The 72,089-nt window shown below is 39.6% G+C and overlaps 2 protein-coding genes and 1 non-coding gene across 5 annotated transcripts; 1 reads left to right on the top strand and 2 right to left on the bottom strand.

The window, feature by feature from the left end:
• Positions 1-28,558: 28,558 nt before the first annotated feature.
• TRNAG-CCC (transfer RNA glycine (anticodon CCC)) lies at positions 28,559-28,629 on the bottom strand. The gene has a single exon. It is a non-coding gene; the product is annotated as a tRNA-Gly (tRNA).
• Positions 28,630-53,675: 25,046 nt separating this feature from the next.
• On the bottom strand, positions 53,676-62,315 carry TDP2 (tyrosyl-DNA phosphodiesterase 2). Of its 2 annotated transcripts, none has more exons than XM_065052989.1 (7): positions 62,012-62,315; positions 61,811-61,926; positions 58,579-58,746; positions 57,236-57,327; positions 56,477-56,763; positions 56,094-56,264; positions 53,676-55,267 (listed from the first exon to the last, which is right to left on the bottom strand). In XM_065052989.1, the coding sequence occupies exons 1-7, from the start codon at positions 62,228-62,230 to the stop codon at positions 54,986-54,988; spliced, it is 1,335 nt and encodes a 444-aa protein (XP_064909061.1). In that variant the 5' UTR covers positions 62,231-62,315; the 3' UTR covers positions 53,676-54,985. The 2 variants fall into 2 exon arrangements, with proteins under 2 accessions (XP_064909061.1, XP_005505323.2); XM_005505266.3 differs by having other exon boundaries at positions 56,645-56,763; positions 62,012-62,300.
• Positions 62,276-69,649, top strand: ACOT13 (acyl-CoA thioesterase 13). Of its 2 annotated transcripts, none has more exons than XM_013367910.3 (3): positions 62,276-62,416; positions 66,593-66,777; positions 68,926-69,649. In XM_013367910.3, exons 1-3 carry the CDS (start codon positions 62,336-62,338, stop codon positions 69,080-69,082), a joined length of 423 nt encoding a protein of 140 aa, XP_013223364.2. In that variant the 5' UTR covers positions 62,276-62,335; the 3' UTR covers positions 69,083-69,649. The 2 variants fall into 2 exon arrangements, with proteins under 2 accessions (XP_013223364.2, XP_064909063.1); XM_065052991.1 differs by lacking the exon at positions 62,276-62,416 and adding an exon at positions 65,984-66,091.
• Positions 69,650-72,089: the final 2,440 nt, after the last annotated feature.

The following is a 72,089-nucleotide window of genomic DNA, read 5'->3' as shown; positions in this document are numbered from 1 at the left end:
AGAGGAATGTTTGCAGAAGTCTGTGATTGTAAATCAGTACCAAATAAAGTCTATAATTTCTGATGTTAAAAATAAAAGCAAGGAAGTGAAAGCAAGAACATGATGGTTAAACAAGAAGTAAACATGCCCCACTGGGGTTACAAATGCCTGGTACAGTCAGCTTGCTCTTTTGGAGTGACAAAAAGGGAATTAAAGCTTTAGAATTTGATTTCAAATAGCAGCACGTTGTGATGACTACTATGTCACTATAATAGAAGTAACTAAACAGTATTTCCAAGCCCAAGTATGTATAAATTTTTTGTTAACAATGTAAAAAATGAGTGATAAATCTTGCTAATTTTCACAGAAAGTATTAATCATCATTTTTATAGACAAACTGCCCAAAGTATGAGTCTATGATCTTTTTTGTCAGTGGAACAGTAAAAGTTCTCAACGCTAACCTACTATTTGTTTTTTCCATCCTAACTTAGCTCCTAATGCAACTCATTGCATCCATGCCTCCTTCTACCATTATGTTTAAGCAAAGAAAGAAAAATATAACTAATGGAAAGCTGTTCTAGTTCAAGAACTAGCAACAAGTTAGCCCTGAAAGAAGAAATACTGAACCTGATCTTACATTCATTGCTTCTCTTATCTGTGTGTGCACTTACATAGACTGTAGCTGCGTGTTCTGAGAAGGTAGGACTCTCCAGACTGTATCCATCAGCTTTGAGTAGACACAAAACAGTTATCTTGATGCTATTTACCATCTTTTTTACTTGGTTTGATCTGTCTTGTAAGTGGAAGAATGTCTGATTTCCAAATGTTTCACAAAAAGCTATCCACATGATAATGTAATTCTTTGCCAGTAAATGTAGAATTACCTACTCTTCCTATAAGCTAACCATACAAAAATATCAGATCTGTCTCTTTTCTTATTTTTAAATGTAGTTTCTGAAGTTCTTAAACTCTGCAAGTGAAAAACATCATCAGGGATACACTTGCCAAAATTGACATAAAATGAACATACTGCTGTTTTTGCCTCTCATCAGTAGTCGCACATCTACTGTCCCACTAGTTCCTGTTTCTGGAAATAACAGACCATGCTGGAGAAATCAGCATGTATAATACATAACTGTAATACATCATAGCTCTGTGATAACTGCATAGTTACAATGTGTTTGTCTGCATCAAGTGGAGTTTCGGACTTGGCTCAAGAGCTGCTTGTATCTAACCAAGTGATAATGGGGTATCTGGTCATCTGAACTGCAGCCACAGACAACTGGTGTTTCTCTTGTGTTGTTAGCTACAAAAGCACCCTTTAATGCCATCAAACCAATAACTAATCTTGGCTTGAAAAATGCGGTTTTTGCAAAAAGGGGGAAGAGTAAATTTAAAACTCACTCCTGGACTTTGCTGCCAACAACTTATTCAGATTTCATGCGGGAGGATAACACATTGTGCCACTGAAGCTCTCCTAATGCTTTCATATTTCCCATTTTGAATTCTGTTCTCTTAGGAGTTTGACACATGGAGAAAAAACACGTAGCAGGAATCAAATTAAAAAGGTTAGAGAGCAAATTAATTAAATAGTCTTAGCCTCTAAACATCTTAAAAGAAAATTATAGAGAACTGCAACATGTGGGCAAGAGAAAGGCAGGGGCTGTTACTCCAGCTAAGGGATTAGCTGGCAGGGAAGCAGAAATAAAGGGCTGCATTCAGGCTGCTACATTAATGAGAGCTGGAGCAATACAAGAGAATAATACCAGCTGCTGACTTTGCTCACATGTATTGGCAGAAACAGGCAAAATGACGTGGATGTGTTCCGCTCAGTCCTGAACATCAGTCATGTGCACCCCCCAGTAAGCAGAAGAAAGGCAGGTGAGCTCAGGCAGGGGTCCTGCTGCAACACTCATGGCTCACACAGCTTGTATCAAAGAGCCCTCTACTCTTAAACCTTCTCTGCTTGTCCTCAAGTCCTTTCCTCAATGACACTGCTCCCTTCTTGTAAGTGTCCATCCAGAATCATCCCCCTGCCACGTCCACAAGTGACTTTCTCAGAGGCGGCGTTTTCCCAGTTCTTTTTCACCTCCGTTAAGACAGCGTCCAGAGGAGTCCCTTTCCCAATTATTTTTGATGTTTTTTAAGGCAGCATCCGGAGGGGTTCAGTGGGCCTGAGGACAGATATAAACAGAGGTTTTAGCTGTTGGTCCCCTGATTCACGGAAAGTAAGTGGTGACCCTCTCCGTAAGGTTATCTGTTTCTCAGCTGGAGTGGGTGGGAATGAACAACACACTTATCAGGAACAGTCTGGGGGAGAATTTACTGGCATTACAGCAGCAGAAATGTGGTTTGCCCTTCAAATATCTGTCAAATTATGTTCCTCTGAAAGACATTTGTCCTGATGTGTGGCGCAGGCACTGCAGCTGAATGATTGACCCACGGGACCAATTTGTTCTCTGTTTTCAGCTTGGTTGTACATTTTATCCACATATTATTGTGATATTCCTAAGCACAGATTCTTCTAACAACTACCTTCAGTTTCCAGTTTCTGCAGTCTTCTGCCACATTTTCCAGGATAATTTGCACTACAAAACCAGAATGATACAAGACCTGAATTTCAATTCACAGCCTGTTAAATACTCCTAAATTAATTTAGGATAAATGTAAGGTAATTTCATCGATGAAATACAGAGCGGAAGGAATTTGAGGAATGGTAGAGATGAAAAGGCAGTTTTGCATGGCAAGAAGAAAAGGAATGAAATTTGATGCAGCAAACTTCTGGTGAGGAAGAGCAAATCTGTAGAACTGAAGTCTTTGAACTAAACACCAGACTTTGAGTCTCATTTTACATAGTTTAAATGCTAGCTGTAGCTGAAAACTATCAGATTTTTACTAAACAAACCACAACTGTAGGTGGCAGTCTCGTTCCATTAGCTCTTCCAACCAGTCTAAGGGCATGGTACCACCAAAAGGGGGAAGGAGATGCTGATGTCCCCACCGTCATTTCAGTCCTGTGTTCCCCCACTTTTCTATCAATTAAAGAACTCTACGTAGCTGTGCAATGGCTGGAAGCAAAATTTTTCTACAAAAAGAAGGATTTGTGTTCAGTTAGATCAAAAAACTGGTCAAACTCATGAGTCTATGCCATCATTTAAGAATCCACAGTCATGGCCAGGGAAAGAGTGAGATCTTTGGCAGCATGATTTTACTTCAGCTTAGATTGTCTGAAAAACACGTCTCTCACACTCATAGCCGGAATGTGATACACAGAGGACATAGACAGAAAATTGAATTTCACAGTGAGGGTGATTTTCATCTGAAAAGGTGTATTACAATAACATTTTCCAAAGCACGTGAGTGATCTGCAGCAGAGCAACATCTCTGCTGAGTCATTGACATTCTGAACTGCAGCCTGGGAGAGTTGCTTTTATGGTCGAGCCTGGGAATAAGAGCCTCCCAGTCCTGCACCTGGTTTGATACACCAGAACAGGTGAAACTAGTTGAGAGTGGGTATTAGGGTAAGGGAATGGGTTTTGTTGGTTTTGTTTCTGTTTTTGTTTGGTTTTTTGTTTGGTTTATTTTGTGTAGTTTTTTTCTAGGGCAGGCAACCAGCAAACTTCTGTTTCCATGGGAAAATAGGAATAGGTAGAAGTGTAATTTTCCAGCATATAAATTCACTGAATCTATTTATATATTCAAAACTTTGTGCAGATAATTGTTCCTTATTTGTCTCTGTGACTGTCGTCAAAGTGAATAAATTTGGTTCCCTGGGATAGCAGACAAATGAGGGCAAATCTCTGTGCGTTTTGAAACCCGGTAGTATGAATATTAAATTCAGCAATTATGTAAATGGAATCTTATTGTTCTTTTTATATTCACCATAATATTGGAATAGCGGAAGCAACTTGAGCAGTCCCTGTTCCCAGACATGTGTCTCTGGATTTATTAAAAATAAATTACAAGCTGGAACAGAAAAGACTAAGCATGAGGAAAGCCCCAATCCAATGGCTTTATTTTTATTTGAAGAAATGCTTTGTGAGTATTAACTCACTCTGGCTTATGCATCTCATTGATTAAATTTATGACTAGCTTTTTATTCAATTCTTCTTGGTCATTATTATTAGTTTTGGGTATGTTTTGAGCTTGGATATACTCTGATTATTTTTTTCTGTTTCTGTTTCATTTAGGTGGAGATCAAAGTCTCTGGAAATTATTTTTCCTTGCTTTTCCTTTTGTGGGTTTATTATTCAATTTTTAGGTATATTTAAGTGCTATTTATCTTTTTACATATTTTTTACTTGTATAAAAATATTTTCCTAGGGCTAGTAGCACCTCATGTTAACTTTTATTGTGTTGTGGGCTCCTTTTTGCAATAACTATACATAGACTTGGTATTTCAGGCCGACGAGGAGAAAGAAATTGTCCAGGAAAGCCCAGGCAAGGACCATTGTGCTGCTATATGGCAGAGAGAAGAGGGAGGAACAAAAGGAGAGCTGCACTCTCTGCTTTTTCACATATAATGGTATTTCTGTTGAAAGGTAGTGAGTGTACGATAGAAGGAAGGAAGTGCAGAGTTAAGATAGTGGGGGGAAGTCCAGGTAGACAAAGGGGAATGTTCAAAGCAAAAAGTCACCCTACTCTAAGGCAAGAGCTTACAACCTTGCACAGATAAGGAGTGTAGGAGAAGAAAAGGAAAAAGAATTTGTTTAAAATGTTTTATTTAAGCAGCAAAGAGTTTCCATGGTGCTCTACACTGCACTCACTTTCTAAATAGTAGAAATCACTAGAAGAAAATAAGAGGTAACCAGAGAGGAGCAGCTATCTGCATGTGAGATAGCAGAGCCAGTGGGGCAACTTCTTTTGCTTAAAATGAGTTTGTAGGAGTAGAAGGTGGTAGTTCCCCCTTCTGTGTCAGACAAAGGTCTTCAGGAGGTTGATCCCTTTGCTTGATGTCAGACTTCAGCCACCTAAATCAGCATTTTCAAACTTAATTTTAGAAGTTCCTAAGAAGCACCAGAATTTCAAAGGCACTGAGAAAGGGGGGGAATTTTTAGAAGAGTTGGTTCCCACCACTATTAGTTATTTTCTTAGTTCTGAACATTGAAAAAATTCAAGCCTTTAGTATTTCCTGTTTGACTCCCAATAAAATAAGACATCCCTTCTGTCAGTTTGTCTTAGGTTTACCCTCCCCCAACTCCATTCAGTTCATGTTATTACTCTGTTTGAATTTAATTAAAATAACCTGGGGAGGAATAAAGTCTCCAAAGGCCTGGGCTTTAGAATAGACCGAGGAGATTATTTTAACCCCAACCTGAGGGGCAGCCACATTTGGGTTGCTATCATTCAGAAAAATGGGAAAGAAAGCCCGGTTTCTCTTTCCGTCGTTGTCAGCTTGTTTCTGCTGGAGGACTCAAAGGTTTGAAATCACAAACAGAGTTCAAGGAAGTGAGCTGGAAATTAATGAAGACTGTGTATCTGCTTGAATACTGTACCTAACACCTCTGGCATTTTTATGAGATGTGATTTTCTTGGCTCAGATACCTACCAGCAGCAGCTTTGTAAAATGGACTCATCTGTGTTTCAATCCAGCCCTGGATTATCTGGCATTTTAGGAAAGAGATACTGGAATTGGAATTTTATGGCTCACCTTCATCATCTACTGGCTGGGAAATACCCAAGCTTGACGTCTGTGACAATCCGTAGTCACTCTTCTCCTTCATTTGCTTCAAAAAGCAATACCACCAAGCAGCTGGAGCTGATGCTGCTTAACCTTGTTGATGTCTGGAAGAACGAGCAACAGCGGCTGCCACGAGAACCAGGTCAAGTTTCCCTGGAGTGTCGCAATGTGTTAAAAACAGTAGTGAACCATGAAGGCATTTTGAGACTTCAGTCCCATGCCAGCTGTATCCAGCCAGCAGAAGTGCTCTTATGAGAGTTAGCCATCGTGAGGCACCTGGCAACCAGCTATATGTCAAATTACTACACAAAATAAACCTTTATTTGCTAAAGAGTAGTGAGCATCAAAAGGTGAATTTAGCCCATTAAAGGTGCTTTCCTGGGATGCTGCTGCAGCTGCCAGCGCGAAGACACAAACATGGCAGCAGCAGCAGCAGCAGCAGCACGGTTGCCCTGCTAGCCCCATCTGGCATGCTTCCTGGGGAAGAGGCAATACTAACAGGATCACTGGTAATCTAAAGAGCTCGGCTAGACAAATGGTCACCTGCCGCTGCTGTTGCAGAGCCTGCTGCTACCACTGTGACAAGTGATGGTGTGCTTCTGCATAGGTGCATTAGATCTATAGTTCCTTTTCCTTTCCTCTTGCACCATCACGTTAATTCACAGCTGGTGAAGCACAAGACTGTACCTGAAAAACATATGCCACCACTGGTCGCTGCCACACTGATGATGTGTTCCCAGAGTAATCAGATTAGCGGTCCACACATTACTGTTTCCCAAGAAATGCTCAACATACTGCACTCTGAGGTTTAAAATTATGGTCTTTTTTCCTTATATTGATTTTAGGCTGCCTAGAGGCTGTAAATTCCTGCTGAGAGTGTCATCTATTTGGGAGTTTTCAAAGCTCTCAGGCATTCCTGTGTGTCACACATCTGTCTAGGATATGCAACTGGACTTGCTTCTGTTCTTACAGTGCTTCCCCCTACCCTGATTACCTCTGCTGTCAAATTCAATCACTACTCCTCACTCAGGGTGGTCCTTTGTCACCATATTCACCTGAAGTTTCAGCAGAATGTTTGTTATCAAGCATGCATTACAAAAGAGAATTATCCACATTGTGGGGAATATAAACATTTATTATATTACGCTTTGCTTTTGCCTAAAGTCTTAATTTCACCAGTAATATCCAGAACAATAATTCTAATTTGTGGTATAGTGAGCAAACTAAATAGGGTCAGTTGTCCTCCTATTAAAATTTTTATGCTTTTTTCTTTCAAGGACTACAACTAATTCATTGAATCCTAGTGTCCTTCATGTTCCTGGACATTTTTGTTCCTGGGTGATAGTAACTAACCACTGACAGCTCCAGTTACATGACTGTTTCACAGCTGCACCTGCTACAGAAAATGAGCTTAAACTTAAATGCCATGTTTTGCTGCCATACCACCTGATCAAGCAAATGTAGGCTGCGTATCAGATAGCTGGAGAATGACAGAGATAAAGCTGATCAGCCACAAGTGAGGATCTTGAATAGAGTCTATCATGCTGCTCAAGGATTATAAAGTATCTGTAAATTCTCCCCTGTTATCAATTACATGTATATCTACATTATACTTTATAAACTATCTCCTTTACTCTCTATAAAAAAACTCCGAAGTTAATTTCCTGGAACCGGAAAAGGAAAACCTGGGTGAGGTCCTGACTTATCTCAGATCTTCAGTGGTCAGCTCTATAAAGCTAAATTTTGACGAAATGCTATCCAGTCCCACAGGCCAGCATTTAGACCCTTCAGAATTTACTTCCTGTGTTAGCAAGGACCCAGTTATGTGTTAACAAGAGAGAGCTACAGCTAAGATATATTGTTTCCCCTCCCCTCATGGCTTACAAGCTCAAAGGAAGCAATGAGAAACAACCGAAATTCAAAATAACTTTGGAGAACACTTTTCTGTTCATGAATTGCTACTACACTCCCTCTGCTGTGGCTTGTTGCATTGATGATGCTACATCACATACTGATGAGTTGCATAATATCTAAAGGGACCATCTATGAAACGCGATTGATCTAACAACACACCAGCAAAACAACCTGAAGACGTTAAAGGCTTGCAATAGGGTTGTTTTAACACCCTGTGTTTATTTAATGTTTTTTGCATCAGGGTTTTTTCCTCCCCTCTCCAAATGATGCTCAATTTGCTTTCTTTTCTGTCAAGGCAGATATTCCATTTCCCTTCCTTACACAGCTCCAACATCCAAACCAATGCCCATGGGGACACCTGGCACTCTCAGGTGGCAGCATTCTTGTCCCATCTTCCCAGTGATGAAATCTTTCCATTCCATCTTTCCTTAAATTGCAGTCATTTATTCAACTAGCCCTACTTACCAATTATATTTAAACAGCAGTAGTTCAGTCATGGTATGCTTGTCATTTGAAATGTTAGACACTAACACTCTTTAACACATACATATTAATTTCTCTGTCTTCTGCATAGCAATTCTGAGGTTACACAACAGATTTTAAGTTACCTGGTTTATGTTTCAAAATGAACAACCAACACCTGCGTGGAAGAGGAAATTATGAAGGTCCATTTCAGAAAACTGCTCATGATTCATTACTAAATTGACTTTGTAATATATATTTATTTTTCAAAAATTTTGTGCATTTTAATGCCATCCTGATGTTTGCTGGTGTCATAGACACTCACTTTAAAAACCTGGATCTATGTTATCCAGAAAAGAATAGCCTGGTAGCTAAAATATAGATTGAAATGGCCTAAGACCTCTTTGGTATCTTGGGATATATCACTTGTACCTCAAAAACTTTGGCTGAAACACGTTGAACATCAGTACTTCATAGCAGGTAAACAAGGCAAGCAAAAGGCTTAGGAATGACAGATACCTGCAGGTTTGCAGTGCCCCTTCCTCTTTAAAGAAAATAACAGAAGCAAGGGGGGTGGGGGAGACTAAGAGAGAAAGGAGGTTAACAAAAGTAAACTTATTGCATGTTTTTAATCTTTTCTTTTTCACTGAAAATCCATCCAATAACCACTGAACTAAAGCAAGCTGCCCATTATCCCAACATAGCATTTCTACTTTAAGCCTGCAATAAGAAGTTTACAACTATTTGCAGATTTGTTATAAAGCAAGGAGCAAAGGCATGACTGGGTACAGTACAGCAGTGCTTAGGCTTTTTCCTTTATCTAATGGACGATAATGGCTTGTGAAGTGCAGAAAAAGCACACTAAAAGCCCTGTCTCATGCACTTGATACTTAAATGTGTTCTGGGCTCAGGAATCATGCTGTAAAAATATGTGCTACTTACAGGCTGTTCAGAGGTGTGAGCTATTCGACCAACCCAGATAAGGCTAATATTTTTTTCATATGTTTTGCCTATTTCTTCTTCACCTGCTTTATTTAATAATCTGCTGTCACACCTACAAAGAGCACAGTATTTTATTTCATCTCCAAGGAGGAGTATATAGAGCTTCCAGCATTCCCGAAAGCCTCTGAGTTTATCTTGCCAATAGAGTTGTGGGCGGTGAATAAAACTGCAGCAAAATGTTCAATGTCTGACTGTACTCACACCAACAAAAAGTACAGCTTATAGCAGTGGTAACAGCGAAGCACCCAGCCATGCCACAAGGGAAATTATTTACAGGCTCTCTTATCTCAAAGAGTAGGCTTTGGAGCAGAACAATGCACATAGTTGTTGTCTGATATGAACACAGTATCTTATCTCTTTTCCTCTTCCAGCGATGGACAAGTCAGAGTCCCACCCAGCCGCAGTGCCCTGCATTTGCCTCCCCGCATGGCCCCCTGACCACCCTCGCACAGGGAAGAGTCTCCCGTGCTCCTCCTGCTTCACTACCATTCCTCATCAGTGTGCTACACACCCCATTAGCACCGTGACTGCAGATTAATTTATTGGCAAAACTGCTTCAATACACTGCCTCGTTTTTAGTGTGAACTCTGACCCACACTTTAGAGCCTTTTACACCTCCACTTCTGGAGAAAAGGAGGCCGAGGAAAAACCTTCTCGCTCTCTACAACTATCTGAAAGGAGGTTGTAGCATGGAGGGTGTTGGTCTCTTTTCCCAAGTAGCAAGTGACAGAACAAGAGAAAATGGCCTCAAGTTGTGCCAGGGGAGGTTTAGATTGGATATTAGGAAAAATTTCTTCATAGAAAAGTTTGTCAGGCATTGGAACGGGCTGCCCAGGGAAGTGATGGAGTTACCATCCCTGGAGGTGTTTAAAAGACTCAGAAACTAGGTTCCTAGGGACATGGTTTAGTGCCAGCATTAACAGTTGGACTCAGTGAAATTGAGGGCCTCTTCCAACTAAAATGATTGTATGATTCTATGTTTCTAGCTGGATTACTGCAGTGGCAGTGACGATACGTCTCAAAGAAGAAGATCCTAAAGAGGTCCATATGTTATACATCCCCAAAAGGTTTTGCCCAAAGAGGTACCACCCTGGTGCTCCCACAGCACCAGTGGTCTCAGCCTGGTCAGGGCAGGTGAGTGACAGAGTATGAGCTGACTGCCAGGGAACCTGTGGAAGGATGTTCCTTCTGAGCACGTTACGCCAGCTGCTTAGTTGGCCAGTCCTTAACTGGGTTCGTCTTTCAAAGCAGTCACATGAAACTGAGCAAAATCTTTTCAAGAACTACTGTACAGTAAATATAGCAAGATACATTTTAATATTCCTTCTTGCAACATTGCAGCTACCATTTTTTTAGAACATTATGATGATGACATTTTCCTAATAGTTGCATACCATGCTTAGAGTGGCTTTGTGGAAAATGGACAACAGCTCTCTGCTCTCAGCAAAAGAAACATTCCTTCATCTGAATAAAACACTCAGTTACAGTTTTTAACCCATAAACCATCCAGTTCACTTACCTGTCTACAAACTCCTGTTTTTTATATTACCTAATGAAACACATACTGTACCTTCTTCTATTGAAAAAAAATGTGCTTAAATCTTTCTTATAATGTCATCAGGATCACCGTGTCATCAAACACTAACTTTGAAGGCATCTTAAATATCTATAAGGACTCTTAATGTTGAAACTGATTCATTACCTTGTTTGCAAATCTGACATGAATATCCTGCAGTGAAATGCTGCTATTACATATTAAAATTAATCATATAACCTTTCCTTATATATCTAATCTTTTTACATAGTATATTGATAGAGACCTAATTCTTACATCCAAAATTTCAAAACCTCTTATATCTGTTATTACAAGCCAAGCTAATCCTCTCAATTATTAAAAACTATTTCCATAAGCATTGTCACAAAAGGCTTTGAAAATGACAACTAATATAGTATTACCACCTGTATTATTTTAACTTCCATATTGTCTACACTTTAATGACTGGTATTTGACAACTTTAGAAAGTAGAAAAGCTATAGCTTCTTTCTCAGGGTTATGTTAGTAAAGTTTCGGGTTGCTGTTTAAATCCATTCCCATATCTGTCTTCACGCACCTATGTAATCAGTCACTTCACAGCATGCAGGCTGAAGTAGTGTTAGTCAACACGCTGCTGGCTGTTGTTATGGCATGATTAAACATATTATTCAGGATGAAGTATGAATTGTTATAGCAGCAGGCAGTTAGCATCCACTTGCATCTCTGGAGTCTCTTTAGAAAACAGATTCTAAGTACGCTTCCACATTAACCCTCATCTATTTTAAACAGATAGAGAGAGAGAGAGATATATGATAGAGAAATAGAGACAGAAATAGAGAAATAGACCATGAACTAGAAAAAGCAGATGAGAGAGGGCCATAAATTCTAGGCAAATATTTTCACAGGCTCAAGGCATCACACTTTGTGCTGTGAGTGAAACAGGGAAGACTGGAGACCTTCCTAATGATGGGAAGATCCACCCTTCTTCACCCGGTTTATGTTTTTAAACAGTAGTTTAGTGGCAAGCTCCAGTGTTTGCTTTCTGTTTTTTTTTTCAAATGGATAGCATAGACTAAAGTTGAAATTATTCTTATTTTGTATACAAGGAGGAAATACACTTTGAACACTTTCTCTCGGAGAGTGAGATAAAACTACCTGGCTATGACCAAGATTCACATTTGCCCTGTTCCCTGAAAAATTGTCTTATATTCCCAGGAATTACAAAGAGAACAGGAACTTCATTAGTACTAAAAATTGGATATCCATGTACATAAACATTGTATTAAAGGAAATTAATTCTACTAAGTCTTACTAACTTGATTTGCACTCGGGAGAAATAGGAAGTGTCAAACACTCTTTTCATTCCAGTCTTTCAATTGTGTTTTTGTTCATGTTGTTAAAATCAATCAGCTGTTGATGAATACCACTGCATTCTAACACATCATAAAAAAGTGTAAACAAAGTACTTAGCACACATTCCATTCCATCACTTTAGAATCTAAAAAATTAATGCAATATAGATATATAATTTTTCAACAAATCATGTATCACAAAATTCTCTCATATTTGCTCTTGGCAATATATGCTGAACTTGTTTATCAAGCCCTGGGTGATTTACATATAAAATACAATTTTGGATTGTCAAGGGACATTGATGTTCCCTGGTGTGATGGGGCTTAAATGGTGAGTTAATGCTGCCCTCTGCAGTTACTCTGGATTCAAAAGATCCTATTTCTCTTGCAGCCTTGGTAGCAATGCTGTGGCTACTGTGATGGTCTAAGGATACAGCAAAAGCATTTTTTAAATTAATTTCTTTTAGTTCAGAAAAACAAACAAACAAACAAAACACAGATGAAGCCTGTGGAGGACAGGAGGCACAAGCTATTCCTCTGGTCTAAAACAGAAGCAGAAAACATCTTTTTCAGGCTGGGAGAAAAGCTGATATCCTGAAAGCTCTTTTTCCTTCAACCTTAATAACTAAACTTAATTAAAGATTTCACCACTCCTTACAAGCCTTTCTTACCTGAGTAACTGAAAGTGAGCATATATCATGCTTTGGGTAAATGTGCAAAGACATCAGGCTCTGCCATGTGGGTTTCTGAGAGAGCCTCTGAGACCATCTCGAACAGCTCATCTACAATCTGTCTTCTTAATGTGAAAAGTGGAAGGAGTGGAAAATGTAGTATATCCCCATGGTCATTTACCCTCACTGCACAGACATATGTCTTATTTATAGCTAGGCACAGGAGAAATTATGATTTTCTGTCAGAATCACTGCAGTTCTCAGGCTCCATCTTCTGGGTTTACCTTTTTTCTCTTATGTGTTGGCTTCCCCTGATTAGAGGGCTATAGACTTCACCCACAGCATGAGAAAGCCAGTCCGAGAACAGAATCACAGAACCACAGAATCACAGAATCACAGATTGGTTAGGGTTGGAAGGGACCTCTGGAGATCATCTAGTCTAACCCACCTGCTAAAGCAGGTTCACCAGAGCAGATCACACAGGAAAGTGTCCAGGAGGGTTTTGAATGTCCCCAGAGAAGGAAACTGCACAACCTCTCTGGGCAGCCTGTTCCAGTGCTCTGGCACCCTCAGAGTAAAGAAGTTTCTCCTCATACTTAGAAGTTGACACCCTGCTCATCTCTAGAAGAAAACATGCTTATTATCCAGGCGCAGTTGAGTGCTTCAACCATTTTGAAGAGGAGTCCTCATCCCTTGTTTTCTTAAATATCCATAACACTTAATTTTAAGATCTGACCCAGACCACTTCAAGGTCATGTTCCCTGTTGAGTTCAAAGATCTGGTTATTAGCTTATAAAACGCGTGTTATAAACCAGAGCAGTCAGTTGTTTCCACCTGTTGGGTAGGAGGCATTGTAAGGATAAAGAGTGACTCAGAAATGGAAGACTGAACTCTCTCCTCCAAGAAAAATAATAAAAATGAGTGAGAAAAAAAAAAGTTTTAATATTATTTTACAAGGAAGATGTATATTTTACAAAGTGGAGGAAGAAAGAGAAAAAGGCAGGCATGTTGATGTTAAGGTGCTTGCAAAAAGAGCTATAGCTCCAGTTGTGTCACTCGGCCACTTAGAGCTGAGGACTTTTACAAAATCAGGTTTATAGCCATACATCTCTTTATGGAAATTAAATATTACACAATATTTGAAGCAGAAACCGTGTTTTTAGCTAGAACACATTGCTTTTATTTATGTGCCCACTTTCTGAGTCTCCTTTATTTTCCATGTCCTTTTTCCCACGCTTTATAAATGGAGCCAAATTGCATCTCCTCTTTGCTACTTGCTACGACCATTTTCTTTCTGTTCAGTTTTTCCTGACTCATTAACATGACTGAGCACGAATAATCCAAGCATGCATTTCATTATATTTCTGTTTCCAAATTTCAGGTGTATATTTTGTTATTCATCATGCATTAGCAACCTGTTAACAATTTTCATTCTGCAATGAAAACACTGCTGCAGCTATATTGGAGGATATAACAAGAAAATATAAAAAATGGTAAATTTAGGCATTCTCCAACATAGCATGCTGTTAAGCCAAATTCTACTCTGTTTAACACTGATAAATCCCTAATAATTCTACTGAAATCGTGCTTTCTACACTCTCTTGCCCTGTTTAATGAAGTCAGAATTTTGTTTGTTTGTTTTAAAATGCCGTGAGAACTTTGCCATTGTCTCAAATAAGGGCAGGATTTTACCTAATTTCAGTTTAATTTCCATCATAATAGGTAGATTCCACTCACGATATCAAATTGACTTGATTCATTCCTTAATGAATCCAGACTTTCGTTTTAATATTAATTAATTATTAATATTCACCTTTCTTCAGAACAAATGCAAACTACTTTTGATGAAACACCTAAAGAAAAGATTTCATGAACTCCATAATGAATCATAGAATATTTGAGACAAGAGCAATCCAGACTCATTCTGATACACTGCATCAGTAATACCATACATCTTTCCATTAAGGGATTTGCATCCTTCATTGAGCCGGTTGAAGCTCTTTCTGTCTGATGCCATATTCAACCTAACATAATGCCTGAAGTCTACGACATTAAGGCAAATATTTCTACCTGAGTTAAATAGAAGCATTAGTGTTTCTAAAGTCCGTATTAGAGAAATTTTAAAAATATGATAGCCATATGATCTACTGACTTTTGAATTATTTGCCATGTACAATACCAAAAAATACTATGTAAGCTTAATCTAAATGATATATATTCTCTCTTCTAACAAGACTAAAAATGAATGCTTCTGTTGTGCATTACCTTATTAACATGCACGAAACACTAAATCATATCTTGCCTCTTCCAAAAACAGATTCTCTGATTTCTGTTCAGTTTATGGCTTAGGATAGCTCTAGATAACACAGCTGCATTTTTTAATTATTATTATTATTTACTTTATTTTATTTCTAAACTGTCAGAAGGAAGTCCCGGCATACCTGTAGTACACCCTGTTCTTGAAGAAAAGACTAAGGCCATCATTTCCTTTGCATAATACTGAATGCAGACCCATGCAGGAACATTTAAGAACATGCCTGTTCTGTGTGGGGCGTCTTGAAATTACGTGCTTTTCCTAGATAGTACAGGTTGGGCAAAATAGTGGCTAAAAGGATTTGTCATTTTTTTGAGATTATTAATCACAAGATATTGAATCCAAATTTACTACCTTTCATACTGATTTTTCTAATGTGTTTGGTCCTAGTACCTTAGTAATTTAGCTAGAACTTACCTTACTAGCTTGTAAACATTTTTAACATAGCCACATTCACATCTGTAATGCTATACCGGATAATAGGGTTAATAGTGAATATTTCATATCCAAATAGTGTATTAACCTGTTTTGCAAATGTATAACATATGGACAGAGCTACCTATCATGAAATAGATTTAAATTTACTGATGTATAATACATCATGACACTGCCTCTTCTTTTTTTTTTTTTTTTTAATAGAAGTATATTTATTCTGTTAACAGTGTAAATTAGGAAAAATGAACTTAAGTGTGTAAACAAAAAGCTGTTCTCTTTATTTGAATGTTCAGTGACTCTCAGCCTCTTGGAAGGAAGCATCCTTCTTAATAAAATGCAGGACAATTGAGAGAGATGTTATTAGACGTAATTTAAGACTATAGATATGGTGATACGGCTATTATCCATTTTTTTTGAGTGATCGTCACTTAGGAAATCATACAAAAAAGAGGCCAGAGAGTAGTGCATACTTGTAAATCCTTGAAGTAGAAAAATTACACAGATGCTTTTGAACATAATGAAAGTTGATAGAGCTCTGAATTCAAGTAATGGTACATGAATTAGCCTAAGCTAGGCTGAAACCTCATATTTGATAAAAAGTAAATTTAAAAAAAAATAACTTCCAAACTTAAAGTAAAGCATAAATCATTGCTAAGATGTCTCTTGTCTCTGCTTGGCCTCTTAAATGTCAAAAAAAAATCTTTTCTTTGTCAAGGAAGCTTTTCCCACAAGCAGAAAAACCTGTGCAATGGATATCTGATTAGTGTCATACCCCTACAAACCCAGTGATTCATATCGTACTTCATCACTTTTAAATTAGACTTTCATCTTCTGTTTATATCCTGAATAAAAATAAATCTAATTTCTCTCCTTTTGCACAAACCACCCCCTAACACCTACAATATTTTCCAGATATTAAAATCTACAGAGCTGCAATGTCAAACTTTGAAGAAGCCTGAGGATGCAGGAACTTTTTGTAAGCAACAGTAAATAAATGCTTATTGAAGGCAGAGCTTAAGCTTGACCTCCTGCTTTTGAGGGGAGGTTTGTCAAGTCCTCCAGGACTGAAGAAGCCTTGTCTTGAGCCTGGGCTCTGCCCAGAGTCCTAGTCATCACCTCGCTGTTGTGGGTACGTGCCACCAAGCTTAAGACTCCCTGGAGAGCTGCTGGACAAGTGTGGCATCAGCCCTGTGGACATTTGCCACAGCAAGATTTGGGGTGGGTGGGTGTGGGGTGGGCAGAAGGGCTGGTCCCCCGCTTTAGTTGGGGTTTGTTGTGTTTGGGATGCATTTGATGTGACCCATGTGGAGGAAGGATGGGATCTGAAGCACACACCCAGCTCAGCCTCAGCTCATGCAGGAGCTGATGTGCAGAGATGCTGACAGTCCCTGGCTGAGACATCCAAGGGATCCCTCAAGACTGGGGGAAGTTAGAAAACTCCAGCCTCATAAACTTTAACTGAGCAGCATCCAGCTTTATAACCACAGCCTCTTCCCCTTGCCAAACTCTACCATTTAGTGTATTAGATACAAATTGCTGAATGTGCACAAAATTACTCGAATTACTCTAACTTATCATAAGCTTTCATCACTTTTTCATATATTTGCCTTAATTTGCTATATTTATTCTTCAGAACTAAAAATGCAAGCATCTGTTGGATTATAATGTAATAGAGTTGTGCTTTTTGTATTTTGCTCTTTTAACTTTCAAAAGTTATTATGATAATAGACTATAATATTACCTTAAATATTTTTTATTTTTACCATTTGATAATAATCTTCAGGTATCATTTTTCATTTACCTAAGATAAAGCTAGTCATCATGGGCATTTGAGCTGCTTCCTGGACAGTAATCTTTGCTACTTACAATCTACTATCATTGTGTCATTCTGTATCAGTCATGGTGATGTCAAAAAGTATTAAATGCCTTAGGTCTGACAGGATGTCAGAAATGAGCCAGTAAATGTGCACTGAACACTGTGCAAACATCATCCTTATGTTTGGTCTACCTGTATATATATCTCTAGGAGACACTTGTTTCTCTGTTTTTTTATGAGGAATAATGCAATTTTAAGCAAGAAAGTAATTGATACTGGTATAAAAATTCAGACCAAAGGTCTAGAAAAGAACTGCATGGTTTTCAAGCACTTCAGATTACACCTCAGTGGTGACACGAAACTTACAGTTGCCTCTCTGTCAATCCATCATGCTGTCATGGTACCCAGCCCCATGGGAGGCAGGGTGATGGTGGAGCAGTCATGGGAGGAAAGGTGCCAAGAGTTTTAAGGCAGAGGCTTTTGTCTGTGGGGTGCAGGAACTCTTTCTTCGAAAACATGTCCCACATCTGGACTCCCCCTTTCAGGTATAGGGCAGAGGATTATTTAAATTCTGCCTGATGATTATTTCATTTCTATTTGCTCTGCAAAATTAACATTTCATGAAGTATTTCTGTGTTGTTGCACGCCCCAGTGTATCTGCTCTCTTGTGTTTCAGCGAGTGTTGCATGTGTATTTGGAAACAGTAATTGATTGTGAATTTCCATTTGGTGAAGGAAATGCAATAACTGAATATAAAAAAAAATATATTCTGAAATACAGAACTCATCAGAAATCCTGACAGCAGTAATCTGATCTGGCATGCAGTTATGGCAATCATCTTCGATTTCTCTGAAATGAAAAGTGGATGTGCCCAGGGCAGGGGATGCAGGGAGGCTTTAACCAGCACAAGGTGCTGTTGTTCTGAAGTTGGCTGTCCTGCTAGAGGGAGATAATATGGCTCCAAATGGTATGGCACATAACGAAGCACCCAGGAGACAAACCCATTAAGAGATTTGGCTTTAATTCTTGATGGAAAAAGTCTACTTGTCACAATGCAGAACCAGTCCAAGATGGTACAGCTATTACAGCCTGTCTAGCATAAGGCTCTGACATATTCTGACTCTCTGACTTAATTCCAAATATGGGACTTGTATTTAAGAATGGTATAAAGGTAGTCAAGATGTGGATTGGGTTTTCACTCTGACTTCGGAGCTGAGAACTACTGCTGCATCTAATTGATCCTATATATTATAAAGCTGCATGCCATGTGTGACCTAACCATCTATTTATGATCAACTCTGAATGTATTTTTATTACAAATTTTTTTAGACATATACTTTTGTTGAGGCAACACTTAGAAAATTTGTCAATGTCTTGTTTTTATCTGTAGCAAACGATTTGTAGTGGTTGTGCCTAAGGTTAGTTAGTAACAAGTGAGCAAGGCTTGAAATATTAGGTACCACTCTAGACATTCTCAGGCTTCAAAGTCCATGAGCACTTAAAGTAGGATTTAACAGGAATATTGCTGGATTTGTACCTAGCATACCAACAGCTGCTTGTTGTCATGACAATTATACAAACTTCATGACTTTCTCTTTTTAGCTTACTTGAAATAAAACCTATTTATTTATGAGTAAAAGCTATTTTAAATAAAGTTAGTGCTCTATATATATGTACATTTAAAAATCTGCATCTGTCATGCAACTGGATGACCTTGTAGTCAAGGCATCTAGAATAGACACTGTCAGTACCAAGGAGACAAGAAAATAGCCTGGCGGGCAGATAACTTAAGGACCTGCACCCTAAAGATCTCTCAGAAGCTAGTGATTATTTTTATTTGCTGGAAGTTAGATTAATGTCAGGATTCTTAATAAAGTATTATCAACCTGTTGCTGTCGTAACATGTTAAAGAATGACATAGAAACACAGAATCATTACTGACAATGCTAATTCCTCATACTTTAGGCTTGTAATTTGAAGGTTGTACAGATGGTGACATCAATAACATTTTTTCCGTATAACAACAGTTTTCAAATTTACATTTTATTTATCTTTTAACCATGTGTAGTTCTTCGTAATTGTGTTGGTTGGAATTAATTTTATTTCAGCTATGGTTAGTCAGGGTTGTTTTCCATTCCAGTTCTTTTATTTCTAGGTTGATGTTGCTTACTAACTGAGTAAAACTGACCTCTGTTTTGTCAGCCAAGTTGTCAGTGAAAATACTGAAGAACACCAGACCCAAGACTGTAATCTGGGATCCCCTCTTTTACATGTTCTTGTGTTCTATTTGAGTGTACCTATAGCCCTTAATGCACTCATCATATTCCATAGTATTTACATCTTACTAGGGAGAAGTAAGTCATAAAGGCACCTGTGTTCATATTGGTACATGCATTTAAACAAAACTGCCCATTTGTTGGGCTTCTTCAAAACCTGTTTTTCCAGGAGCTTGCTGTATTTTGTACAATTGTAAAGCAGTCTCTCTAAAGACTTCACTTGAATCACTTCAGAGGAGAATATTAGCATTGCATTCTTGAAACACTCAAATACAGGGAAATTTCTAGAAAGATTTGTTTCCATGGCTGTAAATGTAGGTAAAATGAGAGACTTTGGTGCTTAATAGAAAACAATTGGGATCAAAGAATGAAAACAACAATAACAAAACTGAGTATATCTGAGCATTCTGTTTACAAGTCCAAGGTTCTCATTTGTGTAACTTGCAAACTAGAAGATAGTCAGAAGGAGCAGAGCTGATGATAAGAAAAAAGGACTGCTGTTAGCATTGGCAGATAGCAGGCTCCTAGAGTACCCAGCTCCTATAATTTTTCTGTGTTTTGATCAACACCATTCAGTAAATGATCCAACCTGAAACTGAAGCATCATTCCCATATTTGCACAAGGGCACGTTGAAATAGAAGCCTGTAAGCAAGTCTCATCAAATCAAAGGCGTGATGTCAAATATAAAATGCTTTTTGTCCGTTTCAGGTCTTCTCTTGGCTCAACATGTTCTTGCTTCACCCTCTCTGTTATTTGTCACCATAAAATAGTTAATTCTCATCAGTGGTGACAGCTTCATCAGCTACTTATCTTCCTATAAAAATTTACAGAAAACATACGTCTACCTTCTAATAGGCTCCTTGACTTGAAAATTTTCAGCCTCTGTAGTTAATGTAGACGAAGTGGGATAAATGAAGGTGAAGTGATTTATGAAGAGCCATGCAGTCAGGTCAGGATTAGGGAGAGGTAACAATTCAGGTTTGAGGTCACCCGCCCTTACATGTTTGCATTGCTTCTACAACTACATGGTACTGCAGCAGACTTGCACAGCACTTTATGATATATTCTTTAGAGGATATTTTGTTTCCTAGTCTGACAAATTACAAGTATCTGTTAACTACTAATACTTATGTTTTTTGTTTCGAGCATGTATGATGCAGCTAGTGTAACCTCATGAGTTTCTGAAAACACCACTCTGCTTTGATGTCAAATCTCCACAGAAAAACAATATTGCGAGGTTTATTGTACCAGATCCAGTACTATGCTGTGCTTTCCTTGAACCACAGATGCAATGCTAAGAAAATTGAAAGGCACAAGTGGCATTAAGCTGGGGGGGGGGGGGGGCGGGGAAAGTTGCTATTTAATAACTTATCTTGTCTGAAGCCCCGGATAATGGCCCCTTTTTCCTCACCTCTAAACATGCTTTGCTTCTTTAATTAGGTAAGCAGATGCGGAGAACAAATTCTTTGCTCGGGAGAGACTACAGACGGTGTGAGTCAGCCTTACTTCATTTTCTTGAGCAGCATGAAAGTGAAGATAAAAATGAAGTAGCTCGAGAGAAATATTTATCCACAGCAACTTAGCATGCACTGTGAAAATAGCTTTCAGAAAAGGAAAATGGAAGCTGTTTTGAAGGACATATGTCAGAGAGTTTCAGACCCACTTGCATGTACTTTTCTTAATAGGAAATGTCACAGAGTGTGCAAATGGCTGGTTTGGAGAAGTCGTTAGGCAGAAACCTTCAATCCCTTCAGATTTGTGGCTGATCTAACTTATTCTGATTTCTACACCTGACATGGCTTCCCACATAATTTTTGTGTCATTGCTATAAATATATGTTTTGACAGTTGGGATAAAAGAATTAAAACAACAATAACAAAACTAGGTATATCTGAGGATTCTGTTTGCAAGTCCAAGATTCTCATTTGTGTAACTTGCAAACTAGAAGACAGTCAGAAGGAGCAGAGCTGATGATAAGAAAAAAGAATTCATTCTGATTTCTACACCTGACACGGCTTCCCACATAAAATTTGTTTCATTGCTATAAATATGTGTTTTGTCTGGGAGTGTGAGGGGAAGGATGAGAAAGGAGCATTCCTTTCACTTTTTTTTTTAAGAAAAACAAAATATTAAAATTGTTAACTCCAATATGTTTGAAATGTAAAAAAGCTACATGTGCTTATAACCAGAAAGTAAGTGTAAACTCAGCTCTCAGAACCTCATTATCTCAGTTCACTGCTTTATGAAGGTTACTCTGTGATGTCAAACATCCAAGGCAAGATAGGAAACTGTGATTATTTAAACTGGGCTTTTTCGCCTCTAAATTAACTACAGATTGCTAAAAGTGAAAGAGGAAAAAAATTTTCCTGACTGTCTGTAACATTATTGTGAATGAGTCTTAAGAGTAATATATTTTGTCACTTAGCACTGATGTCAGCTCATCTCAGTGAAAGAATAGAGTGCTAGGAAGGAAATAACATCATTATTTAGATCCTAGAATTGATGTAGGAATACTAAATTAGGGGTTGCCATTCCAGTCTCTAACATTAAATTCATAACAACCCTGGGCTCCATCAGTTTCTGTTGTCAGTCTGGCCTCTCAGCTAGGTATTTCAGGACATCAGATTGTCATGAGACTGCGCTTTTCCTCTATAGCATTCAATGCATCCCATTTAGTACTGACAAAATAGAAGTAGTACTAAGACCATCAAAATTACTTATAGGTTATACATGGTACAACCATTTTATTCCTGCTGTCATAATCTGAAAAGTGTAATAGTTTTAATATAGGTTGAGTGTTGATCTAAACTATTCCTCCTTAAAGTAAAAACAAAAACAGACATAAAAAACACCACACACACAAAAACCTTTTGTTTAAACTAAGTATGTGCCTTTTCAATGCAAATATGAGAAAACAGTTTCTTTATTTGGAAAATGTTTTCTTTATTTACATTTTTTCATAATTCTCTTAGGATTCTGTTGAACCTCAATGGAACAGCTGGAGAAACAGAATGTAAATTGCTTAAGATGAGCAAATAGCACTGAGGCATCCACATGTGCAAGCAAGAAGATTAGTTTGCCCATGGGAGTTTAACAAAGCCTGTATCAGCCCTCCCCAAGCTTCAAGAGCCAAGGCAGTACAAGTGCAACCATTTAACCAAACCGCCACATTTACAAAGCACGATGCTGGATTGTTGTAGGCACGCTTGAGGAATTTTATTTGATGTGTACTAAAGCATTTAATAATAGCCATCACCATAAATATCTATAATTTCCTCCCAAGAGTGTATCGCAAACACTTTGCTTTTATTTATGACTGTGCCATTGCATTACTCTTCAGACAACAACTCCACATATCAGGCACGTCGTGCCCTACAGCTTGGCTGTTGCTGAAATCTTCTTGCTTTCATGATATGTCTTTCTTTCCCTCCATCCTTGTACTGTGCTCATGTTGCTGTGTGGGTCTTGACCTTCAAATGCTAAACTCTTACTCCGAAGGAGTTCCTGTATTTCTGTACTGACAAAGCTGGTGTATTCTTGACTGTAGCTGAATTTTCAAAGAATGAATAAGACCTAGATGTTTAACAGCGAATGCTGGAGATTCTGCGTATTACAGGGTGGTTAAAAGCAGCTGAGAATTCTTTCTTTACTATGAAACTAGATTCAAGGCAGCTGTTAGCTACTAATTCCTTCAGGTTTTCAAAGTGACTTCTGCTGCACTTCCACAGAGTTCATTTATTTCAGATTAAAATAAAATTGCATAGGACCCATATCAAGTGCACCTACTTACTGGATTTGCTCCAGTATATCAACGCTTTTCTTGATCTGGGGAGCCCAAACTGGAGACTGTAATTTAAAGGCTGCCTCAAATGCTTAATAGAAAGGAAAAATCACTGCTCCCCTTGGGAAGTGATAGCAAGGGCTACAGCAAGATAGCAAGCAGCAAGAGCTGTGCTCTTGCTGACACAGCCGAGGATGCAGCTGGCTTTAAGCTGCTGCAAGGGTACATGGGCCTCCTGTTCCACTTGCTGTCTGTCACCCAGGACCTCTTCTGCGAAACTGCTTTCCAGCCAGCTGACCCCAGACTGTGCTTTTCCATGAGATTAGTCTATCCCAGATACAAGACCTTGCACTAGTTTTGGAAATTTCTCATGAGATTTGTTGCTTCATAGATCAGCCTTGCTGTCCTGCCTGTCAACCTGCAGTTCAATATCTGTGAATATGCTGATGTTGCACTACATCCCATTGTCCAGGTTCTTAATAAAGATGTTTAAAGTACTGGTGCTGTTGTTAACCCCTGAGGAATGCCACTAGGGACTGGCTGCAGGTAGGATTTCATACCACTGGCTGCAGCCCTTGGAGCCTGGCAGACCAGACAGTTTTACATCTACCCATCATAACTATATTTCAGTAATTTTTTTGTAAGGCTACTGTATGAAACTCTAAAAAGTCTTGGTATAGACAAGGTGAGAAAACAGCCATTGCTGTCCTCTAGTCAACAGAACCAGTCACATCTTCACGGAAGGTCATCAGGTTGCTTAGATTCAACTTCCCATTAGCGAATGCAAGTTTGATGTTCTGAATCACCTTCTTTTTCTTCCTGTGCTTGAACACGGTTCCAAGAGGGTTTTCTCTGTAACCTTCCTGAGGACCAAAACTCATCTGTAGCTCCCTGCATCATCATAAAAGGATAGTTTCATTTTCAGTTCATAAGAAACTAAAGAAAACTACAGCTATTGATATTTTTCACCTATTACACTAGCAGCAAACACATGAGAAACCATATGACTTTACAACTTGTTTCACGCATGCTGCACTGAGGCACAGCACAGTGGATAATGGGAATAAGCTTCATGCCAGAGCCATAGGGCCACACTCAGTTGTATTGCAGGTGATTCTGAGTCCCAGTTAAAGCAATCACTGCCATCTTCTGACTCTGAATCATTTCAGTTTGGACTTACTTTTAAAATGGTGACTAATGAAGTTTATTATAGATTCTCATAGTCACAGGGCACAAACTCATCTTCCACCAAACCATCCTCACCTGTTGGTAACAGTTTAGGGACCTGAAGTTTTTAGACTTTTGAAACTGGGCTCGAATAAGGGCTCTTCATGATTTTGCACAAGTCTCTAATGCCTTGTATACTCCTCATTGTAGTTCAGTACTGTTGTAGATATTCAAGAGGACTTGGAGATGGAAACTGGGCCTTTAAGTCGTTTCTCCAAAGATAATGAAGATGTACTCAGCCCTAGGCAGCTGAAGCACAGGAGAAGGATTTAGAAGTATTCTGAACACATTTTTCATTTTCACTTAGAAACAAGGTCAAGAGAGATTTTATTTTTTCTTAAATTGTTGGACTATTTGTTTTAAATTGGACTACTCATCCTTGAAGTAGTCTCAAATCATCACGGCAGGAACTCAGCTGAATTCAAAAAACAGACAAAGAAGAGGAGAAGCAGTCAAGGAAGAATGTGCTAGGATTTCACCACAGTAATTTCACAAATGCTGCTTTACAATTCATCTATTGTCCTCAAAATAGCTCTAGTGTACTCTACAGTTCACAAAACAAGAAGAGGAAAAAGGTATTAATGACAACCCAATGAATTGCTGGCTCGTTGATTAGAACAATAGAAACTATAGACTCTGAAAGACAGCTGGGGAGAAATCAACCTTCAGAAATACTTAAGATGATAATGAAGTAATGTATTACTTTTAATCAAGTAAGAGGCAAAAGTCTCCATTAAACTCAGATCTTTCTCATGTAAAGTACTGAGAAGACACACACAAAGCAACAGAGCACAGCCTCAGGGAAACACACACAGAGGTGTTGCTGAGGTTTTGACACACCAGATACAATCTTTTGGATTTAGTAATATGTGTGCAACAGAGAAACTTCTTCAGTAAGCAGGAGGCCGTAAGTGCAGCAGGCTGTGCCTGTTGGAAAGAATCCATCCATGTTTTTGTGCACTTTCTTATGGGATTTGCAGCCATGCTAACCCTCAGACCACGTTAGTGATCTTCAAAATGTGGTACTGCTGCCTACAGAGAGACACAGATACCATCTTTGCAGTTGTCATCTGGTGTCAAGTCCTGAAGCTTCTTATCTTCAATTTCCTCTGCAACCACAGTGCAACAGACTTTTTTCAAAAAGAGAAGCTAAGGCTTTTACTGCACTACAATTTCCCTTTCTGGGGTCTAAGAAAACACCAAATAAAAGATTTCTAATGAAATTAAGGATTAGCAACACAAACATGAAAACAGAAAAGCTTTCCTCTGTACTTCAAATTTATGTGAGAGTAGACACAGATAATCAAATTGGTTGAGTTTTCTAATTGCTCTGGGTTGCAATTAAACTAACTTTAACTCTCATTGTCCTAAAAATGCCTTAGCTCAACCTTGAACTGACAGTACACATTTCCGCTCTCCAATCTGAGACAGATTTTAATACCTCTCCAGAGTATTGCACATCATTTTACATGGCCTTTAACAAGGCATTTTAAAGCAAATGTGTTTGTTTTCATTTTAGTTTCATTTTGAATTAAAGCAAACAAACAAACAACAACTGTGAACTGGTGCTAAAAAAGAGTCTGGTATGATTTGTATGTCAGAACCAAAGTAATGCTAATGAATATTTGCTCCGTAAGTAGAGAAAGTTAGCTGTAAAAACCAACCAACCAAACAAACACAACAAAAACAACAACCAAAAACAACAACAACAACAACAACAAAATCCACAGCCAGGCTGGAGAAGAAACAGCTGCTATATATCCAAGAAATACTGTGAGACTACTGCCATCTTCTGGGACACAAAACAAAAGCATGTCAATGCTAAATGAAACACTTAATTTGTAAAAAGAGGTTTTAGGGTTTGAGATACAGAATCAGCAGAAATTCTTGAGGACTGACTTATTTGCCCATGATTTCTTGTACATATCATATTCCAGTTCTTCATCATTTACATACTCAACTTCTAAAAACTAGGTTAACATCATTTTATAAGCACAGCAAAACTATACTCCTTCAATTTATGTTGTGGGAAGACAGTTGAAAGCACTTGTTGCATTCTACTTCTGAGAAGTGTTTCAGAGTGTTTGCATGAACTTATCACAATCATAGTGATTGGAGTGTCTTGTCATGCTTCATGACTAGGGCTTACTGAAGTAGTTATGTGTTGCACAAACATATAATTCAGTAAATATGTGTGTGTGGTGCATTTTGTGGCAACTGTATTGCATATTTCAGGCTTTTCTGGTTTTGGACTCCAAACACAGGCAGTGAGAGAGCTGTTTGTTTGGGTTTTTTTAACTTACAGTGTGTTCCATGTGCTTATTTATCCTGTAGGTTGACTGTGAACAGAAAAGTTTGTCACAGGAGTTCAATACTCAGTTTATATTTGTAAGCTATGAGTGTTTTTGTCATGGCTAACAACAAAGTACTGTCTGTTGCTCCACCATAGAAACATAGTTCCTGATCAGCAGGCAAGTAAAAAGGAGTCATATAGCACCAGGCTTCTCAGCGACAGATTAGACTTCAGGTCCACAGGAAACAAACACTTAATAGTAAATAAAAAATGAACAAACAAATGGGTAAATAAATAAATGGGACTCTTTCTTCTCCCTGAGTGGTACATGACTACTTTCCAAAACAGCACCGTCTGCCCAACCTTCAGGTCTTGAACTGCTACCTACTAGACAAGGCTGTTCAGTGTGTACACCCAGTATTGAAGGAATATAACACTTCTGCCTATCTCTTAAATACTAGCCTGTGACATAACTCAATTTGAGAGGGTTTTGGTTTTTTTACCAGTTTCTCCCCATTCACTCCCCACTTCAGACTGGATGTTTTCCAGGCTGACATTACAATGGACTCCTTTTTATGTAGGGCAATGCAAGCAAAAAGAGACAAAATGTTATCTGGTCAAAACTCTGCCCACTGGGCTGTGTGGCAGGAGAAAAACTGCACCCATGTCCTCACAGCCCAGCAAGATATATGGGATCTTGGGTGGCCTTTGGGACAGGGCTACCAAATGCATGTCATGCGAGTTGTATAATGCTTGGCACCCTGCCTTGAGTTTATCTTTACTGCTAATACCGGCTATCAATCTTGTTCCTCCTGAGGCTGACTGCTCCTATAGGAAACTGCTTTACTTCTGCCCACTCATTGTATCTCACTCATAAAAGACAGTTTTATACTCCTGGCACATCTAAGAGTATCAGCCTGTTGCCTCTGCAGAAAGAATCCCATATCCTGAAGAGGTCTCCCACACTCAAGTGCGACAAGAAAGGAATGATGCTACAGAGTCTTCAAGTAATCTGGAGGTGAGTTTATAATAATTGGCAAGTGAAATACACCACTCTAACAGCCATTTAAAAAATAAAAAAGTCTGGGCCAAGATCTGTGCAACATTTCACAGTAATTAAGATCCCATTCTGATAAAAATCCCAGTATGTTTCTTTACTTTGTCACGCCAGCTAAAATATGATACAAGTCAGTAGTTCTGAGAAAGACAGTTTATTAGTTACGTAATGTATTTTCTATAATATGAAACTCATTTTTGTGGTATCCCAGGGTTACATCATACTTGATGAGGCGACTTTAAATGTTTGTTATTATGACAATCCACAGAAAACAAAATCTGTGTTCCATGCTTGTCCTTTTGGTACTTGATTAGGATAAATTTTGCTTGATATTTATAATACTGCATTTATACTACTTACTCCATTATTAACTATGTTGGACTGGAATAGTGTAACATGAGAACCTTGACAAAAAGTGAAAAAAATTTTCCATCACTTTTTATACTAAGCACTGATTTTGCAGAACATGGTTTCCATAAAACTATGGAGACAATCTGTCATCTGTCAGTAAGTGTTAACCAAGTTATGTTGTGTCCCTAGAAAACATGACATATAATTTACTGGGCATTACTGAAAATGTAGACTCTTGACACCCACCCTTAAGATATTAATAAGCACTGATAAGGTCCCCTCTCAATCTTCTCCAGAACCAGCTTTCTCAGCCTTTCCTTGTAAGAAGTGTGCTCCAGGCCCTTATTGGCACACTGGAGTTTCTGAGAAGGCAGTGAAGCGACATGTGATTAGTTACGATGCACAAACTCAATTGCACCAGCCGGGAATCGAACCCGGGTCGCAAGAATGGGAATCTTGCATGATACCACTACACCACTGGTGCGCTGGGTGGTCACCTCTCAACACTCTTTGGTTCTGTTTAAACCAGGAGAGGGAGAGGAGAGGGAGAGGAGAGGGAGAGGAGAGGGAGAAGAGAGGAGAGGGAGAGGAGAGGGAGAGGAGAGGAGAGGAGAGGAGAGGAGAGGAGAGGAGAGGAGAGGAGAGGAGAGGAGAGGAGAGGAGAGGAGAGGAGAGGAGAGGAGAGGAGAGGAGAGGAGAGGAGAGGAGAGGAGAGGAGAGGAGAGGAGAGGAGAGGAGAGGAGAGGAGAGGAGAGGAGAGGAGAGGAGAGGAGAGGAGAGGAGAGGAGGGGAGAGGAGGGGAGAGGAGGGGAGAGGAGGGGAGAGGAGGGGAGAGGAGAGGAGAGGAGAGGAGAGGAGAGGAGAGGAGAGGAGAGGAGAGGAGAGGAGAGGAGAGGAGAGGAGAGGAGAGGAGAGGAGAGGAGAGGAGAGGAGAGGAGAGGAGAGGAGAGGAGAGGAGAGGAGAGGAGAGGAGAGGAGAGGAGAGGAGAGGAGAGGAGAGGAGAGGGAGAGGAGAGGAGAGGAGAGGGAGAGGGAGAGGGGAGGGAGAGGAGAGGGAGAGGGGAGGGAGAGGAGAGGGAGAGGAGAGGAGAGGGAGAGGAGAGGAGAGGAGAGGGAGAGGAGAGGAGAGGAGAGGAGAGGAGAGGAGAGGAGAGGAGAGGAGAGGAGAGGAGAGGAGAGGAGAGGAGAGGAGAGGAGAGGAGAGGAGAGGAGAGGAGAGGAGAGGAGAGGAGAGGAAGGAAAAGGAAAAGGAAAAGGAAAAGGAAAAGGAAAAGGAAAAGGAAAAGGAAAAGGAAAAGGAAAAGGAAAAGGAAAAGGAAAAGGAAAAGGAAAAGGAAAAGGAAAAGGAAAAGGAAAAGGAAAAGGAAAAGGAAAAGGAAAAGGAAAAGGAAAAGGAAAAGGAAAAGGAAAAGGAAAAGGAAAAGGAAAAGGAAAAGGAAAAGGAAAAGGAAAAGGAAAAGGAAAAGGAAAAGGAAAAGGAAAAGGAAAAGGAAAAGGAAAAGGAAAGGAAACTTCTGATTTCTAAGATTCATTTCATGGGGATAAATCAAAATTTGCCTGAGGTGCGTTCTTCCAGTTTTATTACAGTCATAGTTCTAAATGTTAACTATAACTGTTCTGCAGTGATCATGAAGAGAAATCTGACTGTCTCTTACTGACAGTACATTTATTAATGTATTTCATAAAACAATGACAGACATTGCTCTCCTCAAAATCAAGCTGAGTCACACTGAATTTAATACAATTGCAAAGGCAATTAAAAGTGTAAGTTGTGTTAATATTAACTGATGAAGTGTTCTATACTCTGATTTGGCAAGGTATTTAAATCTAATTCTAACTAAAAGTGGTTGCCTTGCTCTATTGCACACCCACAGATTTAAATTAAATGTGGTTTAAATGTTATTCTGAAATGAAGCCACTGAACTGTATCTATGCACTTGAAAATGTAGCCATTTTGTGCAAATAATAGCCAATTGTTCTGAAGATACAGAAGTTGTGTTACGTTGTTGTATCTGATGATTTTGAAATATCTTATTTAGAAGAGTTATGCAATATCTGACCCAGAGAAAAAATTCTTCCATGGCAATATGCAGCAGTTCTCATTTGTATATTCATATCACCCTTTATATATGCATGCACCGCATCTTTCTTCTCATTGATGAAGTTTGACAATTTGTGACAGGATAGAAAGGGAATTCATTATATTTAGTAACAGAAAACCCATTTCTCATTTTTCTAGTGCCAAGCAGCTGCAATGAAATTGCCTAAACCACTACATCACAATTCCTCACCATTGTGGTTTTTCAGGTCATCCTCAAGGGTCTTCAATTTCCTTATGTTCGCAGCTTGGCACCTGGTAATTTTCAGAATCAGGAAATATAAGGAAGCTATATATTTCTATTCTGAGAAGGATTTTTGTTTATTTGAGAAGAAATAAGTCTGTCTGGTTGATAATATTAAAAATCAGAAGCTTGACTATAGTAATCACAGCAATGTCAATGCCAAATTCGTTTCACAAACTTTGGAATGAATATTTTCCGCATGACAAAGAAACTTGCTCTCTTCCTGAAAGAAGCTGGCCATGTGCGGGCAAAATTGAACTTTTATCTCAATAATCAATGGAGTTCAAGAATAAGCCATGGTAATAAGGCTGAAAGGTAGTTAGGATTGTTTTTCCTTAAAAAGTTACTCAGTATCCTTGCTACTCCCAACTTCAGTGGGTTTTGTTGGCTAAAAGGAAATAAGATTAAGTCATTTTCTCTATATGTAAAATGGTCCTGCGCTTTGTACACAAGTGGTAGTAGTTGAGGAAATGTGACAATAGGCAAGAGTAGAGAATTCAATAGATTTCCTTAAGTATGACTTCAGATACTTGCTTTGGGCTCTGCAATGAGATGAAAGAAGGGGTCCCTTTTCACCTGACTTTATTTCCACTAAACATATATTTCCTAATTCTTTGTCTGTGTGTGACTTCAAATAAATTACAACAAATACTTCTGTTCCAGTTAAATTTTTACTATTAGTGGAAATAGAAGGTTTCTGAATACAAAGACAGAAATTAAAATCAGTAAAAACATTAGATAAAGAGCACATTGAAAATCAAACTACTTCATTTTGTGGCTTTTCAGTACATAAAAGGGGCCTATAAGAAAGATGGGGACAGACTTTTTAGCAGTGCCTGTTGCAATAAGACAAGGGGTAATGGTTTTAAACTAAAGGAGGGGAGATTCAGCCTAGGCATGAGGAAGAAATTTTTACAATAGGGGTGGTGAAACACTGGCCCAGGTTGTCCAGAGAGGTGGTAGATGCCCCATCCCTGGAGACATTGAAGGCCAGGCTGGACGGGGCTCTGAGCAACCTGATCTAGTTGCAGATGTCCCTGCTCATGGCAGGGGGTTGGACTAGATGACCTTTGAATGTCCCTTCCAACCCAAACTATTCTATGATTCTAATGATTCTATATTTATTCACTTTATTATCCAAACCCTCCAAAGTCTGCCGTTTCCCTATATTCTATTTTAAAAACTAATGTGTTTTATCATCAGGATAAATGTAGACAATGCAAACTGATTCACAGTTTTGGTTATTAATACTGTTCTAGTGTCATAAAAGCATCAGTTTTATGCTCTGCCTTGTCCTTTCCTGTGCAGCCCAATCAGATCAGCCCTCCATTACCCTTCAAAAAACTGCATAACTTGCCAGAGAGCTGGAAACAGCTAAGCATGTAGATATGCATCAGATCACTAGATGTCCTCCTCCCACTGAATTTCTTCTCATTCTCAGTTGGCAAACTCTTTAATTTCTCTTTAAAATTAAAATTTAAAGTTCTCTTTAAAAATGCCTACAACTATCTACAGCACAAAAAGGTCACCAGTGCAAATTCATGTAGTCACAAACAATCTGCTCCTGGAAAGCTGTCTCGAGGTAGGCCACTATTAACATTTTCCCAAATGTACTGGATAAATACAGCCATATTCCTATAGAATATGAATCCCTGCTACTAGAAATTGATAGATATTCATAGTTAGCTAATGCCAGTAGTTTTTCAGGCCTGCTGCAGGCACAGTAGCTGGGGCAGCCTTGCTACTCCAATTCAGCAAGCCCAGTTGGTGGCTGGAGGTACCTCTGGTAAGTGGAAGGGGGAGGGCATAGGACGGGGAAGGGATGCATGAGGGAAGTCAGTGGGGAGGATGAATATTAATTTTGTTTTTCTCAGAACCTACAACAGTTCTTGACTCTCTTGTCACAAGTTATTGAAATTATGCACACTTCTTGCACACTTTGTTGCTCAAACACGTTTTTAAATGCTGATGGTACTAAAGAGCACCAAAGTAATAACTATGGTGTATGTACTAGTAGCTGAAAGGTATCACTTGAGAAATTGAAGTGTACCATGGAGCGAGAGGAAGAACAATATTTAAAAGGAATTTTGCTATTTATGGAATGCCATCGTTTCTGGTACTTAGGGCTGGGACCTTGCATTGGTGCACCATTTAAACAGCATGTCCCAAGAGTTCCTAGTTTAGGTAGAGAGGCAAAGAAACTCAAGATGAAAGAAAAAAAGCTACAGTTTAAAATAGGCATCATGCTTTTTGAGTGTTACTTATAGAAAGACACAGTACTGAGATTTTTTTAAGGCAATGAAGAGCCATATAATGATCGAGCGGTAGTGACTCTCAAGATTTCAATGAGCTCTTGACATTGTTGGGTTTTCAATAAAAATCACAAGATTTTGCAGGGATTTGCTAGGACGTAATTTTCAGATCATTATGTGTAATTTAATTAAATGTCCTAACATATCTCTTCACAGTTCATAACTATCTGCAACAGGTGGGTAGGCAATGTCCAGGTTTTTTTAGAGTGAGGCTTTTTCTGAACAGATTAAACAGCTGAGAGCCTATAAATGAATGAAATAAGATAAAACATCAAGCATGAATCAGGAATTTCAGGAAAAAAGTAACATCCAGTGTTGAGAGAATATAAACTGTTACAGAGTTGCACAACCTGAAGATTGTCACTCAATTGATCTAAGAATAAAAGGGCATGGAGATGCTCTCTAGCATCCAGAAAAATGTCTCATAAGAATCTTGAAAAGACAAAAGACCAGGTGTGTGAGCAACAGGAATTGGTCCTAGAAGGAAAGGGAAAGAATGGGAATCATACAGATGAACTCGTTTAACAGAGGAAGGTGGTATTGATGTGGTGGAGATCCAGAATATACTTTAGATCTCCTGTGAATATTTGGGTGGAAAGCATGACATTTTGATGGGTAAGTAAAGCCTTGTCTTCAATAAAGCAAGCTTCTGATTTCTAAGATTAATTTCAAAGTTGGAGGGTTGTTTTGTTTGGTTTGTTTGGTTTTTTGTTGTTGTGTGTGTGTGTTTGTTTGTTTGTTTGTTTTTCTGACTTCAAGCTTCCAGGGTACCCATGCAGTAGTGCCTCACCATCTGAGAACAGACAGATGGTGTTTACCAACCCTTCCATGCACACTCATGTTTTATCATGCCAGCTTTGTCATCAATTATTACAGTGTATTAAAACAGTGACGGATGTCTTTTGGCTGACTAAGGCCTAAGACTGGAATAATCTGCGTGCTAGCTATTTATTGATGAGAATTTTTTTATTGGGAAACAATGAGCATATCAAAAATTTCAGTGTGGAAAGTGAGGTTACTACATTCATGCACCAAAGGTTTACCAGAAGCACCAAGTTGCACCAGCATACCAACAAGCAAATCTTTCATGGTCAAAATGATCAAGTGTAGCAGAGCCTTATGACTTTTCTTACCTGGAAAATTATGTGAGACATCATGCAGAGTGAAGGATATACTTTGACCGTAACTGTCTACATACTTTACTTCATTGGCTTGCTACAAAAAAAGCTGTTGTACAGACAGGTTAAAGTCTGCCCTTGATTTTTCCTTCTATCACTGCCTGCTTCAGTGTATGATCAAACCTTTAGCAAAATTTTACTCCTCACTTTGCATAAAGCATTTCTTTTGGTAAAATGAAGTTGAAGGAAAAGAAAAATACGAACTTATGATTTTTTTTTCTAGAAACAATGCTTTCTATACTTACATAACTGAGATATCAATGGATGTTAGATATGTGGATAAAAATATCTGAATACATTTTTACTGTAATTTTGCAAAGGCACATTTTGCAGAATCAAAGAAATTTCGCAATATCACAGATACCTGTGGCATAGATTTTTCTTCTTATTTCAAGCTAACAGAAGTTCAAAATCTCAGATATTTTTTTTTCCTTTATCTATTACCATTACTGTTCTAAACATTAGCTGACAAGTAAAACTGTGGCTTGAGGCCACTGGGAAAATCCTGTTTTGCAATTACTGCTGCCACAAACCATGCTATCATTAAATGCCAAAGTCTACCTATAGGTCAAGGTCAAGCCAGGAAGATAACTGCTGAAGAAGGTAACTGTGATGGAACAGATTACTCAGCTGCCTTTTATCATCAAAGAAATCAAGTTGAAGGAAGGAACTGAAAAAAAAACCCTCTAGACTGTAGTGGTCATGTATAATGAAGGAGTCTCACTTGTAATCAAGTGGACTTTACATTAATGATCAATAATTGCTAAAATTTCAATCCCACCATGTCTTCATTCACTGGAAGGTGCCTTACACAGCAAGACCACTTTAAATAAACAGCACCTCCTGTACCTGAACTTGAGTAAGCAGAAGACATTTCACAAAACAATCTGCTTATGGTGTTTTATAGACAGCACAAAGCCTATCCTGGTTTTCACTTCAGAAGACAGCAATTCAGGATATAATTGTCACTTGGCATAGTATTCACCCATTAAGCAGGACCATTTGAGATAACAGGAAAGGGATCAAGAAACTCAAAGATACTGAGTCCATGCTTGTCTTGTTAGTGTATGTTTTCCAGATATTGATGTCCTGATAATAACTCTGACCTTGTTCAGTGAGAACAAACATTGGCAGACAAACAGAAATGCTTCCATGTAGCGTCTTTCCATAACAAAGCCCCATGCTATTAATGTTTGTGGAAAGAAGAAACTTAAGCTGGGGGAGTAGCACTTGCAGAGGGGCTATCAGCAAATGACAACTTGAAAATTTAATTCCTAGAATGCATGACATGGTTCAGGAGGACAATATGTTCTAGAGCAACCTCCTTGTAAGGATAAGCTGCAGCAAAACTGGCCTATATCTAAAAGCATAAATAACACAAAACTTTACTTGACATGTACAAAATCAAAAGATGTTTTAATATTATACCAGAAATCCCAAATAATGTTCTACAAAACCGTCACATAAAGCACAGGTGTGGGTCCATATTAATAAACATGACTAAAAAATAAAAACCAAAACCAAACTAACAAATACCACAAACACTGTTATGTAACTCATACACTTCTGTAGGTAGCCAAATTCACACTCGTGAAAAGCGAAGTCAGTGTAGCAAAACCAGCAGAAGTACAAACTTCATAGCATGGAGTAGTAGCTCAGGTTTAACTCATGCAAAGAACCTGTGGTTTGGCAAGCAGCTGAGATTTATATTCAGTGGGCGCTTCTTGTCATCAGCATTGTTCGCTAGTCCAACTTGAAATGACAATTTTCATGATATTCCACTTTCCTACTATGAGTGTGGTTAGTGACACCAGATATAAATCAGGTAATAATTTTCCAATTGTTATCAACAAAATGAGGTCGTCCCTCTGTTTTTCTCTTTTTTGTGTCTCCTCTATAATGAAGCTGTGCATGACAGACACTAAGATTTATGATCAGTGGATACTAATGTAATTTAGGACTTGGAAATTGTAGAACAATATGGGAGGATAATGACGTGTGTTTGTAAAGTCTGTATGATAAACAACCCAGTTTCTTGATGTCGGCAAATATTTCTGAATGAGCAGGGAGAGGGAAGAATATTATTTAGAGAGTGGGCAGCTCTATACCAAAACTGAGCAGCTTGGAGCAAGAGTTGTAAGGGACGGTGCCTTTTACCAAACAGAGAAGTGATGCAGTCTATTAAGTATTGTCAGACTCAGTATCTCATGTTGCTTTTAAAATGTGTTTTCTCTGCAATTGCAAGTTCCTGTAGTAATTTTTTAAATTAAACTTCTCATCTCTGAAGTATACAAATTTAAACCAAAATGGATTTGAAAGAACATTAGCAGTCAATCCATCATAAAACCAGGGACAACTCAAGATTTAAACACAAAACTACTCACATTTTCGGAAATTCATCTACCCTGCCAAAATCCAAGGTCCTGATCCATGTTGAACAGACTAAAGGAGTTAACCTGTGAGTGACAAACTACCCTTGATTGGGTCACATACACAAATAGAATTTGACTTTTGTGATATCATATCTTCTGTACTAAAAAAGTTAAATGGAAGCATTGCCCTTATTGCTTACTGCTTCTGCACTTTTTTTTTTCCAATTAATATCTTCCCCTTCGAATTATAGTAACATTCATGTCTATATCAAAATTAGGCAATATAGGTTTTTTAAGTAGCTATTCTGGGGACAGTAATGCTCCAGATGTAAGAAATCAGCTCATGAAGCTTCTCATAGCTTCATGTTTTTTTTCAATCCTAGCCACTAGAGGGCAAAAGACACAGAAATAACTCAGACGTGGTATTCTTTTATGTTTTTATGAGTATTGGAAGCTATAGGAATAAGGCAGAGCTGAAGGAGTACCTACAAAGTTTTTTCCTCTGTGGAACTGGATGTACTTCAGATGTTTTGTATGGAACATTAACTTGCTAAATTCCCACAAATTGAAAAGAGAAAGAAATAACACATTTTGGCCACATCTAACTACATTTATAGATTATTATGACTTCAGCTTTGTGGGCGAAAGTGAAGTTGCTATTAACTCAAGAGTAAATCCTTTCAGGGATGTGAATGGGTTTTCAGACTCCTCTTTGCTAACTGCCTTGTGAGGGGTGTGTGACAACAAACAGCTCTGTGAGAAACCCAGAAAGAAAATGCAACAACTTCAACTGATTTTGAGCAATTGATTAGCAAACAGGTTTGTAGTGCAGCTTATCCAGTGATAGCACATAAAGATTCTGCAGCTTGTCAAATACAGCACTGGAGAACATGACTTTGAACTCTGCAAGCACTTTAAAATAATCTTTCACCTGCTAATATAACCAATTTGATGATGAAACATTTGCTTCCTATGCAGGCCATTATTTACTCTCTTGCAGCTGTGCAAACTTCAGGTGATGCCTTTCCTCTCAAGCTCTAAAACACTCCCATTTGGTTTTCTCTAACTACAGGGGTTCCTGTGGAAGAGAGAAATCTTGAGATTCTGCAGAAAATCTGCATTAAAGTAATCTGTTCCCTAAAGTTATGAGACTCTAAACCTTTCATTTTTTTTTTAAGAACTCTGGTTTGTGGTAATGGTTACCGTGCATCAACACCATCTCTCAAATTTTATTTTGTACTATTTTCAGTCCACTAAATATAGCTGTGAGTTCAAAGAACAACTACCCAGAGAAGCCCTGAGGTACCTTGCATTCAGTTTAAAAAGACTGTAAGATGTAATTCTTAAAAAGGGTATTTCTAATGAATGGATCTTCTTTCTTTTCTTATATCCAGAAAACAGTTTTACTCTGAGAACAAAATCATTTTTCTACTTACTGTCTCTAATATTTTGTTTAAAAGTTTCAGCAATAAAGCTTCATATTTACATTCCTGATTAATGGTGAGGGCCTTTGGAAGTTTCTGTAAATCTGTGAAAAACAGAATGTAACTACACACCCTGGAGGCAGCGCTATGAGACCTGAGAAAACATTATATATGTTGGCAAGTGGAGAAGACCAGAGTGCTTGTTCCCTGTGTAACTCTACTCACTTTGTCCATTATATGAATGAAATGTGAAAAATAGTTTCCCGTCTCTCCAAGGCTCTAAGCCCTGGAAAACAGTAATAGAGATGTTGCTCACCTCCTCACTTTCAGTGTGACTTGTTCTGGGCCACTGCACTGTAAACAGGAAGAGAAGACAGAGTAGCTGAATATCAGTAAAAAAATATGTATATATCTGTCTTACTGGCAGAATTTAACAAGCCTTTGCTCTGTATTACATTTTCAGCTCTATCTTCTAGTCTTCAACACTAATTAGAGGCATGTGAACAGTGTCATTATCCTCCGGCAATAAATTGCAATACATATTCATGGTTACATGGATTTTATCTTCTGTGAAATGGTCCTCATAAAGCCAGTAATAGTTGGCATGTCCTTAGAACATACCAGCAACTAATCCTCAGAATGATCAATGGAGAGAATGTCCTTTTTCCTCTGTCCCTGTTTTCCCATTAATTACGCCTGATTTTCTGTTGGCACTTTCCTTCTTAATGCAATTCAGTTTTAGCATATCTTTCCAAAGACTAATTAATAGGTAGGATCATTTATATTGTGTGGTGCAAATATTTAATAATCCACTAATCTTGACAAAAAGGCAATGCCTTACCAATAAAAAAATGCATGAGGAGTAATGGTTCCCTGCTAATAATTTACTAGGTCAGATCACCCAGATTGAAATCTCTGTCACACTTAACTTCTGTCCAATTTCTTTGTTTGGAAGCTGCTACTCTATCTTTAACTGAGATTATTTTTATCCAAACAGCTGGATCCCTTGCCAAAACCAGCTGCTTAGCGATAGGAAAAACAACAAACACAAGTTGCACTAAGGGAAATTCCACCTGGATTAAGCTAGAATTTCTCAGTGTTACGAGTGGTCACACAGCAGAACAATTTGCCCAGGGAGAATGGAAACTCAGCCCTGTCCAAAACAGCTGGAGAAGGCTCTGATCCAGCTCTGAAGAGAGCCCTGCTCATGTGGCTGATGATTACTCCAGTTTGCTCAAAAAAAAGAGGCCATGTGGAGCAGGTATGAGGAGACAAGGCTATGCTCAGAATATCAAAGTACTTTAACCAAAAAGCTCTAATTATCCTGCCTTTTACGCTGGTGGCCTACCAGTTGCCTCCATGTATTCCAGTGTTTTTACACACCGCCTAGCAAAGAGGAGCTCCAGCCAAACCCATAATGGTGTCACATAATTTACATGTATTTAATTTTCAAACGTCAGAGCTTGTGCAAGAGAAGGGGTGAAGTTGCTGTACCTTACGCAGGTAGCGTTTAATCAAATTTAAGAACAAAAAAGGCAGTGATCATAATCAGATTGTGGAAAATTAAAGAATAAAGTTAAACTTACTTCTACTCGCCCTCACTTCTTCTCTGGTTAATCATTGATCTTAAGAGTTTGGGTCAAGATTTTAGCAACAGGTAAATCGTTGATCCCTAGATAATGCTCTGATAAAATATTTAGGTTTTGCTTTCTGGTTGGAGCAGGTCAGATAAAAACTGGTGTGGGCAGACACACCTGCTACACTCCAGGTGAAGTAAAAGCCCTTTCTTGTGTTTGTAGCATCAACAGCTTCAGACTGATATATTTCCTTTTCTGTTAAACAGAAACTGCGATGTAAAAAGAGACACTGGTGTTTATTGGAACTTCAAGCCTGCTGAGGTTTAGATAGTTTGCTAATCACTCTCAACTAAAAAGGCTGCCTCATTCTTTCGTAAATTAATCATAATGATACACTCCACTGCAGGGCCTGCTCAAAATATTTATTTTGAAAAAACATTATCATATTTAGTCCAAGAGTGGTACTTGCAGTAGCTGTCAAGGTTTTTAAACTGCTACAATTTTAACAATTTTTCTAAATATCTTCTTATCTTTGCAAGACCGTGGTCACCACTGTCTTAGTGTCTGGTAACTATCCAGCAGGTTCTGAAAGGCAAGAATGGAAAAGCAACACTTAAAAGTTACTTTGAGTGCCTGGGAGACTGAAAGTACACAACATCCCCCTGAGACTTTCTTAAGGTTATGACTGAAAATAAAAGTATTAATTCCGTGTTACTGTGAGAGAGAATAACCCAGCTCTTACCCAGTATCCTCTTCCTGCAAACACTTGGACGTCAGGATGATCTCCCGAGTTGAATTCCTGTCTAGATTTGTGCCAGTGGCAAGGCTCCTCCTAAGTTATGTATTATCAGGTGCTCATTTATAGTGTTCCTAAATTCCAGAATATTTTCAGCAAGAGAAGCTACATGCTTTAGTGCTGTACCATGTTAACTGAGACTTAATACTCCTCTGTGTCTTACCTGTGCACTGAATATGTCTGTGGCAGTGGTTTAGTTTCTCAAAGCTCGCTATGGAGTTCTTCTTTTACCATCCACTCTTTCTAAATTAATTAAGATACCGGCCATTACTGTGAAAGAAGGACGTGTCTTTATTTCTGTAGTCTAATGATAAAGCAGTACCCCAGCACTACTTGCCATATAGCAAATTTTGAAAAATAGCAATGCCCTGAAGTATCTGTCACAGGATAACATTCCACAGAGAAATAATACAGTTTCTAATCATATCTGGCAGACACTCCACCCTCACTGCAAACATGTTGCAACCTCTCTTCTCCTTGAATACTTTGTCCTACTTCCTCTTTGCTTTTTTTTTTCAGTGGGCCTTTTTCAAGTTCTGACTTTTCTGTTTCTTTTAGGACTATAAAAAAAAAAATCTGGTGTCTCCATTTGGAGCTTATACCTGGTTTCACAACAATTAACACAAAAAAATTCTCTGAGTGTCATCTTTTCTCAATTCAGTTACCTAAACAGATAATTCTCATTCAGTGAAAGCAAAATATGAACATATTAAAGAAGGTGATTGATGCCTGCTGATTTCCAATGTGGTTTTTTTTCTTTCTTATTTCAGACATAGTTTTTCATTGTCATATGTTTTCAATGTGTAGTAATTTAAAACGTTGCCCGTCTGCAGCAGAATGAAATTTGGCTTTAATGATTCTTGCTGTGCTCAGTACTGCCTGGATTTTTCTTTCCAAAAGCCACACCCTGCTGGTGCTTTTTTATTTGCCCCATGCTTAGACTAATGAAACACAACTCAACTGAAAGCATGAGAGTAATATTATGACTTCTTCTTTTGAGTTGCATATTTCTCAAAAGTTGCTTATTTGCTTGCAAAACACAGTAGTACTGAAGAGCCAGGAAAGCTTTGTTGAATCATCAAGTTGCTTAGAAGTCTTCACAATATTGTCAAAATTAAACTCAGAGAAATTAAAAACATCCCTTTAAAAAAAATCTGAGTATTTGTGGAAAAGTGTTCAGATTACTGGAAAAGGTGGACTGTGTGTCTCCTCTTGCTGATGTTATTTCTTGACTGTTCTGAAGATCAAATAGGGCCCAGGGGTAGCTTCACTTGAAAAGGGCTGGCTAAGTAAAATGGCCTCATCTAATATTTTTACAATCATCCTATATGGGCTGCCAAGAGCAGTATCTATCCCATTATCGCCGTAAAGCTTCTTGAACAAATCCTTAAGCATCCTTAAGGATTAATCTTAAAGAATTGGGGGGTTTTTTGTTTGTTTGTTTTTTGTTTTTCTTCAGGAAACTGGTTGTGTGGGAGAGAACGTAATATAGAATGCAACCAAATCTCCACATTCTTTTAGGGAAAACTGAGACTTCACCTGGTTGAAATGTACTGAAATAGTAATAATATATGGGAAGAGCTACATAATTCAACACTTCTGGGGTTATAATGATATTAAAATATTGATAAAGTTTAGTAATGTGAAAGTATTTGTTTTCTGCAATTTTAAAATTGTAACCAGTTCATAGTTAGATATCTTTTCCACCTTCCAATATGTGACTCCTTCAGGTGCCATAAAATGTATCTCTGTTTTGCAGTAGCTCACTGACAGAGTTCTGAATAAGTGTAAAAACAATGTGGTTACTTTTAGGATTAGGCTGGAGGATTTGATAATGCAATTCATGCCATCAGTGCATGAAGAAGTAATTTTTTCCTCCTACTGTGCTGTGCTCTGAAAACCTACTCTTCCAAGAACCATGCACCAAACCAGACAAAATTGCTGTCTTGTGCATACAGATTCTCACCTTGCGTACACTAATGTAAAGCTATATGAATTACAGAACACTGGCAAGAAGTAAAATATCTTTGCTCTGCAGGTCTAGGGTGGGGAAAAACATAAGATCACTCTGCTTCATGTATTGTTTGCCGTAGGTACAAGCTGCCACCTGGAAAGCTAACAGTGCATAGGGAATGTTTGCCTTTCCTTGCCAGCCAGTAGTCGCCTTTGATCAAATAAACCCAGAAATGTTTGTAATAAAGTAAAAATACCCTCCAAGAACTTACTGAAGGATATGCAGAAGATCTTTCAGTCAAGCTTCAACAACTACCACAAAAGACCCTAGCAGATTCTTCTTCAGCTGGAAGAAGGGCAAGTTTTGACGCAGCACTTCCTTAATTCTGAGTAAAGTAGTCTTAAGAAAAAGTTCCCAGTTATGCATTACCTCTAAACAGAACAAGAGAGATTAACACTGAAGGTGTTTCATGGCTATAAGCAAGTAATTTGTGAGCACATTGTGCTCAGGGCACAAATAGGACCAGGAATTTGAAACACTCCTAGCTGAGCAGCATATACATTTATCATTGGTCTGGTGTAATGAAGATAACCTGATAAAGATCACACTATGAGAGTTTCTCTTTTGCACTGTCTGCTGAACAGTCAGAAACCTTTTCCTGCAGCCAGCCAACTATCGATCCACCTCCCTACTGCCAGAGGTGCAGTTAATGGGAATTCCGCAGGCAAATCAAAGCTACATTTTGTCTTCATTTTCATCTGAAATATGAGCTGGTCTCTCCAGACAGTCATTTATTACTCATTTTCTTTTATTGATGTTTATGAGCTGAAGCATGAAATGATTCTCAAATGTGGTTTAACGGAGGAAACAGTGGATATTGTGACCATGACTACTGCTGCACCATCAGCTGAGTTAAGTCCGTAAATTAAGGTTTGCTTTCCATTCATCTTTGGGGCAGAATACAGTAGAAAGTATCCTTAAAATGCAACTGTATTTGAAGAAACATATCGATTTGACTGTACAGGGACTGAGGGGGAAAATAGTACCCAAAGGCGTTAGCCACAGCACCAGAACAGTACAGTGTTTCCTATTACTTTACATTCAGGGGCTTTTCCCCACACCACATCTTAGAAATAATTTGCAAAATAGTCTTTCTCATTTGCTTTTTAATATTTTTCTCACTGAATTATTACTAACAAAATGAATAGAAGGAAAAGATACCATACACAGCAAGAAGAAAAGCCACAGCACTTGATTCATTTGTCAAATGGTGAATGACAATCAATACTGTGGGGAAGTATTTTTACACGCAGTTATTAACTCATAAGCTACAGTATATCCCATCTCGTTTCAGTAGCAGCTGATGTCTTCATTTCCCCCTAGAAACGCCTGCAGGTCCCATTAGAAGAATCATAAATAATATGTGTTAATGAGATATGGACTGAAGATCTTGGAAAAGCTGACATTTTCATCTGTCATTCTAAATGATGTTTAACGATGGATTACCAGCAAGTAATTCCTCTGATATAAGATTAAATAAAATAGCAGGCTGTTTCAGCAGGCTAGTCCAAGGGGATAGAAATAAATCTGTTCAATTATTTTATTACCAATCTGGTTTTCACTGCTAAGGATATTATTATTTCATTTAGACTTGTTCGTGCATCATAGATTATTTTATTTCAGTCAGTCAATGGGAGAAACTGGACTATTTTACTCTCCGAGCTGCAAATAGCCCAGCTTTGAGAGAGCACAGTAAGTGCCGCTCAAGCAGACAGAAAAAAGCTACTAAGCTCCTGTCAGACCAAAAATGCATTGTGAAAACCACATATTAGAAAGCAGCATTTTGTTTTCAACCTAGTTTACTTCACTTATCTGAAAAGTCCTGACCAAAAGGTAATACCTGAGAAGCTGACCCATTGAAACTGAATTATTGGGTCCTCTACGATTTGTTCTTCACCTTTGTCCTGTCGTATATTGAGAATTAGGTCATTCAGGCTGTCTTTGGTCTGGGAAATTAGAATGCAAATAACTGTGACAAAAATGGTGCTTTTCTTTTACCTCTGCCTTGTGGTCAGGAGGGGAGACAGCATGCAAAGTTCATTAGTAGCAGCCTACCACCTTACAGTCCTGACAAACTCCCCTTCCTTGCAATGAAATAAAAATGAAATAAAAGATGTTGCACTTCACTCAGTGCCCATGTTCTCCACAGACTGTTTTTTAAGGGCAGATAGTACTACAACATGGAGCATGTCTCATGCTCAGCTAAGCCACCCAGATGTGGGGGAACTTTTAGATAGATGGGTAAGTTTTATCCATCTATCCCAGAGCACAACTCAGTGGAGCAGGTGGTCTGTGGAAAACACATGGCACACTATCATATCATTTCTGTAAAAGAAAGAAGGAGGAGAATGATGGTTCTTCCACTCTCCAAACACCAGAAAAGTGACAGCCTTTCAGTGGCAGGTTGTAATCCATTCCTTTCTCCAACCTTGATACAAAACCTGCTTCCCAGGTTTTCGCAGACCTGACCCTTTCCCTGTGCTTATGGGCATCCCCAAAATAAAGACATCAATAAGGTAGGATTTTCCTCAAAAGCAAACCCACAGGATAACATACACTGTAGTTACGGAAACTATGCACTGAAGTGCAGTAGCTATATGGAGACATGCAAGGAACACAGAGTTTATTTCTTCCCCAGTTTTATCACTCAGGTTTAGGCCAAGAATTAAAAGCTGCTGAAGCACAGTGGAAAATTTCCTTCAGTTTCCTGGAGGAAAGTTTCCTCCCTGACATTCTTGTTTCTTAGCCTGTCAGATAAGCTTTTGTCTGATAGATGGAGGCAAGGACAGGTTGCAGAACAGTGCCCCCATGGAATCATAACCTCAGTATCTATGCAGTGCTGGACTAACTTGGCACTAAGGAAGGTGGTACAGGAGTCAGTGTGGATAGGTCTTAAAACAAACAAACAAAACTCAAACAAACAAACAAGCAAAACCAGTTTGATTCTCATCATTAGCCAAAAAGGCAAGGATAATTTTTAGAAGTTATTGGGACAGGAGTGGAAATAAAATTCAAATGTTGTTATATCCCTTCATTGACTAACATCACCCATTCAAAAAGGATATCGCAGAATTAAGAGATGCAATGAAATCAGGAGTCAAGCCAGGCCTAACCTATTGAATAAATATTTGAAAAATTTTATCTCCAGCACAGCCAGATTCCAGCTACTGCTGACTTGAAAAACCTCATCCTGTTAACACACCAACAGCTAACTGCTCATTTTAAAAAGACAATAAATATGTCACAGATGTCTCACTTCAAGGATGCACAGCACTGCAGATTTTCATTTGGGGCACCTTGACAGTGTTTACTCTGTACAGATTCCTAAATGTATTCATGTTATTGATCTCTTAGTCCTTGACAGTCAAAACAATAACTCTGAACCCTGAAGATAAACCCAAAAGCCAGATAACTCAGTTGAAGGACAAATTCGACACAGTATGTCCAATGTCATGTACAGAAACTACCCCCATCTGAGCACATTTAAGACAAGGTTGCTCCCAGGGCACAGACTCCCACAGCTGCATTTGGCCAGTCTCACAGTTTAAAATCCCTCTGTAGATCCTGGCACAAGGAACACGGCTCCCAGGGGAACTCCTCAGACAGACAGGCTCCTTATTGGGTAAAAAATAAGTAGTTTTTATATTGCAGAGACATAAGGGGTCACAGGACATCATCACTTGGAGTAGACAATGGGCATTGTTAATATCCATTTTTTACCTGACACAGCCAATAGGTGACGATTTCTATTTTCTCAGACCAATTTTTATTTTTCCAGACTATTTTCCTTTTCTTCCAGGTAGAACAGCCAGTAGCTGTTGCCAATTCCTGCCTTCTCAGGATGTATCCCCCCTTTTCCAAACTATTTTTCACCTTTCCAGATGATAAGTTGCTGTTACAGTTCCTCAGTTTTTTGCTTATCAATGGTATCACAGGATGTCTCCAGTTTATTGGTACTTATTCCATTCAAAGATGCCAGCTGTGCTTCTCAAGAATGTTCCTGGTTCCCAGGCTGGCAGGGCTTTTCTCTGTCAATATTTCAGAAGGCAACTTCTTCTGTTCTGTATTTTTCCTTTTATAACCAGGTTGCTTTTGTGGCTGCTCCCGTCATTTGCTGAGCTTCGCTTAGTCTTTAATAAATTGACAATGCTTGACTCAGAAAAATGGTATTTTGCAGATGCTACAGGAGGACTGAAAAAAAAAAGGTGCTCTAAAGATGTAAAAATGCCATCCCTTCAGCATACAACTGTTCTTTTCTCCTCTTTTTACTTTTCTTCTTATTCCCACCCTGCCATTTTTTTAACAACAGACCATACGACATTTCCTGAAGTTACTAAAATCTCCCTTGGTACAAGAAACTCGTACTGGCTCTGAAAAGCAAGGAATTGAATCTCTGAACTGTAGCACTGGATTGCTTGTAAATAAATATGAAGAAGCCTAAAGGAATTGCCTGATTGCATTTTTTTTTTAGTATTTTTTCCATGCTATGTTGTTACATCAATTTTGATTCCTCGGTTTCCGGGATTTCCATGTTTAGGCCAGACTTATGGAGTCTGAAGTCTGCTTATTTGATGTAAAAACAATAATTCCAATAACAACATGAAAGGATCAATGAGAATGTTATATTTTTTCTGATGCTGACCAAGGCTGCTAAGCTTTGAAGAGGAAGAGTGTGTGGAGAGCGGAAGCCTGGCTGTCTTTCCTTTGCAAGGCAGCCCCATTTCTCATGCCCTGCAGTCTTCCTGGCAGCCCCAAGGGCTGATTTACAGACCCAGTGGGGGAAGATGATAGTCATCCAATGCTTTGCATGGTTGCGAGTTCCTAATTTTACTGACTGTTACAGATATAGTTTCGCACATATTAAAATTTCTTCTGCGGAAAAGTATATTCACTTGTATACTCAATGCTAGTTAGTGATTTTTCAACCATCTGTACAAATATGCAAAAAGGTCCTTGGTGCAGTTCAGATTTAGGGAGATAAGCCCTCTTCTCTTCCTGGTAGGAATTACCTCCCAGCATCTTAGTGAAAGCAGGGAGAAAAGGATGAAAAGTAGCAACTGTCCCTGTTTGTTTTCCTGCACAGCAGTAGCTGGTCCAGTGCCCCTGACTTTGTTGGACCCAGACTTCCTTCTGGGTTGCACAAACAGGATGCAGGTAGTCCCCTGCAAACACAATGGTGCCAGAGCAAACAGCTCCCACTCGAGAAACTTAGCAGCAGCACCCACTGCCTATTTATAGCCTGCACACTACAGAAACATTATGGAATGGAGGAGCGGACCAAGAAAGCAGGAGTACATATGGCTGAGGTTAAGGTGGCATTTTCTTGCTGAACCAATTCTTGCCTTTCATAACACTGATGAGCTAATAGGCTTAGCACAGATGAAATAATAGACCAAGTGTGCTGTAGTGTTATCTAAAGACCACTAAAGCTTCAAAATGTAGCCTACTAAGTAAATGTAGATCTGGTTACCTCCAGCTCCTTTCAGCAGTACATGCATTCAGTTGGTCAAACAAAAGCCCTGTGAAACTATCATCAGCCAAGACAGGAAACTCACTGCCAGATATCCAGAGAGAGTTTGGATACCTCTGACAAGCACCCCTGCATCGCCACCAAATGGCCCTTCTGTCACCCCCTTGGTGCAGGTGGCAGGGAAGTTCTGGCTTGAGGCACAACGTTACTGCAGCCTGCGGGGAAGTTCATAGAATCATAGAATCATTTTGGTTGGAAGAGACCCTCAGGATCATTGAGTCCAACCATAACCTAACCCAGCTCCTTCTGTTGCAGGAGACCAGAGCAGCCCCCCATCACCTTGCACTCCTCTCTCCCTCTCACCTAGCTTGCTCACAACTACAGCAGCTGTTTTGAAGTTTCCCATGTGGCATCTATTCCAAAAGAAAGAGAGATGCACTAGTTTGGTTACCAGACTTTTGTTACATGGTGTTGCACTCTTCCAGCAATACCCTTATTCCCTGACTCTCTTAAATGGGCAAAAAACTTGATCTATTTCAGTTCAAGAAGTGTCTGCCAACACTGAAAAAAAGGGTAGTATTCACCTTCAAGGCATCTGAGACGGATTTTTTCTCATTCTTCAATAACTGAGAGAGTTTTTAAAAGCCACAACAAGGTGAGTTCCCTTTCTTGGCCATATTTGTCCAGCATTGTCAGTTTTACTCACATGCAGCTGCTACTACCACATCCAGGTAAAGCTTCTGCCTCAACAAATTATATTTCTGAGTAGGTTTTTGTTAGCTTGTCTGCCCCACCAGTAACTGTACCAGGAAATCTAATAGTGCAGAAGGTTAGAAAGACGTGGAGTAATCCTTCCCTCCTTTCTTTCATTGCAGCACGTTATCCTTCATCTAGGCAGGCAAATACTCATCTTTTTCCTTGGTCAAAAAAGTAAATCTACTGTATCTCCTTGTGTTAGTAGCTCAGTTTCTTGTCAGATGTGCACGAATATATAAATGAAGATAACACTAGTGATGTTACTGGGGGCTGTTGAAAATACAGTCTTACTTTCATTTCAGTTGTTGTAATTCAGCAACATTTCTGCTTGTTGCACCTCCTATTTAAGCTTCCTGTTTTCTCAGCCGTTACTGAAATAGCAGCATTACACTGATGGCTTCTCAGTCACTGGGCATGTTTTCTCTGAGCTGATGTTACACAACAAACCTTGTCACCAATAAATAAAATGAAGCTATTTATGAATCTTAACTAACAAGTCTTTATTATACTCCTGTTTAACACAAAACCGGGGAAATGTACCCTAATGAACTTAGCCCCTGTAACCCCTGTGTGGGGCTTACCTGCACTGGGTATTTCAAAACAGCACCCACATGCTGGTCGAGGGATGTGATTCTGCCCCTCTGCTCCACTCTGGTGAGACCCCCACCTGGAGTTCTGTGTCCAGCTCTGGAACCCCCAGTACAGGACAGACATTGACCTGTTGGAGAGGGCCCAGAGGAGGCCACAAAAATGATCAGAGGGCTGGAACATGTCTACTGTGAGGACAGGCTGAGAGAGCTGGGGTTGTTCAGACGGGAGAAGAGAAGGTTCTGGGGAGACCTTATTGCGGCCTTTCAGTACTTGAAAGGGGCCTGTAAGACAGATGGGAACAAACTTTTTAGCAGGGCTGTTGCGACAGGACAAGGGGTGATGGTTTTAAACTAAAGTAGGGGAGATTCAGGCTAGACATGAGGAAGAAATTTTTTACAATGAGGGTGGTGAAACACTGGCCCAGGTTGCCCAGAGAGGTGGTAGATGCCCCATCCCTGGAGACATTCCAGGCCAGGCTGGATGGGGCTCTGAGCAACCTGATCTAGTTGCAGATGTCCCTGCTCATTGCAGGGGGTTGGACTAGATGACCTGTGAAGGTCCCTTCCAACCCAAACTGTTCTATGATTCTATGCACTGTGTCTTCAGCAGGATTTTTACTGGATTGCCTGCCACAGGGTAAAAACAGGCTAAGTTATGCAGTGATAACACAAACTTTGTGGAGATTTTCAACCATGCTGAGTGTATACAACTGAAAATCATTACAACTGCTCATCAAACAGACACCATCTGTTTCCGTGTAATTATTCTCATCCTTTTTCTTTTGTACAGCAACCATAACAATAGGCTCTGCATGTGTTGCCATAATACAGGTTATCGTGTTTCTATTTTGATCTAGTAATTTTGGATATGTCTTATCTGTTCTTGTATCAGATTGACTTCCAAACCCGTATATGATGTCTGATGTTTATAGCTTTAATCTTCCATGCACTTCCTCTTTGTAAAACAAATTTTTATGAATTATGGTTTCAGATTACTCCCTACATATCCTTTAGGTATAAATTTTTAATCATGATAGTGTAGTTTTCTGCAGTAACTGTGGTAGTATTTTCCCATTTTTTAAATCTCTTCATTATTTACCTCCCTAGATGTTTAACATTTCTTTATTTTGTTCTATCTAGATCTCTTTTATTATAGCAAACTCAAGCTCTTTTGATATAGAGATGTTTAAGACTGGTTGGATCCTCAGAAGAAATTGCTTCTCTTGATACCTGAATCAAAGTATTAACAAAATAATGCCTCCAATAGTATATGATTTCCACAACATCCATTGTTGCTGTTCATTATTAATAGGAGAGAATTATTGCATTTTCTCACATTCACATGTCTGTATAAGTCCTTTGGGATATATAGACACTGTTATATTACGTTATTGCATCAGGAAAACAAATCATAAGTTGTAGCCCAATAAATATTTTGCTTAGTTTAACTTTGTTGTTTCTGTCCCTTTAAGTTTTAGTTGCCATATTCAGCAGATATTTTGCTTTTTGCATCACTGATTAAATTAAGAGGCAAATTAATTGAAGGGCTCTGACTGCTCTTGATTGTCAGCAATTTGGATGCTTACTGAGTGGTTTAAAGTATATTTAATTAAGGATGTATTGCTTCACATCCAAGAGTCAGTAAAACATTTGGCACTTACGTCTTCTTAAATTTAAGTATTAGCACTTTTTTCTGTAGTTCCAGAAGGAGAGTTTTAAAGGCTATATGCATAATTTCCTCATTCTGAAAGAATTACGAACCATTAATTGCACTGAATATAGTCTTCTTCTTGCCTGTCTTTTATAATTAGGAAAATTAATTGGTCCTTACAAAGTGTTATGTCTTTGCTTGTTCCTAATAAAAATATTATGTTGTCGCTCACTACCTGTTTGAAAGATTAAGAGAGACTGTGGACCAGAGGAGGTCAGGTAGTAAATGTCAGTAAATGTGTTTGGAGTTTAGGCATTGAGTTGTACGCTACTCAGAACGCTTTTTTCTCTCTTCTTTCCTCCCCAAATTAAAAACCTATCCATCCTAGAAAAACAGCCTTTTTTCATGCCTTCCAAAATAGTCCCAAAGTTGTAGCCACATAAACAAAACCAGCCATAATAAAGAAGGCCATGTAAATTGGTGTTTCTTGTGAGTTCATTGTGCTTTCCTCTTCTTCAACATCTTCAGAGAAGTTAAACCATCATCTCCTGCCTGCACCTTCCCCACAAATCCTTTGGCTGTAACTACCAGGGAGGCAGAGGAGGAGGCTTAAGTGATGAAAGCAAGCCCTATGACATTTCTTTGAAGGCTCTTGTTGAGGAAGAAGAGAGCACACAGCAAGTCAGACAGTGTGACTGTGCCAGCCCCATTTTAAACCTGGAAGGAAAATCCTGGCAGTTTTGGATATTTTTCACTTTTTTTAATAGAAATATTTATTTGGGAGTACAAAGAAGAGATCCTTCTCCTTCCTTGTTTTTGAAGCTGAGTTATTACACAATAATGGGATATGTTGAGAGTAATCAGGACATGACATCCTTCCCAAAACAAGACAGTCTCTTTCGACTTTAGTAAAAGGAATTTGGGGTTTGTTGTTTAAAGAAGCGAAAGCAGAACTGGAGATTTCTGAAGCTGATTTCTGTGGAGATGAATTAACATCCTGAGGTTTATTTGCTTGTTTATTAAGGTCACCCAGGCCTCCTGTTGAATCAATGGAAAACTACACCTACCTCAGGTGTCCCCATTCCTGGGACGAGGAGGGGCTGGATCTTGTTTGGCAGCTTTAGACGGGACATGAGGAAGCATTTCTTTACCCAGAGGGTGACCAAACACTGGAACAAGATTCCTAGAGAGGTGGTCAACGCCCCCAGCCTGTCAGTGTTTAAGAGGCATTGGGACACTGCTCTTAACAACATGTTTTAGCTTTTAGTCAGCCCTGAAGTGGTCAGGCAGTGGGACTATATGATTGTTGTAGGTCCCTTCCAACTGAAATATTCTATTCTATTCTATTCTATTCTATTCTATTCTATTCTATTCTATTCTATTCTATTCTATTCTATTCCATTCCATTCCATTCCATTCCATTCCATTTAATTCCAGTAAGGATCCATACATTTGTCTACTGCTGCCCTAGAATCACATAATGTCCTGAGTTGGAAGGGAACCACAAGAATCAACAAATCCAACTCCTGTCCCTGCATATGACAACCCGACAGTTCACACCATGTGTCTGAGGGCGTTTTCCAGTCTCTTCTTGAACACTGTCAGGCTTGGGGCTGTGACACCTCCCTGGGGAGCCTGTTTGAGTGCTCCACCACCCGCTGGCTGAAGAACCTTTTCCTGATCTCCAACCTAAACCTCCCCTGGCACATCTTCCTGACATTCCCTTGGGTTCTATTGTTGGTTGCCAGAGAGATCAGTGCCTGCCCCTCCTTCTCCCCTTGTGAGGAAGCCCTAGACCACCCTGTATCGCCCCAAGCCCCACTCATCATGTTTGCAGGGTGCAAGACAAGAGGTAAGAAGGGCAATGTCCAGATACACTCCTTCCCTGGCGCTTGTCTGGCTGAAGTGTGCAGCCAGACATGTTAAGCTAAGCAATAATGGGATCAGTAGAGTTTTCCTTGCTGGGCAGGTAGGGCTTCAGGTTTGTGCCACTGCTGTTTGCCCGTGTGACAAGCTGTTTTTTTGGTTTTTGTTTGTTTGGGTTTTTTTAAGTGGCATTAGTTGCAGGTGCCCAGGAGCTGGTGGGGAGAGGGCTGCAGGGGCCTCTGTGAGGAGCAGCGGGGGCTGCCCCATGCCAGACAGTTCCAGATGTCTCCAGTAGACCCACTGCGGGGCACAGCTGAGACCCGCAACCAAGGTGGTGAGTTCTCAGAGAAAGCATACATAAGACAAGGCAGAAACAGCTGTGCAGGCAGAGGAGGAGGAAAAAAAGAGTGAGAAACAGCAGAGGGAACACCCGGGTCAGAGGAGGTACTCCATGGCAGAGCACATACAGCCTGAGCCCATGGAGGACCCACAGGGGAGCAGAGGAGAAGCGGGAGAGGGAGGGCACAGCTGAGAAGCACATTTGTGTGCCGACCATAACCCCCTTCCTGTCACTCCTTACCCTGCTGAAGGAACAGCATAACCTGCAGCAATAACAAGAGGGAGGAGAGGACCCTGTGGTGGCATTGACATTGAGAAAGAGAAAAGGTGTCTCCCCTAGATACTTTAATGTTTTTCTTTTTGTTTCCTAATACCCAAATCAGTAATACATATATGCTACTTGGCATAAATTAATTTCCCCAAATCAAGTTTATTTTGCCCATAAGGGTAACCGGTAAGTCATCTCCCTGTTTTTATCCCATGCCATGACCTTTCCCGTTTCTGTTTCTTCCCATTTCTTCTTTGCATCTCACCAGGGATTAGGGGAATGAGTGGCTGGGTGGGAGCCTGGCAACCACCTGGGGCTAACCCGCTACAGAAGTCCAGCAAAATACAAGTGGTTTGTAAGCTTTGGGCTTAAGACCAAAGATGAACAAGTAAAGGAATTCAGACTGTCAGCTACTGTGTTCACTTTGTGTCATTGACAGGGGTTGTCTGTGCTTCTTCTCCATGTCTGTGCACTGAACTTCACATCAGAAAGTTAGGACACTTTTCAGTTTAAAGCAGTTTAGTACTTTGCATAACTATGAAATGACAGTTTATACAAGATTGATTACACAGTTCTTTGAGTAAGAGAGTCTGTTTAATCTTTTGCAAAGTCAGTGAGACCTTGAGCTGTTCAGGCTTTGCACAACAGTTTACCAGAGCATTGTTTCTAGAAGCTCACTAGAAAAATAACACATTTTAATCTACAACTCATATCCAGGTTAATAAACACAAAGTAAGGTATATACATTCCCACATGAACAACTTCCATGTATCTGCCTATATGATTTTCTTGTCCAATAGAAGGCATATCATTCTTAAATCTGTTCAATATAAGTCTAATTCCTATTTAAGAAACTCTTATTCTCTAAGACCTCAGCATTCTTTCCTCAGCTCCTTGCCTGAATAAGTACATATATACAACACAAACTTCCAAAGCTAATACAAAACACCCTACAAAAGACAGAGTTGTAAAGGATAATGGAAATCACAGACTCACAGAATAGTTTGGGTTGTAAAGGACCTTCAAAGGTCATCTAGTCCAACCCCCTGCAATGAGCAGCGACATCTTCAACTAGACCAGGTTGCTCAGAGACCCATCCAGCCTGGCCTGGAATGTCTCCAGGAACAGGGCACCTACCACCTCTCTGGGCAACCTGGGCCAGTGTTTCACCACTCTCATTGTAATAAATTTCTTCCTCATGTCCAGCTTGAATCGCCCCTTGCTCTATCGCAACAGGTCCTGCTACAAAGTCTGTCTCCATCTTTCTTACAGGCTCCTTTTAAGCACTGAAAGGCTGCAATAAGGTCTCCCCAGAGCTTTCTCTTCTCCAGGCTGAACAACCCCAACTCTCTCAGCCTGTCCTCACAGCAGAGCTGTTCCAGCCCTCTGATGATTTTTGTGGCTGACTCTGGCCCCCCTCGAACAGGTCCATGTTTTTCCTGTACTCAGGGTGCCAGAAACAGTTACAAAAGAAACAAAGCAGACATAATAAAAGTATTCTTAAAATAAAAAGCAGCATTTATTATGAGATTATAATACATGCCAAAATAAAAGTGAGTTTTAAATCACCAAGTATGTTTATGAATTGTATTTACAGGTTTTTCCTCCCGTTTTAAGACTAGAATTTGGTTTTGTATTTGTGTGTACTGCTAAAAGTAAATTTTCAAAAATTTGATTCCAGAATAGATGCACACTATGAAGTAAAGGGATCCTTGGCTTGAAATGGAGCCATTCCAGTAAGAGTCAAGAGCAGAGAATGTATTGGGGTTGAAAATTTAAATACGTCCTATTTAAACTGAGAGGGTAAAATTTTGTAAAAAACAAGAACAGGTCACCTAAAAATTAACAATGCAAGACTGTCTGGTTTGTTGTTTTGGTTTTTTTTTTATAATATCACATCAAACTTACACAGAAGACCCCAGTGATCACTAGGGAATCTGCCACAGTCTAGTTTTTCCAGTCCGATTAAGTCCATACTTCGTGGAATAATATGTCCCCCGTCTGCTGCAGGCCGAAAGTAAATGCGATCAAACCTCAACTTGCACTTGTACTCTGCATTCAGGTTGGTATTGGAGTAGGTGTCCCAAGTGTAGCGGCAGTGTTGAGGTTTACCCAAAAACTCCCAGATATCCATGATGTTGTTAGGTAAGCTACCCAGTTTAGCAACCTGAAAGTAGAAGGGGAGGGAAAATCCACAAGATACTGAATTTGCAAATTTTACCTTCAAAACCACATCATCGCTTTTTTTCTGTGAAACATGAGTTGTTAAAAATGAAGATATGGGAGACGTTTCTAAATTTTGGTGTTTCTCAGGATACTCTAAAGCATGACCAATTCTTATCGTACTTTCTAAATCCAAAACACATTACAAAATAAACATTCAGCTCCGAAATTTTGAGGTACAGGGGTCAACACCATGTTCCTTGAAATAATGTCATTCCAGCTCACTGCAATGAAATTTCATTATAGGGAAAGATGAAACACTGACCTTTAGTAATAATGCACAAATTTAACTTTTAATATCAGCAGTCAAAACCAACTTTTGATTATCCCTATGATGGGGGATTTATTTTAAACTCCCAAGATCTATTTCTCCAGAGCACTCTCTTCTCTCATTGACTCTACAAGCATTAACTCTCTGAGAATCAGAGAGCTGAGCAAGTGAAGATCAGGTTCTCAAAATGAGAAGACGCTTTTCAAGTTGAAACTTCATCGACTACCCCTGCATCTCATCAGATATAAATATTACCAATAAAGCATTTTGTCATTTGGGGGAGGGGGGAGCTCCTCATATACACAACCTCAGCTATAACAATGCCTCAGCAAAGCAACGCCACAGCTTCTACTTAGTTGTGCTTCCACTTTTTAAGAATAAATGTTGCATATCTCTGTTCTGCCTAAGCAGGTCATTTCTCATAAAGGCAACAGAAAAGCCTCAGAAGTTTCTGTCAGGGTACCTTCTCAAAATAACAAGGTTGCTTATTTCTATTTACCTCACTGTCTCTGAGGTTTGTATCACCTCCAAATATAACAGTGGTGGACTCAGACTCCTTCTGCATTTTGTTTAACACTATTTTCAACTGCTTCATACGCTCCTTAGAATGATCTTTAGTGCTCTCCAGATGAGAAGTCATGAGGCAAAGTTCATTACCAGATATGCTCACCTGTGCATGAAAGAAAGAAGCAATGTTACTATCCACAGCAGGATAAGAAGTTCAAAGACAAAATATAATCACGAAGTAAATTACTGATTGACAAAGCTCTGGTTAATATTAGTTTTACATTGAAGTAAAGTGGCTGACAAGTGGATAACAGGCTTTTAGTTTTGTTTTCAGAGTTTATGAGACTTGGAAACAAAGCACAGCCAGTAACTTACATAAATATTTAAGTTCGTTAGTATCAAATGCATCAAATGGGTTCCTGTGTTTGGAGAAGCTTTTCTGCTGTTTGAGACTGCCACAGAGCAAAGCCAGTCCAGCCTTTTCTGGAATTTTTTGTTTTGAAGGGAGAAACACAGCTGTTCAGTACATACTGACTCACTCACATGCACAACCAAAAGGTTCCTCATCATAGAGGTTGATGGAAAAGGTATTATCTCATATTTCAGTATCTTCACTCTTGATTTCTTCAACATTATGACAGTGAAATAGCCATCTATGTTGCCTAAAGAAGAACAAGGGAAAAAAACTGTCAAGGATATCTTCTGTCATGCCATAAATAAGTTAAGGTTCTAAAAGAGACCTTTTTACCATGACCTGGGAGAATCGTCTTAATTTATAAAATTAAGTCATTAGTTAGAAGTTTTGTAACAGTGGTGTGAATTTTTCAGATATTTTAAAAGCAAATATTAAGAAATGACTTCTCTGTGGCACTTCTTTGGCCACCCTTGCTGTCAGTCTTTCAAAATGCAGAAAAAAATACAAAAGAAACCACCAGGCAAGCAAGCTTTTCACATGCATAATTTGCATCAGTCTATATCCTGATATCAAAACACAGAAAATAATTTAAGTGCTTTCTTCTTCACTCTCCTCTTTTCATTCCTACAAATGGTCAGAGATTTAGGTAGGAGAGACAGAATAAAACCCAACTTACTCTTTCCGATTTCTGTCTTTAGAAACTGAGGGTTATTTCTTACCTGGAATAACAGTGTAGCTGCTCGCTCTCATCTCTAGAAGACGGAGATGTGGTTGGATGACCTCTTGTAAAAACACAACATCTGGACTATATCTGAAATTGGCAAGAAAATATTTTAAATTAACCACTACAGTCTGGGGCCAAATGGAAGAGGATCAGGGATTTCAGGTGCACCTTGCCCTCGTATTCCTAGATATTGTAAAAATCTGTCAGGTTTTTTTGTTTGTTGGTTTGGGTTTGTTTGTTGGGTTTTTGTTATTTTTTAACCTCCTACCATCATATTTAGCTGCATATAGACACAGTGCCATAAAGGAGGAAACAATTACTATTATGGAGACGGACCTGACAAGGTAGTAAAATGCATTACTTCCTTGTACCTTGATCTTGCGAACATTTGCACAGGTTTCATATACCACATACATGACGAATTCAACTTATGCAGCTTTGGAACATGTTCTGCAACATCCAAGTTCTTCAGAAGATTCCAACCACCATCTCATTCCCTTACAAGAAATCCTCCCAGGTAATCTGCCGTTAATTTTCTCCAGTCTCATCAATACCAAGCTTCTTTATTTCTTAAAGCTATGCAATCAGTAACAGTTCACGTGGGGCAGTAGTCCTGAAAATACTGATTTAGAAATGACTTTACAGCTGTCCCTATTTCTGCTACACCACTGAATAACCCTCCTCTAAGCAGGTGAAGGACAAACCTAAGGTCTTATTTACAGAAGAAAAATATTGTCACCCCAGATTAACAAAATCAAGTGAAAAGTGATTTAGTCATGGCATTTCTGCTGTTTTAAGAACTTAAATTATCACTAGTTTAAATAATTTAATTTACACTGTTACTGTATTAAGGAAAATCAATTTATGTAATTGTTAAATTGCTCATAAATATATTCATAGAAGACTACCACTGGTGAAGCTATAACAGGTAATCACACATTCTATGGCTTTTCTCTTGCCTTGCACATTTTCTTTTTTGATAGACAAGCAACAGTAATGGGAAGACTGCAATTTTTCACATTTCACTAAAAACTAACCTTTTTTGTTGTTTCAAACAGTTTGCTCTAGTGTGGAGTTACTTATATTACTGGAATGAGACAAAAAAGCTTTTTACACTAGCATGCACAAAGTATTTAACCTTCAGGATGCTGCACAGGTTCACACCTCTTCCAACCAGTATATCAACTTTTATCCAGCTATTTAGGATTTATAAAGTGATTGTGTTGTTGCATCTAATGTTAAGATAATTTGGGCATGAAGACTTGTAAATAACTAAAACAAGATGCTTTTTCCTTTAAAGCTCAGTACACAACAATACAAAGATGAAGCTACACTTACAATGCCAGGTAAGAACAGATTCCTCTAGCTCTTTCTTTTAGATTTCCTACATCCAGCCCATCAATGTTCCACGTTATCAGTGAGAAGCTGCTGTCATCTTCTTTTTGCTTCAAGTCTGCACTACTGACATCAGCATTACTAGTAGTCGCAACTCCTGTGAGGTCAATCCTGAAGAGAGAGTTTACTTGTCTGTCAATAGGCATAATACTATTCTTTCTGCTATTACCTGCCTTATCTTCTAAAGAAAAATGTTTTAGACCCATCACAATTTACAGGTGGCCATCTAAAATTTTTCCAACATATAAGTTAACATGTATCGATTACAACATAATTTAAAAGCACAGCAACTGAAACATACAGACCTCAGTCATACACAGCCTTAGTACACAGGTGAACTAAGTGTTTTTTCCTCTTCCTTATAAACACAAGATAACAGTTATCATTCTGATTTAAGTTAATCAGATGGTGACCAATGTAATCAAAAGCACTTGAGTAATTTCACTCTTCCCCATTGAAATATAGGGGGGCTCCGTATGTTACTTTTTCAAACACTTTTTTAGCCTATTAGAAACAGAGAACTGCAGCCAGGACTTGCTTTTATGTGCCTGTCTTTGTAGTACAGCTGAGATTCTTTCAATCGTGGAACCCCCTGGGGAGGTACATGTACAAACTTTCTCTTGTAACAAACTGGTAATTCTTTTCTTTGAGAATATTCAACCCAGTTCCCACCTGAAAAACACAGGCCCTGTCTACCCTGTTGATCTGACAAAGGCTAAGCAACACTGTCAAAGTTTAAGTGTCCTGTCTAGTCATTGTTTAGGGACTGTGTTGCTAAAGAGAACCAGACTCTAACATGGTTGTACTGGTTTGCCTGGGATGGAGTAAATTTTCTTGATAGCAGCTCATATGGTGATGTGGTTTGGACTTGTGACCAAAACAGTGTTGGTATCCCAGGGATGTGTTAGGTGTCATGAGCAGTGCTTACACAGCATCAAGGCCTTCTCTGCTGCCCCACCAATGAGTGGGCTGGCGTGGACAGGAGACTGGGAGGGGACACAGCCAGGACAGTTGACCCAAATTCACCAAAGGGACATCCCATACTGTATGACATTGTGCTCAGCAATAAAAGCAGAGGGAAAGGAGGAAGAATCCTGCTTTCCTGGAGATGGTTGAACACCCGTCAATGGGAAGTAGTGAGTGAATTCCTTGTTTTGCTTTGCTCGCATGCATGACTTTTGCTTTACCTATAAAAATATCTTTAACTCAGCCTGTGAGTTTTCATACTTTTACCCTTCCAATTCTCTTCCTCATCTCACTCTGGGAAGAAGAGATTAAGTGGTTGTGTGGGGCTGAGCTACCCACTGCGGTTAAACCACAGCACTGATCCAATGTAAATTCCCTGAGTGAAGGGAAACTCTGTAACAAAATACAGTAAATAGCATAGCTAAGACTAGACAAACTGTATTTTGGTGAAGCTGGGATGTTAGAGTTTTGGTTTTAAAGGCAGAATTTGTACACACACATGAAAACAAGGTCTTGAACCAAAACAAATCTATTCCCTATAACTTAGCACTGGTTTTATACTGGGTGCTGCACAAACAATGTAAGATTGCACTACCATGCTCATGTAATTTAAACTCAACAGAAAAACAAAAGCAAAAGAGAGGAAGCTAATGGATATTTAAGTAGGTAAATAACACAGTATACGCCTCCAATATTTCCATGACTATTTTTTATATTTACATTGTAACCTGAAGGATTTTGAGATGAAATACGAAAGTCTGTGTAATCTTCCTCTGACTGGGAGATCTCCAAATAGTCCTCCCTCCCAACATATGCTGCATACAACAGCTCAAGACAGAACCCAGAGTGGAAAGACAGAAAGAGGACAGAAAAGAAAAAAGCGCTGCCAATTTGATAGGGATGTATTCTGACTCATCACAGACTACCTAGAGACCAATGCTAACACTCAGCAGGCTTGCATTTTTCATACATACATATCAAGCAAAACCAGGTATGCTGTTATCAAATACCTCTTACTCATAACTATAAAGATCATAAGGGCTCTCCTACACACCATGCAAGTCTGTAATAAACAAATCTACCGGACAAAAAGCTTCCCTTGGGACTGCGAATGACAGAGATCTGTAAAAGCTCAATTCCACACACACCCTTGGTATGCCCCACAGGTATGTTGTGATCATAACTTCCACAGGTATATTTAACAAGGTGTGCAAGTACCTGTCAATTTTATTTACAGAAGTATAAATACATCTAGTATATGACATCTATGCTCAGTTTACACTTATACAAGTGTGTGCATGTACAGTAACATCTGCATATGTATAGCTGCACAAGGCAAGACCATAAAAAGAAAATGACCCTGTCCCTTCCCCAAAAGGCTCCCCATCTGCTAGCCCAGAGGAAGGCAGCTGAAGCATCCACAGAGTGATGGGGCATCTTCTCAAGAGAAGGTGGCTGTTCCCCTCGAAGGGGGCAGCCTTGGGAAACAACGAGAACCAGGGCGGAAACTTAAGGGCGAGGCATGGAAACCATCTGCCCCATCACAGCTCAGCAGAAGTGCCGGGTCAGGTGGAGAGCGGAGCGCTGCTCCCGGGGAGGGGGACGCTAGGACCCGGGAGGTGCCTCTCCGTGGGTGCGGGGGCCCTGCACCCCCCCTGCGGAGAGGAACCTGCCTACAACCGGGAGCTGCGGGGGCACCGCTCCCCTCACCCCGCCAGCCCGGGCGCCCCCGAGCCGCTGCCTGTCACATCACAGTATCACAGAATGTTAGGGATTGGAAGAGACCTCAAGAGATCATCCAGTCCAATCCCCCTGCTGGAGCAGGAACACCCAGATGAGGTTACACAGGAAGGTGTCCAGGTGGGTTTTGAATGTCTCCAGAGAGGGAGACTCCACAAACCCCCTGGGCAGCCTGTTACAGTGTTCTGATACCCTTACTGAAAAGAAGTTTCTTCTCATATTTAGGTGGAACCTCCTGTGTTCCAGTTTGTACCCATTGCCCCTTGTCCTACCATTGGTTGTCACCGAGAAGAGCCTGGCTCCATCCTCGTGACACTCACCCTTTACATATTTATAAACATTAATGAGGTCACCTCTCAGTCTCCTCTTCTCTCCAAGCTAAAGAGCCCCAGCTCCCTCATCCTTTCCGCATAAGGCAGATGCTCCACTCCCTTAATCATCTTTGTGGCTCTCCTCAGGTGTCACGTACCAGCTGCCGGGCCCGGGGCAGGCTGGCTGCACCCCACCCGCCGCCGCCTTCTCCACATCCACATCTTCCTCCTTTTCCTCCTCCAGCGGCGGCTCGAAATAGGCGTTCAGCGCCCTCTGAAACACAGAGGCAGACGGCGGGGAAGGGGCTGCCGCCACCACCGGGACAGCCCCGCGGTCCCGCCGCCGCCTCCGGGCGTACCTGCAAGTGCCAGTCGTTGTCGGCCAAGAAGCTGCGCGCCACCGCCGCGTCGCTGCTGGTGATGGCGGCAAACTCGGAGCACAGCACTTTCCTCCGCTTGGCGAGGTGCAACTCGTTCTCCTCTTTCGCCTTCTCCGCCGGCAGCGGTGGTTCCCTCCCTGCCTGCGGGCACCGGCCCTCCTTGTCCTCCTCCCGCCGCCCCATCGCCACCGCCTCCATGGCTTCCACGGGCGGGGAGCTGCAGGAGGAAGCCGGGAGGAAGCTCCTCCCGCCGGGGTTGTGGTTCCGGGGCGCGGGCGGGTGACCGCCGGGCGGGAGGGCAGCATGGGGTTGACGGTGGAGTCCTTGAAGCAGGCTATGAAGTACATGGTGGAGTCGCAGGGCTTCGACCGGGTGCTCCAGAAGGTACGGGCGGGCCGGCGGGAGGGGCACGCGGGAGGGTCTCCCGCCCGGCGCGGCCGGTGACGGTAGCGACAGCTTCTGACTGGAGACACGCCGGTTCGGCCGAGGTGGGGCTGCTTGTTCAAAGGCCGGCTTTTCCCCTCGGGGAATAAAAATCTGCACCGAGGGAATGCCAGGAAGATGTGCCAAGGGAGGTTTAGGTTGGACATGAGGAAAAGGTTCTTCCCCCAGAGGGTGGTGGAGCACTGGAACAGGCTCCCCAGGGAGGTGTCACAGCCCCAAGCCTGACAGTGTTCAAGAAGAGACTGGACAACACCCTCAGACACATGGTGTGAACTGTGGGGTTGTCACATGCAGGGACAGGGGTTGGGCTCGATGATCCTTGTGGGTCCCTTCCAACCCAGGACATTCTATGAGGTGTACTTTCCTTACAGGCCGTCTCACAGCCCGAGGCTCGGCTGAGGCCTGGTGAAGCTGTGCTGGCTGGCCAGGGCAGTGCCCGCCTCAGGCACTGCTTCGGGTGGGCAGCAGCGCAGTGAGTGGTGTCCCAGGGCCAGGCCGCCCAAGCTGCAGGAGGCCAAGGCTGGGGTTGAAGCTGAACCCCAACTGCCATGGGACGGCTGTGGGCACATCAGGAGCCCAGGCGTGCAGGCCTGCCTCTGCCATTGCTTTTTCACAGAATCACAGAGTGGTTCGGGTTGGAATTGACCTCTGGAGATCATTTGGTCCACCCCACTGCTAAAGCAGGTTCACCCAGAGCAGATCACACAGGAGTGTGTCCAGGCGGGTCTTGAATGTCTCCAGAAGAGGAGACACCACAGCCTCTCTGGGCAGCCTGTTCCAGTGCTCTGGCACCCTCAAGGTAAAGAAGTTTCTCCTCATATTCAGATGGAACCTACATTTTCCCTGGATTCATGATTTACTAACAGGAATGTGGGGCCCTGATGGTAATGCACAGTAGAAAACACAGTTATTACTCAATAACTCTTTAAATACACTGCCTTCCAGTACCTCTCAGAAGAAAAAGATTGTGCTGAATAGCCTTACCATGAGTTATTTAGTAACTAGTATTCTCCTCTTTGTAGTACCTGTGACTTAGCTAACTTACAGGATTGTGAAATTATGATTTATTACTCTTCTCTGTCAAAAAAAAAAGAAAAAAAAATAGCTTGTTATAACATCTGACATTTCACCTGGAAGTCAGGGCAAAACCACAAGCACTTAAGTGCTCTGTGAGCTCCTAACAAGACTCAGTATAAACAAATATATTTGACTGGTACATCTCTAATGTAATACTACCTCAATTCTCAACTCAAAAAAAGTTGAAATTATGTTACTGTGTCTTCTTAAATGTTGTAGTGTGCAGCTGATGTGTTCTCAAGCTGCTGTGTAAGGTAGTCCTATGAAGTAGTTTTAGTGTTCTCCTGAAATTTAGCAATGTTAGAATTCTCCATGTAATTTCTGTTATATTTCTTTTATTTCTACGAGGACAGGCTGAGAGAGTTGGGGTTGTTCAGCCTGGAGAAGGCTCTAGGGGGACCTTATGGTAGCCTTTCAGTACTTAAAAAGAGGCCTGTAAGAAAGATGGAAACAGACTTTTTAGCAGTAATTGTTGCGAGAGGACAAGGGGTAACAGTTTTAAACTAAAGGAGGGGAGATTCAGACTAGACAGGAGGAAGAAATTTTTTACAGCGAGGGTGGTGAAACACTGGCCCAGGTTGCCCAGAGAGGTGGTAGATGCCCCATCCCTGAAGACATCCCAGGCCAGGCTGGACGGGGCTCTGAGCAACCTGATCTAGTTGCAGATGTCCCTGCTCATTGCAGGTGGGTTGGACTAGATGACCTTTGAAGGTCCCTTCCAACCCAAACTGTTGTATGATTCTGTTTATTTGTGTAACTGTGACATGGAATGATGCACTAAATATATCTAAGAAAGCCAACCATGTCCAGATTTATATGTTTTGCATTGTAAAAGAGCAAGTGTAATATTGGAAGCATGTTTTTATTGACAGGTCCATGATCTGATACATTTAATAGAAAGTAGTTATTTGCAAAGCAACTGTCCTTGCCTTGTTTCCCCAAGACATTTTGGTCTTGTATATAAAAAGTATAAAGCCTTAAATTCAAGAAGCTCATTTATTTGTGGAGCCCAATTAGTTCTTAGTCAACTCTTCACTGTGATAACTTTACTCTCCTTTTCCTTAAAATCCTATCAAGTGGAGAGCAAATGCAGTATTTCAGCTCATAAAGGTAACTGGCTAGAAGTGAGCCTTGGGAGACAGGCTTCCTGCTTTGCTCCAGAATACTTTTAGACTTTTTGTGCAATCTCCTTCTAGAATTATGATGCTATAAACATAACAATAAAAGTATAGTTTTGTTTGAATTTTAAGTATATGATGTTTTTCTGGGAGGTACCTGAAGCCTTTCTTACCATAACTAAGTATGACTAAAGATTTTTCCTGTTCTAAAGAAGACAGATTTCAGTCTGAAACTTTACAGCTCCTGCATCAGACTTAGTTTTTGGTTTAATTCCAATGTAGTATCTACATAGGGCTTAACGACTGTGGTTTTTAAAGCTCTTTCTCCAAAGAAGTAGAGCATCGCAGTAGTGGCTGAAAGCCAAAGCAGCATACTGTTCGCTGAGGTAGACGCGTGGGAGGACAGGCAAGAAGAGCTGTGAGAAGTACAAAGCAGCAGCTCTGGCTGTATAAGTCCTGGAAGCATTAAAATACTGAGCTGTTTTCATCAAGGAGAGCAGGCAGCTAGTGCCAGGTCAGAGCAACAACAAATGAAACCACATGCTTTCCTTGCCTGGCTGATGGATTGGAGCACTCTCTGACGGCAGTGGAAACTTATCTGCTCCCACTGTCAAGCGTCAGTAAAGTCCTCATTAGAAATTCCGTCAGAAATTTAGGCCTCCATTCAGCATGCCTGTTTAGCACTTGGGATTTTCATTGATCAAGGTGCTGTTTCTATATTAGGACACTGCCTCTGTGATTTCCCCTCTACTTAATTCCAACTCTTTCCGTTTGTAGATTGATTGTGTACTGTGTCATCATTTATCTTAGTATCATTTCTCTGCAAAATCTGGATAAACTTTGGCCTATCAGAAAGGGACATTGGCTGAAACGGAGTTCTTACCCTGCATTATAAATAAGGAATAATGAAACTGGAGACATTTCAATCTTAATTCTCTTTAAGATTAAAAAGATTTAAGTCAGCTCCATTGTTACGGTATGGAAACGTTTAAGTTAAAAAAGAAGAGTAAAAAAAATCACAAAATTAGTAGGAATTATAACAAATATTATACTCACATTTAACTTGTGATCCAAGTACTTCAAAGTCGTAGTTATAGGTGTAAATATATATATGTTGAACTTACCCCAGGTTTGCATTTGCTTTCAGATTTTGAATATCTTTCAGACTTTGAATACAGTGCAACTAACTAAAAAAAACTTGAAATAAAAAAGATTTTAAAATAATGAATTGCAATAACTTCTTGGTCTCAGAGATCCAGCTTCTTGTGTTGGTTACACGGGGAAGTGTGATACCATAGGTGTACTGTAATTTTTCTATTTAACACCTATGGGCTGGAGTAAAAGTGCATATGCAAGTCATGATGCTGTAATACAGTGTGATACAGCCTTGGATACTTCTACCCAGGATTATGAATTTCAGGTAAGGAAGGCCAATTTGATTAGCATTTCCAAGGCTTATTTCAAAATACTGATCTCTTTTTACTGAGGTTGCTCTAGTTTAATGATTAATTAATTACTGTCAGTCTCATTTCCATTTTGTGAACTAATAAAGACACTTTCACAGCTATAGTACACACAGAGCAGTTTCATGTTCTATCTAATCTGGCTTTTCAGTCACAGATTAAAGCAAAAGGAAAATTGGAGAAAAATGTTGTCTTCTGAGCAGTTCCTGAGAGCACAGCAAGTATTGAAGTTTTGTTAAGCTGTCAGTTTAAATATTTATCTACACTAGAAGTACAAATTCTTCTAAGGCTCAGATATGGAAATACCTGAAGTGACAGCTGAATTACTACATTTTCCATCTTTTAATTTGTCCCAGGAGTTGAGAATTTAAAAAGATTTACTTTCAGTTTAACTCAGGGTAGTATCAGGCTTTGGTACTGTTGTCAGTAAGTTTTTTATTCCTTTTTTGGTTATACAGGTGAAACTTCTCTCTGCAACTCCTGGAAAAATTGTTTGTGAAATGAAAGTAGAGGAGGAGCATACAAACAGATTTGGCACATTACATGGAGGCTTGACAGCCACACTTATAGATGTGGTGTCAACAACAGCATTGATATACACAGAAAGAGCAGCGCCTGGGGTCAGTGTGGACATGAACATCACGTAGGTATCATCCACCATATTTACCAGAACACACTAACGTTTCTTCCCCTAACACAGTATCACTCCGTTGTATGTCATTTCGACACTGTAGTGCCCACTTAAAAAAGGTGTTTTCTTTGGTTTCAGAAGTCTTGTTTTGATGAGGGGGGGAATGTGCTTAGGAGTATTGCCATTTAGTTGCAAAATTTGAGTTGGACTTTAAGCTTTTATTTGTTACATGCATGTAAGAGTCCGTAGGCATTCCTACACAGAATGTAAAGGGATGTTGATACATGGTTAATTTTAGTCTTATGAAATTGGCTCAATTTCTGTCTTCTCTTGTGAAGATATGTTAGAGTGCATCCTCAAACACCAAAATCTAAGGTAAGCAGCTTTTATAAGCCCCTTTTTTAGTATTAGTCCATAAAATACTAAAACAGGAAACAGTTTAGCTCTGTTGTGTGCACACGTAAAGGGTGAATTACAGATTGAATCAGTTTCTCACTGGGGGAAGATTCCTTTGCTCTAGGTCATTTCAAGGTAGTTTTATATTGAGAATAGTTCTTCCTCTAATGCAAATTTAAAGCACTGTGTCTTAAAAAAAAAAATGTTCTGAAACCTTTGATCATGTCAGCTTTGCTTCATTACTTTTAATGAAGAGATTATGACTGATTGGAACTAAAGTAATCCTACTTGAAATAACTAGCACAGAGCATTAAAAATTTTAGTAAAGTAACCCCTCGTCAAAACTGTCTTTAAATGTTAAATTTAAAAAAGCTTCAAAAGTGTGTGGGGAGTGATCTGGGTCTTTGCCAAGTTTGCTCCTTTACCACCAGCACCCTCTGATTTCTCCATTGGGCAGGTGGGACTGGAGCATCTATTTAAGCTTTATACTACCACTGTGATTACCAGGAAACGAGAACCTGAAATTCCTCTATGATTATGTATTTTTTCCCTACAGTAGTATAACAAGAGGCCAAAATCTAAATTATTTACACTATCAAGTATGCCTATTCAGATACATAAAGGTTAAAATCGGTTAAGAAAGTGCTGTCTCTAGAGTTGATCCAAAATGACTGAGTAGCATAACCTTTAGGAAATGTTATCTGAAGCAATATTAATAGCTTTGTTTAACCCAGACTACTGCTTTCAGTGAACAAGCCATATTAGATAGCAAATATTGCTATAATACAACCTCTTCCTTTTTGAGAAAGAGCTTTTTAAAAGGCTGTCATGAGGAAACTGTTTCAGTAATGGGAAGAACAGAGAGAAACAGAGAAACTATTTTTTTTTAATCACAAGAGGATCAGCAGTAGCCTCTGAGAATGAACTAAGATTGAAACCCTGCCTCTGTCAACTAATGGGGCTTGCAGTACATCAGCATTAGGTGTGACTGACATACTTTTGACATGGTGTCATGTTAAAAAAGACTGGCTGATGAAATTTATCTCAATAAGATTTATATCCCTCAATTATACATTCTCCTTTGTAATATTGTTTCCTTGCCTCAGATCATGGTTGGATCCTGTTCCTCCTAATTCTTTCCAGCTGTTTTGTGGGGGAATTTCTTGCTATTCTCTGGAGAGTATGTTTTAAAAGCACACCTTCCTATTCATGTAAATAAAAACAGTTATCTAATTAATGGAAACAGCATTAAACCTGGGAAGTCTGAAGGCCTCCCAGATTTCCATGACTTTTTGCTGACCAGGGTATGGGAAGCAGTTAATCTGTTCTTAGGTTCCATGCAGAAATGACCTTCAGGAGCCTTTGTAATGGAGATATTTTGCAGCTCAACCCAGCAGACTGGTTTAGAAAGGCTGTAGGGAGCCAGCAGTGGCTGGAATAGGACTTGGAGCCGAATTTTTAACTGAGGTCTTAGATATCCAGTTGGTTTCTGTTCCAAAATGGACTCTTCCTTAGAACCAAGCCAATGGGTTTCTTTCTATCCTCCATTTTCTCAGAGAACTCTTACACTGAATTACCACTGAAGTACTTAGAGGAGCTCAAGGACTTTTAAGAAGTGGGGATTTGCAAGCAGGCCGTTAGAGGGAGATGTGTCTTTATTACTCACTTTTGCTAATTCCCTTCATGATAATCTAAAATACAGAAATATTCTTGGATTTGTACTCTGTACAGCCTCTTACCTGTTAATTTTGTTCTTCATTGAAGATATACTTCTGCCGCTAAGATTGGAGAAGAGATACTGATTACAGCTCAGATTTTGAAGCAAGGAAGAAATCTTGCATTTGCCACCGTGGACTTAACAAATAAGGCGTCGGGAAAGTTAATTGCACAAGGTAGACATACAAAGTATATAGGAAATTAATATAAGAAAGTAATTTAAAAATAATTATGTTGGGCTTAAGAATCCCATATAGAATTGTTTTCCCATTTATGCAGTAAGACATTATCTGCATGAAGTTGCAATAGTTTATATAAAGTAAATTAGTCTCACTTCCATAATAAATGAACAAATTTCTTGATTATCACCAGTATTGCTACAGGCCTAAAATTAGTGCCTATTTTGGAATGAACAACACAGTATGATAGCATGGGGATGCATCTAGCTATTTTTGGCCAAGCTAACAGAAAGGAAGAGTCTTTGGACCAGCCATATGGCTTATCAGCATGACAGTGTTTTAAGAGATCTGGGTGTTTTTGCCTGTGGTGTCATTGTGTGACAAAGCAACCCTGTCTTCAGGCCCATCACAGTCACGTGCAATCAACACTGTATATGCTTACAAACTAAACTACCCATTCTGTAAGATGATTGTACAGATTTTCTATAACATAGCGTGAAACGGGTTTGAAAGCATAAAGCAGGCTAATACGGAATGTAATTTACTGATGCTGTTACAAGCTCAAAATTATTCAATAAAGCTTTCTGAAACTACCTTTTAAAAGATTATTTAATAGTCTTGTAACCTCTTTGCACAAAGTAAAAGCTTGCCAGCATGGAGTGGTTGAGAGTGAGTGTGGTGGAACCCTTGTATCCAAATTCACCTGAGAGATTAAATCTGTCATTCCAGAATGTGAAAATGTGGTTATATCATCCATGGTTTTTAACTCTACGTACACGAGTTTCTGGCTATATTTGTTTCAAAAAACCATCAGCTGAGAGTTAGAGATGTATCAAAACAAATTTGGTTGAGACTTTCATCAGGCTAAGGCTGTAGATTATTTGACTAGGGTTGAATTTGGTGGACATAAGCTGCTGTTCATCAGCTGAAGACTTGTCTCCTCATGCACTGTTGTGGACAGGTTTAACTGCATTCCTCAAACTGATGACAAACAATCCTTGGCAAGGCTATCACACTGTAATAAAAAAAGCGATGCTACATATGCAGTGCAAGTTTACATAAACCGTAATCTTAGTTTTTCTGCTGTAGTGGAAGATTTGGAAAAATTAATCTACACTAGTAAAGGGCATGCATAATTTTGTCATGGGGATTGACTCACTGTCTCTAGTGATTTAAATTTTGTAATTAAATGTGCAGTTAGGCCACTTTTTCGTGCATGCCTAAACCTAAAGAAATAATTTCCAATTAATAAAGTGACCTGTTCACGCAAACTGATTTTCAATATGAAGTTGAACAAGTTTCTAATATATCAGCAATCCTTCCAAAATGGATTTCAAACCAGTGATATAGTTGGTAACTTACCCTTCTAGTGGAAGTTCTCTAAAAACAATACCTACAGTGGGCTTTTGCTGCAAGTTTAGAACAGTATTTCAACAGTATATACAACTAAAGGTTTTTCTCTGAGGTTCTCTTGAAAGCGCACATGGCTTACATGCCTGTGGCTAGTTAAACTTTTAATAGTAGCATGCTCCCTTCAGCAGTACATTCGTAATTATTTTTCCCCAGTACTTGCACTCATGCTCACAATCATCCCTGAATCCCATTTTGTAGAAACACAATGCTTTGCTAAAGCACTTCTGTGAAGACAGTTATTACAGGAGCAACCTTTTTTGTTTTAAATCTTTACTCAGCAGAACTATATGCTTTACTGTGTTGTTTCTGACTTTACAGCTTCCTCTGCCTGGAGATCAATTATGAGTCTTAAGCATCTCCAGCTCCTCTATAATTTCTAGAATAAACAAACAGAGAGGATCCATCATAGCATGATGTCATACCTAGTTGGTTTAGCAATTGCTGTTCTGGTCATCTTTGTGTTATCATGTTCTGACAACTCCAGTCAGCTCATTCTTACATTGACTGACTTTCTTCCATAGGTTATCCATGTAGTAGAGTGTAAGAGGTGAAGGAAATAGAAGTAAGGATTAAAACTGCTCCCCCAACTACTATAAACCCACTCCCCTCCCTGGAACACAAGAGTGATTTTGATTATTTGAAATAAAAGGCAGAGGCTGAGAATGAAGGAGGCACCGGATTCAAGAAGCACCAAAAGATTTAGAATACTCCCATCTCTGTGTGCTTGGGCTGCTCTGTCCTAGTGCAGCTGTCCCACTGCAACTTAGTATGACATCGCTCAATCAAAGCTGGTTGCCTCAGGAACCTACCAGAGTTAAGTGATCTCATTCTATCACTTAGCATTCATCATATCTACATAATTACAATTGAAAAGTGTCCAGGCAAATTAAGAGTGGCAAACCTCAACATAGAAACTATATCCTCCTGTTACCATTTGAGCCTGGCAAGGACTGCTGCAGGCCAAGAGGGAAACTGAAAGAAAAACAACCCACTTCCTGAGCTAACTATCTATCTTAATAACAGACTATTCAACAAGAATATTTTAGTGCTGCCTAATTAATAAGAAAGAGGGACATCATTAATATGCAAGCCACTTATTTTAGAAGCAGTTCATTAAACTGATTATTTTAAGATGACCTTGTCTGTTATCCCTCTACCACCAGCAGCATGCTGACCTCATAATTTATTTTGCAACTTAATTTAGGCTTGAAGATGATCGTAGAAGGAATTGTGACCATTGGTGTTGCTTAGCTTTGGCAGTAGATTGTCAAACATCAGACTTAATATTTGGAGGTGTTCTTTACTGATTTCACCCTAACCCAGGTTTTAAAAAATCTCTATCTTACCTTAGCTGAGTCTGAAAAGAAGTAACAGAAAACAATCATTGTAATAAAGCCAAATGGCACGTGGTTCAACCTGGCATCAGAACAAACATTTCCTGTGGGGTTGACCTGGTTCCATCACTGCAGATTTAGGTATAATTCCCTTACAAGCAAGCAAATAAGGTGACTTGATGAGATCATCTTGTGATTCTTATTAGTATACCAGATTACTTATGCAATAACTGACAGACCTCCATATCTTACAGCTGCAAATAAGAATGTTCCTCTCATATTGTGC

Source organism: Columba livia, chromosome 2, assembly GCF_036013475.1.
Source record: "Columba livia isolate bColLiv1 breed racing homer chromosome 2, bColLiv1.pat.W.v2, whole genome shotgun sequence".
In the NCBI taxonomy this organism is placed as follows: Eukaryota; Metazoa; Chordata; class Aves; order Columbiformes; family Columbidae; genus Columba; species Columba livia.
The sequence above is the reverse complement of the archived record's forward strand: the minus strand, read 5'-3'. Positions and strand labels throughout refer to the sequence as shown.

Bases quoted from the DNA above. Each gene is read 5' to 3' on its own strand.
- TDP2 (XM_065052989.1), bottom strand. From the start codon at position 62,230: ATGGAGGCGGTGGCGATGGGGCGGCGGGAGGAGGACAAGGAGGGCCGG. The intron at 56,764-57,235 runs GTAAGAAATAAC...GTTCTTCTTTAG, and splicing joins CAGCTACACTGTTATTCCAG to GCAACATAGATGGCTATTTC. The intron at 56,265-56,476 runs GTAAGTTACTGG...TTTCATGCACAG, and splicing joins TAACGAACTTAAATATTTAT to GTGAGCATATCTGGTAATGA.
- ACOT13 (XM_065052991.1), top strand. From the start codon at position 65,999: ATGGGCTGGAGTAAAAGTGCATATGCAAGTCATGATGCTGTAATACAG. The intron at 66,092-66,592 runs GTAAGGAAGGCC...TTGGTTATACAG, and splicing joins CCCAGGATTATGAATTTCAG to GTGAAACTTCTCTCTGCAAC. The intron at 66,778-68,925 runs GTAGGTATCATC...TCTTCATTGAAG, and splicing joins AGTGTGGACATGAACATCAC to ATATACTTCTGCCGCTAAGA.